The sequence below is a fragment of the Benincasa hispida genome, chromosome 9 (genome assembly GCF_009727055.1).
Source record: "Benincasa hispida cultivar B227 chromosome 9, ASM972705v1, whole genome shotgun sequence".
In the NCBI taxonomy this organism is placed as follows: Eukaryota; Viridiplantae; Streptophyta; class Magnoliopsida; order Cucurbitales; family Cucurbitaceae; genus Benincasa; species Benincasa hispida.
This window is the reverse complement of record NC_052357.1, coordinates 48400417-48472505: the sequence shown is the minus strand read 5'-3', so window position 1 is coordinate 48472505 and position 72089 is coordinate 48400417. Positions and strand designations below refer to the sequence as shown.

General features: G+C 31.8%; 3 protein-coding genes and 1 long non-coding RNA gene across 9 annotated transcripts; 2 read left to right on the top strand and 2 right to left on the bottom strand.

The window, feature by feature from the left end:
• The first annotated feature begins 43870 nt into the window (after positions 1-43870).
• On the top strand, positions 43871-55539 carry LOC120086847 (cellulose synthase-like protein E6). 3 transcript variants are annotated; one of them, XM_039043661.1, is made up of 9 exons: positions 44112-44249; positions 51387-51530; positions 51818-52133; positions 52257-52397; positions 52485-52616; positions 52925-53137; positions 53222-53452; positions 53551-53898; positions 54881-55539. In XM_039043661.1, the coding sequence occupies exons 3-9, from the start codon at positions 51918-51920 to the stop codon at positions 55433-55435; spliced, it is 1836 nt and encodes a 611-aa protein (XP_038899589.1). In that variant the 5' UTR covers positions 44112-44249; positions 51387-51530; positions 51818-51917; the 3' UTR covers positions 55436-55539. The 3 variants fall into 3 exon arrangements, with proteins under 3 accessions (XP_038899588.1, XP_038899589.1, XP_038899590.1); XM_039043662.1 differs by having other exon boundaries at positions 44124-44249; positions 51384-51530; XM_039043660.1 differs by lacking the exon at positions 51387-51530 and having other exon boundaries at positions 43871-44249.
• Positions 55540-59894: 4355 nt separating this feature from the next.
• On the bottom strand, positions 59895-60803 carry LOC120085732. 2 transcript variants are annotated; one of them, XR_005484023.1, is made up of 2 exons: positions 60315-60451; positions 59895-60196 (listed from the first exon to the last, which is right to left on the bottom strand). It is a non-coding gene; the product is annotated as an uncharacterized LOC120085732 (long non-coding RNA). The 2 variants fall into 2 exon arrangements; XR_005484024.1 differs by lacking the exon at positions 60315-60451 and adding an exon at positions 60672-60803 and having other exon boundaries at positions 59948-60196.
• LOC120085730 (cellulose synthase-like protein E1) lies at positions 60189-64075 on the top strand. 3 transcript variants are annotated; one of them, XM_039041896.1, is made up of 8 exons: positions 60189-60646; positions 61191-61500; positions 61687-61827; positions 62006-62137; positions 62364-62576; positions 62647-62871; positions 62954-63301; positions 63395-64075. In XM_039041896.1, exons 1-8 carry the CDS (start codon positions 60378-60380, stop codon positions 63950-63952), a joined length of 2196 nt encoding a protein of 731 aa, XP_038897824.1. In that variant the 5' UTR covers positions 60189-60377; the 3' UTR covers positions 63953-64075. The 3 variants fall into 3 exon arrangements, with proteins under 3 accessions (XP_038897824.1, XP_038897825.1, XP_038897826.1); XM_039041897.1 differs by lacking the exon at positions 60189-60646 and adding an exon at positions 60783-60935; XM_039041898.1 differs by lacking the exon at positions 60189-60646 and adding an exon at positions 60949-61098.
• Positions 64076-64236: 161 nt separating this feature from the next.
• Positions 64237-66448, bottom strand: LOC120085731 (protein NOI4). The gene is made up of 3 exons (XM_039041899.1): positions 66288-66448; positions 65556-65738; positions 64237-64596 (listed from the first exon to the last, which is right to left on the bottom strand). The coding sequence occupies exons 1-3, from the start codon at positions 66291-66293 to the stop codon at positions 64552-64554; spliced, it is 234 nt and encodes a 77-aa protein (XP_038897827.1). The 5' UTR covers positions 66294-66448; the 3' UTR covers positions 64237-64551.
• Positions 66449-72089: the final 5641 nt, after the last annotated feature.

Below are 72089 nucleotides of genomic sequence, written 5' to 3'. Positions count from 1 at the left end.
TTTACAAGAGAATTATCAATAGTTCAATAGCTTTCCTGGCATTATATGTGGCTAATATCCTATTTATTGGAAATGATGTAGGTTTAATTACGGATGTAAAGAAATGGTAAGCCGCCAAATTATAAATGAAAGATTTGGGTGAAATACAGTTTTTTTTTTGGGATCCAGATCATAAGGGATTGTAAGAACAAAATGCTAGCCTTGTCTCGGACATCGTATATTGACAAGATACTTGTCAGGTATTCGATGCACAATTCCAAGAGGGCTTTATTACCTTTCAGGTATGAAATTGTATTGTCTAAGGAGTAGTGTCCTATGAATCCCCAAGAGGTTGAGAAGATGAGACAAATTCTTTATGCATCAGTTGTAGGCAACCTTATATATGTCATTCTGTGTACAAGGCCTAACATTTACTATGTAGTAGGGATTGTCAGTAGATATCAGTCTAATCCAGGATATGATCATTGAACTGTAGTTAAGACCATCCTCAAGTATCTTAAAAGAGCGAGGGACTATATGCTTGTGTATAAGGCTAAGAATTTGATCCTTACATGATACACTGAATTTGATTTTTAGACTGATAGGGATTTTAGGAAATCCACATCAGGATGGGTGTTTACTCTTAGAAAAGGAGCTACAGTTTTGTAGAGTGTCAAGCAAGGTTATATTGCTGACTCCACCATGGAGGCTAAATATGTAGTTGTTTGTGAAGCTGCTAAAGAAGTCATTTGGCTTTGGAAGTTCTTAATGGATTTTGAAGTTGTTCCAAATATGACTTTGCCCAACATAATTTATTGTGATGATAGTGGTGCTATGGTAAACTCCAAAGAACCTCGAAACCATAAGCACGGAAGCATATCGAAAGGAAATATCATTTGATATGGAAGATTGTGCAATGAGAAGACGTGATTGTCATAAAGATAGCTTCGTTGCTGATCCATTTATAAAGGCTCTCACAGTTAAAATGCTTAAAGGTCATCTAAAGAGTCTAGGTCTACGAGATATGCACCACATTGTCTAGGGTAAGTGGAAGATATTACTAGGTACACTGTATGCCCAAGTTTATTGTATTAGTGTATAATACTATAGTGTAATTGTTATATTTACTATTTTTTACGCCCCACTAGCTTTCGGACAACTGGAAGATTGTTGGGAATTATACCCTAGATCTCGTAGTTTGTACTGTATAAACAAATTCATTTATTTAATAAAATAAGAAGTTATTTTATTTGACACTTAGACTTATGTAACTTAAACATGTGGTTGACATACAAGTGGATCATGTTTAAGTAATAACCTAAATGGTCTGTAATATATGGATAAGGTTGGGTGTCTTATCTTGGTGATACTGCATACACAACCCCACTTTGTAATTGTTACAAGAGTTGTAAAGTGTTACAAACGATTTGATCATAATCGATCATGTGGAGACATGTAAGTGGAGGTATCCTATACAAAGAGTTTGTATAAGACCAGATCGTGAAATGATTAGTCTCTCTTTATAACGTCATTAATTGAAGAGATTAATATTTCATAGGATGATTATAGATGACTTGACCTTAATCCTCAGTGGGATATGAACTCTTTCTCTAAGGGCAATCCTTTGATCTATATGAGTGAGAGGGACAAGATTTTTTACTCAATAAACCTACCATTTTGGAGATTTTTCAGAGTAGGGAGCTGGGAACATAGCTATGCAAGATGGAATTGCTTCTTTTAGGGTTGATTCCGAGTCTTAAACGTTGAGTCCTCACCCTCTCACTAGCCCGAGAGGGACTAGTTTGCAATTGTACTATAAACTATTTGTTCATTAGAGAGATCAGTAGTATTTAAGAAGTTAGATGTAACTACAAGAAAAATTGTAATTTGACAAGGCTGTAGTTATGAGCGATTCGTGAAGGGTCGACTTATTTTTTATTAGTTATATCTATGGATATAGAAATATATCTACAGTGCGAAGAGTGTAGCAATGTATCTTTAGTGAAGTGACCTGCAGTTAATAAGTGTTGATTAATTTAAACAAAGATTTTAATTAATTAAGCTTGTATCATTGGAGCTTCTAATCTGTAGGTCCATAATATCCCTTTGCTAGCTCACTAAAGGTAAAACAAGAATAAATTAATTTTGGATTAATTTGAATTGTTCAAATTAAATAAAAGAATTAATTGTATAAGATACAAAATAAAATTTAAAATTATACTTTACAGTAGGTAAGAGATAAATATTTGAATAAGATTTAAATATTAATTATATAAATAAGATTCATATTTAAACTATAGGTTATAATTAATATGAATGAGATTCATATTTAAACTATAGTTTATAGTTAATATGAATGAGATTCATATTTAAACTTTGTTGAAGGTATCAGCAAGCATTAAAAGCAACAAGGATCAATAAGCACTATAATTCATTAATTTTGGCAGTAACTAAAGCATGCTCAACTAACATAAGAGGGTTTGAAGTCATACCTTTGTAGAACTCTTAAAATCTTGATTCTCAGCTGCAAACTTCTCCAAATCTTGTTGTAGACTACCTCCAGATTTTCCCTACTATTCTCTTAGAGATTTAGATTGAGTTGCGGAGCACAAAATAAGCTTGAATGAAGAAAAATTGGAGAAGAGCTCACTGTTACCACCACTTCAAGAATAACTTCTTCAACACGATTTTTCCAGCAAAATCCTATATTTTGCATGTTTAAATTCCACTCCAATCTTCTCAATATATTGCAAACTATCATGCAAAAAAGATGAATGCATGAGATGCAGCTCATGTTTGGTGTTATTGAAGCCAAAAGAGGTGGGTTTAGTGTGAGCAACTGGAAGATGATAATGGAAAAAACCACTGTTCCATTTTTGTGTTTTTAAATCTTTTTCAATTTTTCAATTGATTGCAAAAAATCAATTTGTTTTCTAAAATTGAAAATATTATTAATTTTACAAAATTAATTTCATAAATTAATTTTTCTAATAAAATTAATAAATAATTATTTAAACAATTTAAATAATTCTAATTAATTTAGTATCAAATATTAAATTAATTTTACACAAATTCACCTTCATATATTTAAATCATATTTAAATATCAATTCTTCTATTCCATTTAATTCTCAAAATTAAACGTGTAATTATATCTCATATAATTACTAATTCCTTTAATTCTGATTTGAATGTTTCAAATTAATTTATCACACTATTCTAAAGCTAATCCATTACTAGCTAGTAGGGAGACCTCGTGGATCTACAGATCATGGGCTCCAACGATCCAGGATTAATTGGCTAAACACATTATACCAAATTAATCCCCATTCGTTAACAACGGGTCACTCCACTAAAGCCCATAGTTTCTCCCCTCACTGTAGATATATTATGTCCACATGATTTAACCATGATTAGTAAGTCGACCCTTCACAGGTTCTTCGTAGTAACGACTGGGTCAAATGTTTATTTTAACCCTGAGATTACGTCTTGTTCCTCAAGTACCTACTGATCCTCTAATGATCAACTGCTTTGTGATCCAGTCACTAAACCAAAACTCTCTCAGCCCAGTGAGAGGGTGGGCCCCTTGTTCAAAACATGGATTCAGTACTTGAGAGAACAACTTTTCTCCTATCCCTAAATCGGGTAGGCGTTAATTCCGTCTTGCACCCTATGTCCCAGCTATTTATTCAATCTTACCCCTGAAATGGGAGGCTTATTGAGCCAGTGTTGTTAAGCCAACCCTCACTTATGCAAATCTAAGGATAATCCCAAATAAACAGGAGTTCATAGTTAGCTCAGGATTAAGCTCGAGTTACCTAGATCGTCTAAGTGAAATAGTCAATGTTATCCAGTAAACAGCCTTATAAAGTAAGAGTGACTTATTTCTTGGTCCAATCTTATGCAAACTCATTGCATAGGACGCCTCCACTCCTCATGACATAACATGTACGAATTAGGATCACTTCGTTTGTAGCACTTTACAACTCTTTGTAACAACTACAGAGTAGGTCACATCCCATAGTATTACCAAAATAAGGCACCTAACCTTATTCATATACTATAGATCATTTTGACTATTAACTCGAACCTGATCCACTTTTATGTCTCCACATAAAGTTCAAGCACTCATGTAATAATCATGGGTATTAGTTTATTAGATTTAGACTTTTATATATACAATTTATAAAATCAATAATCAGTTTATTGACTATAGAAAATGTTTATCCTTTTACAAACTGTGAGTTTTAGAACATAAAACCCAACAAACTATAGGTTATAATTAATATGAATGAGATTTATATTAAAACTATGGGTTATGTGAGAGGATATATTATTTGAATATGTTTCAAATTAAATTAAATATATGATATATAATTTATCAATTAATTAATTTATTTAATTATATATTAAATTTTGATGTAATATATAAATTATTTAAATTTTAATAATAACTCCCATTAGGAGTTATTATTTTGAGTTTAAATAATTTATATTTATTCAAATTATATAAATTATTTAAATGGGAGGCACATTGAGTCGGCGCTGATGAGTCACTCTCACCCATGCAAATCTAAGGATAATCCCAAATAAACAGGAGTTCATAATTAGCTCAGAATTAAGGTCAAGTTACTTAGGTCATCGTATTTAAATAGTCAATCTTAAATAGTAAACGATGTCATAAAGTAAGAGTGACTTATTTTTTGGTTTGATCTTATACAAACTTTTTGCATAGGACGCTCCCACTCGCATGTCTCAACATGAATGATTCAGGATCATATCGTTTGTACTAAATACAAAGTGGACCGCATCCAATAGTATCTCTAGAATAAGGTACCCAACCTTATTTGTATACTATAGACCGTTTAGGCTATTTACTCGAATTTGATACACTTTTATTTCTCTATATAAAGTCCAAGTATTCATGTCATAGCCATGGATCTTAGTTTATTGGATTTAGGATTTCCTAAAATGAAATATGCAATTTATATATTCAATAAGTGTTTTATTGAATAAACCTCAGTAACAACTTTATAAGTAATAGAATATGTTTAACGTTCACAAACCACGAGTTTTATGACATAAAACCCAACACACACTTCCTTGATTTTTGTCCTATGAATAGTAAGGAAACCAAGTGGTGGTATCCTTTGTTGATGGCTTGTTTGTTCGTGAAAGGCATTTTCCAGTTCAAGGGAGATCTTACATTCGTGTTATTCCATTTCGAGAAGAGGAATTACGAGAAGAAAAGTCCTCAAGGGTTAGTTATTCTCATCCTTTTCTCCCTAAAAAAATGTTGTAATTTATAAATGTTTATCCTGTTCGTCTATAATTTCTCTATTTTTTCGAGTTTTTAGAATAGTGCATTCAGATGCTTCCGCTTGGAATTCCATTCCTTCACTCGAAACCTACAAAATAATTAAATAAACACATAATATACAGGAATAATCTCGAATTAAGCGGAGCAAGATAGCACATTTTTGGTACTACCAAACACCTCTAACTTAATTCCTGATCGTCCTCGAGCAAGGTAGAACAAAACGTACAGTTAAGCAAAAGATGTGCTCAACTAAATTGCATGGTTTGTTACTCAAGTTTCAACAATCTACTAAGATTTAACTTGTACTCAATAATGAAATCAGCTCATAATCAGTCAATGAAGTACAATTCAAAACTAATTCTAAACTTATTATTCATGCAATAGTGCGTTCAAAGCCCTTCTAATTAAGTCCTAACAACTCAGAATGGTTTTGAATAGCTCTCAATTTGTTTTCCTCTACATTGGCTCATGTACTAATTATCACGTGCTAAAAAAATAAAAGCAATAATATGTCAACTGAGGTGCCTAAAATTAAACACTGGGATCCTAAACTTGCATTTCTTTTATCTAAAGATATTAGCTTTCACACATCACTATAAGGAACTTACTCACTGTTTTCTCGGGAGTGTTCTAACCAATCACAACAAAGGTAGCTCTTATCATGCATGAACATTACAAGTTCATTTTTTTATTTTTATTTGCAGATTTTTTTAAGCACACATATAAATCATTTTTACTCCTCAATATTATATTACGACTTATCATGCAAGACACTCTCAAATCGTGGGGTCTTTCATAGTGACAACAAAAATATAAGCCAAGTAATACAATTCTACCTATGCAAGCCATAATATAGGCAGAAAAAGAATTTAAATGTGCATGAAAAATAAGAAATTTTTTTAAAAACAATCATGATTATTCATCCCAAACATCATCTTTTGCAAGAAAAATCACAAGGGAGTCTATCATAAACTAGCCGTCATAATGAACCATACAAAATATGAGCAAGCATACAATTAAACACACAAATAGCTCAAGCTCAGACGCACAAGGGCTCTAGCCAGAATGCAAACATCCCACCCCCAACTTGAAATCTAACATTGTCCTTAATGTGATAAAAAAAAAAAAAAAAAATATTGGAAAAATACAAAGGAAATAGGCAACTTCCTTGGAATTTTGGCGCAAAGGATGGCGGTGATATCTAGCTCATGAACACATACTCTATCTATCATAAGCATTCCAAATATTTTGGTTTGCCAATGTACTAGGAGTTGGAGGCATTCCCCCGTTAAAACAAACATAAAACCACCATTCGCTAGTATTGCATTTATGTTTGAATTTCATGTCGAATAATTATAACCGTTAAATTTATCGGAAGTGAGTAACTGTACAGAAGAGTTCAACTTGTTGATCTATAAACAAATTCTATTAGAAAATTGCTTTTAAACCCAATCAAATTACAAAAGTAATAGTGTACCCAAATTTCATTATTTATTTGCAACGATATTTTAAGAGTCAGAATAGATGCTACTAATGAGCATTCAAATACTCCTTCACTGAAGCAAGACATTCTTCACTAAATACTAATACCATAATAACTCTTTATTCCTATAGTGATTTAGTTACCGTTTTCGGTCAAGAACTTATCAACAATTGGTAACTCTTGTAAGTATAACCCTCCATTTTCAGACCTCAAAGGTCCGCCCCAACAATGCTACTGATTTGGAAAAGTTGGTAATCTACCAAAGAGACCCTATCCTTTTATGGAGTTTGAGTTGTTTTGAATCCCATGTTACAACCCTCGAAGGAGATAGTCGCTGAAAAGACGACTAGCTAATGCCGCTTAAAAATGACAGCAGGTGCAACATAGGAATCTCACCGTCCAACTGATGGGATACACTAGTATGTGACAGAAGCAAACAGAATTAATAAGTATTCTAATTACATTTAATTTGAGTTTCAAAGCATGCATTTTCAAAAAAATCACAAGTGGGTTTCATGTTACATACCTCTTAATGAATTCTTCAAATTCTAAGCTATTCTTCACTCCAATTCAACTCCAAATCAACCGTAAACTACCAAGAGATCTTCTCAACTATTCTCAGCCATGAATTTGCGTCGTGGAACTAAAATTTGAGTGAATTTGATGAGTGTTTTTGTGCTTTTTTGTGTGAGGAAGAAGATGAATAAAGCATAAACTTTTTTCAGCTAATTAACCTCGTTCTTCCTCAATTTCAAAGTGTTTTTATCACTTAGTAGCATGCAGACTCCTTCAATAATAGAATTAGCCAACAGCTACTTCAAATTGGAAGATGGATTTGTGTGAATGTGTATGATCCACACCTCATGCTTGAAGGTGAAAGTGGGAAAACCCCACTTTCATTTTCAAGCTTTCAAAAATCTAATTTCTTTTTATTTTCAATTAATTCTACAATTAATCAAAAATAGATTTAATTAATTCTCAATTAATCAAATCAAAAATTACAAAATTCAATTTCTTAATTGAATTTAAAATTGGAAATTAATTTGATGTTTAATTAATGAACTAATTTAATATCAAATAACAAATTAATCACACATTTAATTTTAAACATGAATCCTATTCATGTAATTAATATTTCAATCAATATTGAAATATTATAAACTCTCCAATTTTGTTTAATTTCAACAAATTGAGCACTAATTATATCAAATATAATTAAACAAACCCTAATTTAAATTTAAACTAATTCAAAACTCAAAACCCTAATTTCAATATGAACATTTTCAAATTGATACCATTCTAAATTTTCTCATTTTAATAATTTAAGGTGTTCATGTTTTACGAGCTAGTAGAGGGACCTTATGGACCTACAGATCATGAGCTCCAACGATTAACATTAATTCGCTAAAACTCTTTAGACCGAATTAATCAGTACTCGTTAACTAATGAGTCACACCACTATAGCTTGATAGTTGCATTCTCCTCACTGTAGATATATTTGTGTCCACATAATTTAACCATAGTCAGTAAATCAACCCTTCATAGGTTGTTCGTAATTCTGACTGGATCAATGTGTTGTTTTACCCTCGATATTATGCCTTGTTTCTTAAGTTCCAACTAATCATTTAATGAACAATTGGTTTATGATCCAATCACTAAACCGGATCCCTCTCGAGCCAGTGAAATGGTGGGGCCCCTTGTTCTAGACTTGGATTCAGTACTTAAGAAAACAACCCTTCTTCTATCCCTAAATCGGGTAAGCGTGAATTTCATCTTACACCCTATGTCCCCAACTATCTACCTAGTCTTACCCCTAAAATGGGACGCTTATTGAGTCGGCGTTGTTGAGCCAATTCTCACCTATGAAAATCTAAGGATAATCCCTAATAAACAGGAGTTCATAGTTAGTTTAGGATTAAGATCGAGTTACCTAGGTCATCTAAGAAAAATAGTTAGTCTTAAATAGTAAACAGCGTTAAAAGGTAAGAGTGACTTATTTCTTAGTCCGATCTTATGCAAACTCATTGCATAGGATAACCCCACTCCTCATGTCAATACATGAATGAATATGGATCACTTCGTTTGTAGTATCTTATGACAACTTGTAACAGCTACAGAGTAGGCCGCATCCAATAATGTTACCAAAATAAGGTACCCAACCTTAATCATGTACTATAGACCTTTTTGGCTATTTACTCGAACTTGATCCATCTTTATGTCTCTACATAAAGTTCAAGTATTCATACAATAGCCATGGATCTTAGTTTATTGGATTTGGACTCTATGAATGCAATTAATTGATTCAATATCTTTATTGAAGATGTGTTAAATACTATCTTTTATTGATAATAGAATATGTTTAACTTTTACAAACTACGAGTTATAGAACGTAAAACCCAACACCAACCTAATGAAGGAGATCGTAAAATGTATTGACACACTTTCTTCTCCCACTTACTATGAACGACTTCCCCTATTCACCTTACTATTAACCCATGTAAACACTTTTTGAATGGAGCAGTTGTAGTAAAAATGACACGAAGCCGAGCATGGATCTCACGGTGTAAACTCTTAAGGACGTGAGAGCTAAAAACAATATATCTTATATACTTATTAATCTCCCACTGAAGTGCTATTGGTTTTGGGTAAATCTTTACTTAGGTATATTCCAACTAATAAATACAGCCTAATTGCAACTCTATTAACTCTAACAAATTTACATACTCTTAATCACACATTAATGCCCATAAACAAATAACCGGTTACAACAATTATAACATAATTGAAGAGAAACCTAATGTCAAAACTGTAAAATATCTATATTAGCACCCATTGCATATACCTTATAAAAAACACCCACCAAGCTAAAATTAATGTAAATTGAGTACTTAAATCATGCTCTGATACCAATTGATGGTGTTGACAATCAACATGTGGAAACAATTAGGATCTTAAGCACTCTAACTATATCAATTTTAGCCAAAAAGCATAAATGGTCAGAAAAATACCAGAGAAATAGGGTTTCAATATATACTTTTGTAGAACTCCAATTTACTCCAATCTATAGCTCAATTCTCCTTTCCAATGGCTTGTAGACCACCACAAGATCTTTTCCACTATCTTCTAGCCTTAGATTGGATTATATGATCCAAAATAAGAGTGAATTTTTAAGAAAAACTTGGAGAGTTTTGAGTTTTGAATGAAGAACTTCTAAAGAGAACTATTTTTCTCTCAAGAATTTTTTTTCCTTTTTTTTTTTTGAATTGCATCCAAAAAACTTCTTAATTTTTTCTATTTTATCAATTAACAACTTGAAAACTTAATTACATGTAAAATTGACACCAAACTAAGATGTATCTAGTGGGAAAATAGGTGGAAGATGTGGGAATTTCCCACTAATTTGATTTTTTAAATTTAAAATGATTTTTTAAAAAAATCATTATTTAAAATTCTAAAAGCAATTTTTTAGATTTAAAATTCATAAATCCAATTTTGAATTTAATTAATTAAAATAATTTAATATCAAATATTAAATTATCATCAATTCCTAATATGAATCCTATTCATATATAAAATATTTAAATCATATTTAAATATTCTTAACTCTTCAATTTCGTTTAATTCGATAATTAAACATTTAATTATATCGTATGTAATTAATAATTCCCTTAAAATGAATTTGAATGTTTCAAATTTTTATTCTAAGTTTTAGTACGTTTATGAGCTTGTAGGGAGACCTAATAGACCTACAGATCATGAGCTTTAACGATCCGAGATTAATTGGCTAAACTCTTTTAATCGAATTAACCAACATTCGTTAACTACTGAGTCGCTCTACTAAAGTCCAATAGTTGTATTCTATTCACTGTATATACATTTTTGTCCACTTGATTTAACCATGATCAGTAAGTCGATCCTTCACAGATTGTTCATAATTACAGCTGGGTCAAAATCACTATTTTACCCCTATAATATTTCTTTCTTCTTAAGTCTCTACTGATCCACTAATAAACAATTGGTTTATGGTCCTACCAATAAACCGAGTCCCTCTCAGTCATAGAGAATGTGGGGCATCTTATTCAAGACTAGAAGTCAGTATTTAAGGGAACAACCTATCTACTAACCCTGAAATCAGGTAGGAGTGAATTCCATTTTGTAGAACTGTATCCCTAGCTTTCTACCTAGTCTTATCCCTAAAATGGGAGGCTTATTGAGCGACGATGTTGAGCCACTCTCACCCATGCAGATTAAAGGATAATCCCGAATAAACAGGAGTTCATAGTTAGCTCATAATTAAGATCGAGTTACCTTAAGTCATCAGATTGAAATAGTTAGTTTTAACAGTAACGACGTTATAAAAAAAAAAGTGACTATTTCGTGGTCTGGTCTTATGCAAGCATTTTTTGCATAGGATGCCCCCACTCGCATGTTTCTACAGGAATGATTTCGGGAGCACATCGTTTTTATCAAATATAAAGTGAGTCGTATCCATAGTGTCCCCAAGATAAGGTACCTAACCCTATCTTTATATTTATAGACTGTTTTGGCTATATACTCAAATCTGATCCTCTTTTATATCACCACATAAAATTCAAGTATTGATGTTATAGCCAAGGGTTTGTTAACAACCTTATTGAATAAACCTCAATAATATATGTATTTCAAAATAGAATAAGTTTAGCTTAATGATTATAAACTGCGAGTTTTAGGACATACAACCCAACATCGGTTTCTTCCTTGATATAACTATCACAAATTTTTGTTCCAACTCTTTTTCTTCCAATTTCTATTTTGAGTGAACAAATTCTATCATTATCTAATACTCTCATTGTCTATCAGTGATAGAAATTAACATTTAGTTTCTTCTTCTTCTTCTTCTTCTTCTTCTTCTTCTTCTTCTTCTTCTTCTTCTTCTTCTTCTTCTTCTTCTTCTTCTTCTTCTTCTTTTTTGTTTGTCATAATAAATTTCAAAAAATCTGAAAAATCTGCATAATCCAAATTCGTTCTTTTATGAAATAAAATCACTAAAAAAGAAGCAAATCAAAACAACTTGGCTATAAGAAATTATCAAAATCCCCTCTTCTCAATGGATTGTCGATCTCGTCAGTCGATAACCTTGTAGAAAAAGGGAAAAGAGAGATTGTGATCAGGAAAATTTTCTGAAAATATAAGAATAAAACATTTTAAGGGAAAAAGATATAGTTATAAGTATTTCCTTCCAAAATTAGAAACGAACATAGTTCTCACAATCAACCTATTGAAGTAGCGATTAGTATGAAGCTGAGTAATGTTTAATGTATGTTGGTTCGAGTGGTGGGTGAAAAAGAAGAAAAAGCAGTGGTTCTTTTTCCTTTTCTTATGTCCCTCCTCCAATAAAGCTAAAATAATATATAGATAGAAAGGGATGTTAGCATAATTACTTTAAATCTATATTGAATAGATTAACCCTAGGATCATTCATACCAAATCGTCAAGAATAGATTTCGATATTGATGATAGCTTCAAGATGATGATAGATTTAAGATGACTATTGTCTTCCTCAATCAAAACTTCGAATGTCTTTAGTAGGACCTCTCTCTAGATGGGATACAATGTAGTTCTTTTGTGACAATCTCAAAATACAAGAATGATTCTGTGGTATTTCAATTCCTAATACAAAAGAAGCATCACCAAGATCCTTTATTTCAAAATTCTTTTTGAGGAACCTCTTAGTGTCATGCAAATAAACCTACATCATTACTTATGAGTATGTCATTGATATATGACACCAGAAAGATAGATTTACTCCCATTGAATTTATGATATACAAAATCTTCCACTATAATCACCTCAAAACCAAAAGAGGTAATTACTTCATGGAATTTGTGATACTATTGACCAAAGGCTTATTTGAGACCATAGATGAATTTTTTCAATTTGCACACCATAGACTTTGAATTACCATACACAAAATTTTATGGTTGGACCATATAAATTGTCTCGTCAATGTTTACATTGAGAAACAAAATTTTTACATCAATACGATGTAGCTCTAAATCATAGTGAGCTACAAGTACCATGATTACCCTGAAAAGATAAAACTGGAGAGAAAGTCTCTTTGTAATCAGTGTCTTCCTTTAGAGTAGAACTTTTGCAACAAGACGAGCTATATATCCTTCCATTTTTCCTTGCAAATCCCTTTTGGTATTAAATATTCATTTATAACCTATGGGTTTTACTCCCGATGACAATTCGATAAATTTTCAAACATAATTGTCTTCCATGGATTTTATTCCTCTTCCATAGCATTTATCCACCTCTGAGAATTAGAACTTTGTAAAGCTTATTGGAAGTTGACTGGATTATCTTCCATCACGCCCATATCATCCTAATGTTCTTAAAGAAACACAATATAATCATAAAACTTGACATCCCGAGAGCACTTAGAATATCTAACAAAATAGCAACTAACAGTTCTTAAGTCCAATTTTCTTTCATTAGGCCTATAAGACCTAGCCTTAGCTGGACAACCTTAGATATGAAGATGCCTAATACTAGGTTTCTTTCCTGTTCACATCTCATAAGAGGTTTTAGATACCGCTTTACTAGGTACCCTATTGAAGATATATGTTGTAATCTTTAGTGCCTCACCCCAAAGATATTCTGGTAAAGAAGAATGACTAATCAAACTGCTTACCATCTTCTTAAGTGTTCTATTTTGCCTTTTCGCCACACCATTCATGCTGAGTTTCCTTGGCATAGTGTATTACGAGAAGATTCCACATTTCTCTAGGTATTTAGTAAAGGGCTTTGGATGTTGTTCACCTGATCCCTCATATCTACCATAGTATTCACCACCAAAATGAAACTTGACAACCTTAACTTTCTTTCCAAGTTGAAGTTCAACTTCAGCTTTGAAAGACTTGAAAACGTTCAAAGATTTAGACTTCTCATGAATTAAATATATGTACTCATATCTTGAATAGTCGTCCATGGACATAATAAAATATTGTTGTCCATTCCAAGAAGCAGTAGAAAATGGATCACAAATGTTTGTATGTATTGGTTCTAAGACATCTGAGCATCTGTTAGCACCCACTTTTCTTATGTTTGTCTGTTTTTCCTAGATACATTCTACATGAACTATAAAGTTACTTAAATCAAGAGAATCAAGAATGCCATCTGACATAAGTCCGTAAATTCTCTGTTTAGAGATGTGACCTAAATACTTGTGTCATAAAATAGCAAAATTCTCATTTAATTTATGCTTTGTACCACATGAATTAGATAATAGGATCTTATTAAACAAAGCAAAAGATTCAAGTATATATAGATTATCAATTAAAGTACCAGTACCAATAAGCTTGGAATTCTGAAAAGAGACTAACTTTATTATTTCCAAAAGAAAAAGAAAAACCAAATTTGTCCAAACTAGAAATAGAAACTAAATTTCGTCTAAATGACGGTACAACAAAAGTCTCATTCAAATCCAAATAGCAACCAGTTTTTTAAAGTAATATAAAATTCCCAATAGCTTCAATTGAAACTGCGTTGTCATCACCATATAGATGAATCTTTCAGCATCATTTGGCGGTCGGCTCCACAGGCAACCCTACATAGATATGCTGATATGAGTAGTAGCACAAGAATCTACCCATCAAGTATCTACATGAACAAAAGCTAAATTATTGGAACAAACTAAAGTAAGAACTTTACCTTTTTTTCACACGCCACTTGGCGTATTTGAGACAATTTTTCTTGAAGTGACCTTCCTTTTCGAAAGGAAAATAACAATGATTCTCAATAGCCTACTTCTTATTCTTATTTTGGTGAAAGGTCCTTTCTACGGCATCCGTAGATTTCCTTTTCTTCTTATCACGAGAGCCAATTTCCAAATAAGCACTTTTTGTCCTCTGTTTTAATCCTATCTTCTTCTTGCACACATTGTGAGATAAGCTCACTAATACTCCATTTATCCTTTTAAGTATTATATCTTATCTCAAATTTTGTGAATTGTGCAAGAAAAGAGACAAGTATTAAATGTACAAGTAAATTTTCATTTATCTCGATATCAAGTGCCTTTAATTTACGGCGAGATTAGACATTTCCATAATGTACTCCCTTATGTACTCATTGTCCTTATACCTCATAGAAGTTAAAGAAGTCAAAAGACTACTCGCTTCCCCTTTCTATTCGTAGCAAAATATTTCTTAATTTAAGCAAGGAACTTATTAACATTTCCATTTTTTGTTATAAACCCCGAAAAGACTCCAGAATGGAGTGTTTAATGTTCATCAGACACATGCGATTTGATTGTTCCCATTTCTCAATATTAGCCACAACTGTTCCTCAATAGAAGTAGGTTTATTGATCCTTAATGCAAGGTCAAGATCCATATACCCAAGAAGTGTCTCTAGGTTTTTGTTCCAAATTTTGAAGTTCGATCCATTCAACTTAGGGATTGAACTCATATTTCCAGATATTTGAGTAAGATCGATGATAACTTGTAGAAATACAAGTTATTTGTACTGCCTTATTTAGATATTGTGGCCAAAAGAGATTAAATATGTGCCAATTGTATGGAAATTAGCTTAGAAATAAAATAATTCTAAATTATCGCAATTACACCCACTAACATCGTTAAAATGAAAGAAAAGGAGATTTCTACTTTGTTTTGCAGGAAACCAAGTCACCGCTTGCGATCAAGGCACAAGAAGAACTGACCAACGCATCTCTGTCACATTGCACCCGTCAATCAACACTAAAAATACAATTAATACAATGACAGCGCAATGCGACCGTCGATCCAGAGCTGACTTTCAACCGCATGCGGTAATAAAAACAACACCGCATGCGAACACTCGATCAAAAGATGCAGTTGAGCAATGCAAAAGCGAAGGATTGTGACACGTGTACAACTAACGGTTGTGCAGATTCGACGATCTGATTGCATAACAGAAGGAATAATATCCTCCATCTTCGAAATTTCTATAACAACAAGTGAGGACACAAGGCTAGAGTCAAAGATCTTCACCTATAAATACCCCATAGAATTCACAGAAAAAGCTGACTCGATACGGGGCTAATTGCTGCTAGTATATTGAGAGAAAGGCTGAGCTGAGTGCTAAACTAAAGAAATCCGGGAAGAAGAAGAGGCAGGGCCGAGAGGTGAGTCTCAGTGTTCATTTGCCAGATCCCCGCCACGAAGCTCTTTTACTCAGATCCCTGCTACCGGTTGAGTAAGCCTGAGAGGGAAGCTCACCCATCCATCTAATCCATCCAATCATGCAAACAGATCTCCATCCAAATTGGTGCTGAGACGTTGGCGCTATTTGTATCTGATCTATCTCTTTTCATCATTGTAGTTCATCTTTTTTATCTCTGCATTCACACACCATGTATCAGACCCTAAATAGATATATTGAATGTCTTGATCACTGCCATCACCACTTCTCTAACTATTTCCGTTCCTCCATTTATCACTTTCTTCATGAAGTGTTCTTAATCCCCTGGTAGTTAATATGAATTAAACGAGTACTTAATCTTTGCTAAAGAGATAAATTGCGTTTAGCTAAGGCATGCTAGATGACATCTTCACCTGTGAGAGCAGAAGTGAAGATGTCATTCTGATCTATCGAGAGAAGATCAGAAGAATGCGTTAACTAGAGCGAGTAGTACTTCCAGATAAGGAAGCAACCTTGCATTCATTACATTCGTCTCTGTTTCACCACAGACATGTGGGAACGCGGTCAATCACTGAAAGGTGTACGCTAAGGGAAAAACGGAACCGTACTTATCACTTCAACACAATTAAGAACTTGTGATGGTTATATTAGTTATCTTTCTATTCTGTTTCAAACATAAGACTTGCCGCCGCATTACATGATCTTTGTAGAATCTTCACAGCCAGCCTTGACCTCAGTATCTTGTATCATGAAGCCTGTATCTTGTACCATTTTAGCTTAAGTTTACTGCACTCTATTTTATTATCGCATTTTTACTACTTTCCTTACTTTATTGCAATTTTTATATACTTGCACAAACTATACTTTTAAAGATTGAAAAACCTGGTCGCATGTATCATAAATATAACACAATAACCTCAAACATTCCCTGTGTTCGACCTCGGATCACACCGAGAAACTTGCGATGGAATTATACTTGGTTCCAACATAAAGAAACTTATGACAACGCATACCATACTACAAGAACATCTATTACTAACGCATATCTAGAAGTAGTATTGCATGAATTAAGTCAAGTCAAGTCATTATTGCATAACATTGGACTTGAACTGTACGTGCATGTCATCGCATAAATCGAGTGTTACAAGTTTGTGGCAACATGAGCTTGTAGCACATCATCTAAGCATCGCATACATTTTACGTTCATCATCAAGTCATAAGTTTATGGCGTCGTTGCTGGGGAACGGTTAACGGTTTATTGTTTGAGTGTGTTTGTGGTATTTTGCAGGACAGATCTCTTTGTACTTACTGTTCAACGCGGAGAGCAGTCTGACGGCTTATGAATGCGGGAGTGATCTGGTAATTCTAAGCGGACCCAGAGATCAAGTGTATTATTCGTGCAAGAGTTCATCAGGGCCAAATTAATTGGTGAAGAAGCNAATTCTAAGCGGACCCAGAGATCAAGTGTATTATTCGTGCAAGAGTTCATCAGGGCCAAATTAATTGGTGAAGAAGCATGATTGATGAAGATGTGGCACCTGCAGAAGACCAAAGGGAAAATTTGCCAGCGCAAGATCCAGTTTTTCTTGTTGTTGACCATAACATTCCCATGAGGGAATATGTGGCGCTGGATTTTTATACCTTCTCACCAGGAATTTCAAGACCCTTGGTTGAGGGTAATGTAAGCTTTGAGATAAAACCTATCATGCAGCATATGATTCAAAATGTGGGTCAATTTGGAGGATTACAAGGAGAAGACCCGCACGCTCATTTGACGAATTTTGTAGACATGTGCAGCGCATTCTCCATGCATGGTGTAACTCAAAAAGGGCTTAAATTATATCTGTTCCCATACACATTGCGGGATGAGGCAAAGAGGTGGACTCAAGCATTAGAGCCAGTCGAGATTAATGGTTGGGAGCAGTTGGTTGATAGGTTCATGAATAGATTCTTTCCTCCAGCAGTCAATGCAAGGAGACGAAGGGATGTTCTAAATTTTGAACAAAACGGGTATGAAACCTTGAGTACTGCCTGGGTGCAATTCCGACAGTTAATTAAAAGTTGTCTACATATTGGGATTCTCATAGTATTTTGATGGAAATATTTTACAATGGCTTAGACCAATCAACGCAAGCAGCTGTCGATGCCTCTGCAAAAGGAGGATTGATGAACAAGTCATATACGGAGGCAAAGAACATATTGGATCACATCTCGCGGCATTCTGATGAGTGGATTGATACTGGGCTCGAGGTAAGAGGTCTGGAGCAAGAAAGAATAGAAAGTGCCAATGTGTCAACCGATACAATGAGCGCACTGGTCGATCAGATGACCACAATGACCTTAATTCTCGAGACAATGACTAACCAACAGAGAACTCTCTCCCAGGAATCAGCACAAGTTAATGCGTTGACTCACGTGGCCCCAATAAGTTGCGTCCAATGCGAAGAAGGACATCCAGTAGAGTTCTGCCCATGGAATCAACAACCCGTGTATGTCGTCTACGATGAATCATTTGGCAACATCTATAACCCTGGTTGGTGGGATCACCCAACTATAGGTTGGGACGGGAATCACAATCAGAAGAGCTATAGTTTCTATCAGTATAGTTATCAAGGGGATCGAGGCAACCCTCCGGTCTTCATTAACCCAGACTGCAACCCATGTAATGCCCAAGGTATACCACCCTGCGACCAACCGTTCCTATATGATACCTCTTGCAACACCTCGTCTCTGGAGACATCGTTAAAACATTATATTGAAAAGAGTGAGGCAATGAGACAATCGCAAGCTGACACCTTAAAAGAATTAGAAGAGCAGATAGATCAGCTTACGAGGGAATTAAAGAAGAAAGCGCCTGGTATAAAGCATAGCAGTTCAAAAGCACAGGAGCCACGAGGGAAAGAAAAATGTCATGCAGTGACATTGAGAAGTGGCAAAACAACAGCTCCTATGTCATCAGTACTAGATGCAAGAACAACACTAGTTGATTTGACTGTTGATGATGACCAGTTAGTTAATATTGGAAAAAGTACTAGTTCAGAAGTAAGTTCATATGCAAAAGATGAAGCTCCTCAAGACATGAACGCTAAATCAACGCAACCTTCAGCTAATGAAGCACAGCAAGCACCGGACCTCAGCAAGCAGCCAAGTGAACAGGAAATACGGCGGGATCTTCCACCTTTCCCGTCCAGGCTGAAGAAGAAAGATGATAGCTACCAATTTCAGAGGTTTCTAGACGTTCTCCGGTAGCTACACATTAATATTCCCTTGATAGAAGCATTAGAGAAAATGCCAAGTTATGTGAAATTTCTCAAGGACATTCTTGCAATAAAAGAAAGATCGGGGAAAATGAAACGGTTGCGTTAACATATGAATGTAGTGCGCTGTTCCAAAACAATTTCCCCACTAAAATGAAGGATCCTGGGAGTTTTACATTACCTTGCACAATAGGAGGGAAGATGGTCGGAAATGCGCTATGCGATTTAGGGGCAAGCATAAATCTAATGCCCCTGTCAATTTTTAAGAAGCTGGACATCAGCAACGCAAGACCAACTACTATCACAATACAGTTGGCCGATAGATCGATAAAGCTTCCTGAGGGAAAGATAGAGGATGTTCTCATGCAAGTGGACAAGTTTATCTTCCCATCAGACTTTGTCATACTGGATTACGAAGCGGATAGAGAAATCCCTATCATTTTGGGTCGCCCATTTCTCATGACAGGGCGAGCACTGATCAATGTGCAAAAAAGAGAATTGACCATCAGGGTCGACGATCAGGAAGTAAAATTTAACGTACTCAATGCATTGAAGTACCCATGTGATGTGGAAAATTTCCAATACATTGAGAAACTATGGGAAGAACCTTGGCACGAATCCCTGAAGGAAAAGCTGGAGGAAGAGGATTTTGACATCGGCGCAATGTTGGAGGAAGACTGCGTCGCAATTTTTATCTGAACGCCGCAATAATATTCATATTGAATCAAATTTTGAATCGCTCAAGTTATCTGAACGAACATCACAACACATTAAGCCATCTTTGGACGATCCACTTGTGCTAGAGTTAAAGTCGTTGCCTGTGTACATTAAGTATGCTTACTTAGGAAGTAACGACACATTACCGGTTATCATTTTCGCATCGCTTAGTAAGGAAAAAGAGGATGCGCTCATATAGATCCTAAAGAGTAACGCAAAAGCATTAGGATGGACCTTGGCAGACATTCAAGGAATCAGCCCCTCATATTGTATGCACAAGATTCGTTTGGAGGAAGGAAAGACTGGATTAGTAGAAAGGCAACGTCGCTTGAACCCTGCCATGAGGGAGGTCGTGAAAAAGGAAATAGTAAAATGGTTGGATGCATGTGGAATCTACCCAATATCTGATAGTAGCTGGGTAAGCCCAATGCAGTGTGTTCCAAAGAAAGGAGGGATGACAGTCATCACTAATGATAATAATGAATTAATTCCCACGAGAACGACTATGGGGTGGAGAATTTGTATGGATTATCGCAAGCTGAATTTGGCCACCAAAAAGGACCATTTCCAACTCCCGTTCATTGATCAGATGTTAGACAAACTTGCAAGGAATGAATTCTTCTTTTTTCTTGACGGCTATTCAGGGTACAACCAGATAGCAATTGCGCCGGAGGACCAAGACAAGACAACCTTCACGTGCCCCTTTGGTATGTTTGCATTCCGACACATGCCATTTGGACTTTGCAATGCGCCAGGCACTTTTCAACGATGCATGATGGTAATATTCTCAAATTACTTGGAGGAGTCAATCGAGGTATTCATGGATGATTTCTCAGTTTTCGGCAATAAATACGACTCCTGTTTATCCAACCTTGAAAAGGTCTTGAAGAGATGTGTAGCAACAAATCTTGTTTTGAACTGGGAAAAATGTCACTTTTTGGTGGAAGAAGGAAGAATTCTGGGTCACAAAATCTCTAAGGCCGGTTTGGAAGTTGATCAGGCAAAGATTGACGCAATTTCTAAGTTTCCCCCACCAGTGAACGTAAAAACACTTAGGAGCTTTCTGGGACACGTTGGGTTTTATAGAAGATTTATTCACAACTTCTCCCAGATCGCAAGGCCCCTGAGGGCACTACTGGAAGCTGACCGAGAATAAAATTTTGATGACGCATGCACCAAAGCATTCAACACATTGAAAGATACGCTCATCTCCGCACTTATTTGATTGCACTAGATTGGACGCAACCATTTGCATTGATGTGCGATGCTAATGGATATGTTGTGGGTGCAGTTTTGAGTCAGTGCAAGGATAAGGTATTGCATCCTATTTATTATGCAAGCAAAACATTGAATGATGCACAGGAAAACTATACAACCACAAAGAAGGAAATGCTCGCAGTGCTATTTTCACTGGAGAAATTCCAACAATACTTAATCGAAACAAACGTTGTGTGTATACAGATCACTCTACGATCAAGTACTTGATGAAAAAGAAGGATGCAAAACCAAGGCTTATATGTGGGTGTTGCTACTGCAAGAGTTTGACCTAGAGATCAAAGACCGAAAGAGCACCGAGAACCAAGTCACGGATCATTTATCAAGATTGGAGAATTGCGAGGTTCAAGGGACAGGAAAAGATATCAAGGAAAGATTCCCTGACGAGCTGCTAATGGCAGTCAACGTTAATATTCCCTAGTATGTGGACATATTAAACTTCATCGTTTGCAGTCAAGTACCAGATGACTACAATTAACAGCAGAAGAAAAAGCTAAGGCATGATCATATATTACGTTGATGCGTTCCTGAGCATGAAGTCAAGCACATTTTAGAGCTTTGTCATGAGTCTTCATATGGAGGACATTTTAGGGGACAGCGGACTGCAGCAAAGGTCCTACAATGTGGCTACTTCTAGCCAACATTGTTTAAGGATGCTCATGCCATGTTGAACAATGCGACAGATGTCAGAGAACGGGGAATATGTCAAAAAGAAATGAAATGCCACTGACATCAATCTTAGAAGTGGAATTATTTGATGTTTGGGGAATTGACTTCAAGGGCCCATTTCCACCATCCGAAGGTCTCTACTATATTCTGGTCGCGGTTGACTATGTATCAAAATGGGTTGAGGCCATCGCATGTGCCAAGAATGATGCGGCCACAGTAGCGAAGTTTTTGAAGAAGAACATTTTTGCTCCGTATGGGACGCCACGAGCCTTAATCAGCGATGAGGGCTCTCACTTTATCAACCGCATAATTGGCAACCTGTTGACTAAATTCAACGTCAGCCATCGAGTTGTGACTGCATATCACCCACAGACTAGGCGGAAATTTCTAACAGAGAGATCAAAACGATCTTGGAGAAGGTAGTCAGTACTTCCAGGAAGGATTGGTCACCCAAGCTTGATGAAGCATTGTGGGCATACAGGACTGCGTATAAAACACCAACTGGCATGTCCCTGTACGCCCTGGTCTTTGGAAAAGCTTGCCATCTGCCGCTCGAGTTGGAACATAAGGCAATGTGGGCATGTAAAAAGCTGAAGTTTGATTTAGCAAGAACGGGGAAAGTTCAGAAGCTACAATTGAATCAGCTGGTCAAATGGCGACAAGACGCCTACGAAAATACCAAGATCTATAAGGAGAAAACCAAGAAATGGCATGACGACCGCATAAACAACCGAACTTTCACCGAAGGTCAACAGGTATTATTATTTAACGCTTGTTTGCTGTTGTTCCCAGGAAAGTTGAAGTCAAGCTGGTCTGAGCCATTCCGAATCAAGACAATCTTTCCTCACGGCGCAATAGAACTAACAACTTTAGATGGGAACAGCGCGTTTAAGGTCAATGGTCAGCGGATTAAGCCTTACTATGGAGGCAACTTCGAACGACGCATGGACACCATTGACTTGGGCAAGTAGGATTAAACCGCTTGCGAGGGAAGTGATTGTGGTAATTCTAAAACATCTGACAATCAGCATCCCTATCTATGTTTACATGCTTTCTCTCCAGTTTTCTTTTATCGCCTTCTAAATGCCTCTATTTACTACTTATTAGAATTAGTTTTTAATGCTTTCTGCGTTTCCTTTCAATATACTTTCGTATGTATTTCTATTCCTTAGATTTAGTAGCACCGTTCGTGAATTTTTGTGAATGACTAGATGAAGCATTAAACACCGTAAAGTCCTTTTTGACTTGCGTTTTAGATGAATTGAAAAGAACAATAAATACTGATATAAAATGCTATGATGAGTACATTGTGAGTTAACAAGAGACACTTCGCGTCCATTACACTCAAATACATTGCGTTGATGGGTGTGTTGTGCGCGTATGTGTCCTTTGCCCATCCTTAGCTAAATGCACTATGTTGAGGTATCCTCCAGAAATGTGTTAGTTAAGGGGTGTGTTGCGGGGGTGCATGCGTTGTTTCCCGTCCTATTAGGAGCGCGGTGCCACTTTTTAGCGTGCACCCATTTGAATCAAATTTATTCGTTTACTAGTTAATCAAATTCTTTGATTCTTGTACAGGCACACAATTTTGTATTGCATTAATTTGTAATTAGTTGTATATTTTGTTAATATTCAATACAATGAGTACATATTCACTCCCCTTTTTGCCTGTGCCTTTCTCCTTATCATCCTTTGTCAATATTTGCAATGTTCTGAATCTTTTACTTTTGTGTTCTTCATTGCGTTGCTATAATGTAATATATGTTTATACTTAGAAACATTTCCCATACTTTGTAAATTCTAACTAACACTCAGTTAATTCTTAGTTTAACAGTACTTTACCTTTTATCTTTCAAAGTTCTTCTCAAACCTTCTTTTTGAAAATTTTCTTCTAAGTGTTTGTCTAGTCTATCCAAACAACGCAATGAGGACCTTGTTCATCTTTAAATTTGGGGGTAGGGAAGGTCTGAGCAGATGAAATCAAGAATATGCAGTATTTAAGAAAATGCGTTCATTTTCTGTCAAATATATATATATATATATATATATAGTATATATATATATGCAAGAGACAACTCCTCTGAATATCATGAGTTAAAGTTGAGATTGGCACACAACCGTAGTTGGATGTTGGCATGACAACCGTGGGGGCAGGCCAAAACAAAGAGTGTAACCATGACCAGCTGTCTCTAGTAAATGACGCAAAAGCTTTGACCACTGTATACAGATATATCAAGTGTTTTGACAAGAAGAGATAAACATTCTATTTTGAAAAAACTAGAAAAGTATCTTTGAGCAAAGTTTTGTTATATAGAAGAATAAAGTAGGGCTTATTAAGAATTAGCAAGGATAGGAAGAAATTACGATGTTAAGTAATGTGCCTAAGAGTAACATTCGGAGCAACCAATTGACGCAGAAATATAGGATAGGAATTGAGCTTCATTGCCTTAGTAGAAGATATGCTTGAGGACAAGTATATATCTAAATTTGGGGGTGTGATAACTTGTAGAAATACAAGTTATTTGTACTATCTTATCTAGATATTGCGGTCAAAAGAGATTAAATATGCGCTAATTGTATGGAAATTAGCTTAGTAATACAATAATTATGAATTATCACAATTACACCAACTAACATCGTTAAGATGGAAGAAAAGGAGATTTCTACTATGTTTTGCGGGAAACCAAGTCACCACTTGCGATCAAGGCCCAAGAAGAACTGACTAACGCATCTCTGTCACATTGCACCGGTCAATCAAGACGATTAACGCAATGACGGCGCAATGCAACAATCGATCCAACTAAGCAGCTATGCGGTAATAAAAATAACACTGCATGCGAACACTCGATCAAAAGATGCAGCTAAGCAATGCAAAAGCGAAGGATTGTGACACGTGTACAACTAACGGTTGTGCAGATTCAACAGTCTAATTGCATAATAGAAGGAATAATATCCCTCCATCTTTGGAATTTTCATAACAACAAGTGGGGACCACAAGGCCAGAGTCAAAGATCTTCACCTATAAATACCCCATAGAATTCACAGAAAAAGGTGACTCGATACGGGGCTAATTGCTGCTAGTATATTGAGAGAAAGTCTGAGCTGAGTGCTAAACTAAAGAAATCCGGGAAGAAGAAGAGGCAAGGACGAGAGGTGAGTCTCAGTGTTCATCTGCTAGATCCCCGCTGCGAAGCTCTTTTACTCAGATCCCTATTACCAATTGAGTAAGCCTAAGAAGGAAGCTCATCCATCCGTCCAATCCATCCAATCCGGCAAGCAAATCTCCATCCAAATCGGTGTCGAGACATTGGTGCTATTTGTATCTAATCTATCTCTTTTCATCATTAGTTCATCTTTTTTATCTCTACATTCACACACCATGTATCAGACGCTAAATAGATATATTGAATGTCTTGATCGCTTTCATCATCACTTCTCTATCTATTTCCGTTCCTCCGTTTATCACTTTCTTCATGAAGTGTTCTTAATCCCCCGGTAGTTAATATGAATTAAACGAGTACTTAATCTGTGCTAAAGAGATAAATTGCATTTAGCTAAGGCATGCTAGACGACATCTTCACCTGTGAGAGCAGAAGTGAAGATGTCATTCTGATCTATCGAGAGAAGGTCAGAAGAATGCGTTAACTAGAGCGAGTAGTACTTCCAGACAAGGAAGCAACTTTGCGTTCATTACATTCGCCTCTATTTCACCACAGACATGTGGGAACGCGGCCAATCACTGAAAGGTGTACGCTAAGGGAAAAACGGAACTGTACTTATCACTTCAACGCAATTAAGAACTTGCGATGGTTATATTAGTTATCTTTCTGTTCTGTTTCATACATAAGACTTGCCGCCGCATTACATGATCTTTGTAGAATCTTCACAACCAGCCTTGACCTCAGTATCTTGTATCATGAAGCCTGTATCTTGTACCATTTTAGCTTAGGTTTACTGCACTCTATTTTATTATCGCATTTTTTTACTGCTTTCCTTACTTTATCGCAATTTTTATATACTTGCACAACTATACTTTTAAAGATTGAAAAACCTGGTCGCATGTATAATAAACATAATGCAATAACCTCAAACATTCCCTGTGTTCGACCTCGAAACACACCGAGAAACTTGCGATGGAATTATACTTGGTTCCAACGTAAGGAAACTTGTGACAAGCATAGCATACTACAAAAACATCTATTACTAACGCATATCTAGAAGTAGTATTGCATGAATTAAGTCAAGTCAAGCCATTATTGCATAACATTGGACTTGAACTGTGCGTGTATGTCATCGCATAAATCCAGCGTTACAAGTTTGTGGCAACATGAGCTTATAGCACATCATCTAAGCATCGCATACATTTTGCGTTCATCAAGTCACAACCGACTAAAACAAGGAACAGACAATTAAAGCATATACTCATAATTAAATTATGACAAAATAATTTCACATATATAGTCGGTCCCTTTTACAAGATACCTAGCACAATATTAATGTCTAGTCTTTGGGCACTCCACTATGTTGTTGCTAGCAAATAACACTATTTTTGTTTTGGATCTTTCATTTTGGACCCATTTTTTCTGACAACAACTATAAATGGTACTCTCAATGTAGTAATCAAATTATTGATAATAAACTCTATCGAAAAATTGTCTTTCTATGAACCGACTATTTTTCACATGAGTAATCCTTATAATTATCACATACCCATTACCACATGCATACCTACAATTTGGTCAAATAAATATCTTCCTTTGGGTCGATAATCATCTGCATACAACAAATCTTATATTTTAGAATTAAACTAATTTAAATAACGGAGGCTACTTTGGTAACATATAATTTTGACGAGTTCAATCTAAAATAGAAGACACGATAATATAATAATATCATTATACAAAAAATAATTGAAGAAGAACACCAAATAGTCTTTACCAAAATTCACCCAGTAATTACATATATAGAATACAATTAATGCAACATAACATGTGAATATCACCAAAAATTATAAATCAAATTTAAATTTGAATTTGAATTTACTGAATTCGTCGATTATACCCCTATAACCCTAATTAGGACTCCAAAAAGGCCCAATTTTAGACCAACTTCCGCAACAATTACACCTACAGAAGGTGAATTCAGTTCTAGGGGAATCCATGACAACAATGGCAGGCAATTAGTCAGAAGCTTTTAATGACGCACAAAATATGACGACAGTAGCGCCCTATACAAAAACCTCTTGGGTTTGCACTCCAAATTCCATCTTTTACCTTTGTTCTAAGACTTTTTCACATAAAAAATTATCACAAATAACAAGGACTTACAAGACTCGAATTATAAACAATTTGTCCAAAATAACGGACCCGAACAATGATCAAATCAACATTAAACTGTAAGTCTATGATGCCAAAAAAAAAAAACACAAAAACATTTACTATGCAACCCCCAAACCTTTTTTTTTTTTTACCAAAAACTAAATAAAAAAGCAATGATAAACAATTTTTTTAAAAAATATATGACAATCTAAAATGAAATACATGTCCTGATACCACTTGTTAGCATAATTATTTTAAATCTATATCGAATAGATTAATCTTTAGATCTTTCATGTCAAATTGCCAAGAATAAATAGAATTCCATTGAGATTGATGATAGCTTTGACAAAATTCAAGAGAGACAGAATGCATATTGTTTTGGTATATTTGGGATCATAGCCCTAGGATTTCTTTATATACTAGTTTAATTAGAGTTTTCATTAAACCCTAATTAACTAAGAATGGACTTTTACATATTAAGTCCATACTCAATTAGAAATTTAAGGCTTTAATTAAATAGATCACATAATAGAGCCCAAACTAATAAAATAACCCAATGTAATAAAATATTAATTCATATATATTGTTCATATTTTATTATACGTATTATTATTTAAAATACGTCTAACAAGGGAAGGATACAAAGGGCGGTTTCAAAGTTTAAAAAAAATCAGAACATGTTTGCCCATTTTGAAAAATATTCCTGATGTTTGTTATTTTTAAAATATTTTGAGTGAATTTGCCATTTAAGACCATTCTCTTAATATTTTTTTCATATAAAGGTATACAATGTGTATATGTTTTTAAAACTTATAATGAAAATGCTTATAACTAAGAAAATGGATTTAAAAATTTCAACAATAACTAACAATATGGACTAAATTTATAATGTATTGAACGTATAAGAACTAAAATTAGACATTTGAAAGTACATATATCAAACAAACTCTAATATTAAGAGACCAAAATAGTATTTTAACTTAAAATATATTAAGCCAAAATCTAATAGTATTATATTATCAATATCTCAATCATATATTTGCATAATTCTTTTTATTTTAGTATAACAACTACGGAGATGAGGGATCAAACTTTCAATCTCTAAAGAAGAAGTTCATGTCAATTATTGTTGATAGCTCACTTTTGGTACATTATTCTCTTTAATATTTAGGTTCATTATTTTTCTAGACTAGTTACGTAGAATGCAACTTCACCGATCAATGTGTATTATATAAAGATAAAATTTTAGGAATTAGTCATCTCTTTGGCTCATTAAATAGAGTTTTCTCTCTATCAAGAATACCAAATCAAGTTCTTAAGTCAAAACGAGCATGACTAAATTGTCATTCAAGTATATGGGTAACTACGAGGTCCGTGGTTTAAATCCCCTCACCTCAGTTATTGTATTAAAAAAATTGAATTCTTAAAGAAATCATCCAAAAAAGGGAGAGACACACAATTCGTTACGAGATCAATATCATGGATCTCTAACTTATGTTATAGTAAAAATAACCTAATCTGAAGATGTTTGCTTTTGTGGAATTATACAATGTTAGAATTTTAATATAACCATGGGTAAAACAACCAATTCCATTACTTTTTTAATTCACCTATTCTTCTTCATAAATAAATTATATATAATAAATTTAATTAGAAAATTTGAAAGATTCAAGTTTCCAATTTAATTGAAGTTATTAATGCTTTAATTGGATGTGCATATACTTGTTGAAGGGTCAAATCCAATCAAACTTGCTTTTGGCTGCTTGAGAATTTGGCTTTATCACACTCGATAGCGGAGAACTTTATGATCACTATTGGGTATAGCAGGTTCAAGTCCTGCTATACCCAAACTTACCTTACACGAGACTCTTTTTAAAGGATGCGTAGTAGCGTCTACCTCGGACTATCGACATCATACGCTCTACTGAAATAGATTTCGCGGAAAACCAGCCGGGTTCCATCTAAATCAACCAAATCAATGTTTCCTGGGACTTTGTGGAGCAAGTTCAACCATTGATCAAGAATTTCGATTTTTGACATTAAATTATGCATATATCCGGGACCTACGCTTTGTTATTGTGATTTGTATTATTTACTTCTCCTATACCTGGCTGCTTCTCGCTCACCAAAGCTACGGATCGGTCGGATTAACCCCGAAAAAAGTGATCCAAAAATGGATTTGACCTAAAGTTTCAGGGTATGTCCGACCAAAGATTTTACCCACCCAATAGTGAAATCCTGCAAATAAAGCAAAAACAGCTCTCATAGAAAGTGCGCGCTACGGCTTACGCAGTTGATCGGATCAGATAGCCGGCTCAAATTCCGATCAACAAATCCAGTCAAATTAATTCAGTAGCAATTGACTTGTATTCTTTTTTTTTTTTTTTTTTTTATGTGGAAGATTTGAAGTACAATCTCCGACTTTATTGAGCTAAAAATTAATATTTTCTATGAAAGTTAAAGTTATTTTAAAAAAAAAATGTATATTATTACTATATATTGGTACATTTTTGTTATTTTATTATTCACAGATTATATAGTTTTTCATGCACCTTACACGTGAACTTATATTATATTTAAAAGAGGTTGTATATTTGATATCGGAATAGGAAAGAATTCCTTTTCCTTCCTCTCCATTATCGTGATATGGTATCAGAGCAATAATCCACCCTTCCAATTTTTCATTCCCTCCCTTTTCTTGGATTTTTATATTCCTTCATTTTATAAATAAAGATAAAATTGTTATTTTCTTAGAAATACATACCAAAAATTAAAATTTTATAAGTACATCCATCAAAGTAGACAAATTTGTATATAAAATTTTTTTGCTAAATTCTAAAAAAATACCCTTAAACTTTATAATTTTGTGTCAAAAATATTCCTGTATATTCAGCAATTTCAAATATCCTTAAATTTTTTTAAAAAAATAAAAATATCATATTGTTAGTTGAATGAAAACCGTTAAAGTTTTGTTTCAAAAGTACCAGATTTTTAAAAATTTCAAAAATATACCCCAACTTTAAAAAAGTTAAAAAAAATAAATTCATCGTTATCATATGACAAAACCTTTAATATCTCATTGCAAAAATAATTTTAAAATTAAAAAAAAAAATCTAAAATAATCTCACCGTTATAGTGATCAATTTGTTTGAAGGTTTTTAAGTTAAAAAATAACCATTTTTAAAACAAACTATATAGATATCCTCATTTCTTTTTCATATAGATACACTCATGTTTCTCAATTTTTCAATTCTTAGCTTACATCAATTTTCTTAGCGGTGAAATAAAAACCAGAATTTTAAATTAAAGTATAAAATCTCACACATTTTCAAAATCAAAATCTCCACTTAAAACATACCAAAATGATAAATAGTAAGATAAAGAAATGTATTTGGTTATCAACACATACTTAACTACTAACATAATTTTGTTAAAACATTTAAATCCTTAAAATTTCGTAGTGTTTCCTTTAATTTTGTTTTTCTTATTATAGTCTGTGTACGTTAATTGAAGTGTACAGTTGTAATTATTTATTTTAGATAAACAAATGTCAAATAATTAATATAAAAGGGAGTAAAAGAGTATTGAAGAATGGTGGGGAGAAAAGAATGGAAAATAAAAAAGTAAGATGGTATTAATCGTTTTTGTTCATGTAACACTAAAGGTATATATTTATTAACTTTCTTTGAAGTCTTAGAGTATTTTTAAAATTTTTGAAAATTCGAAATATTTTCTATATAAAATATAATAGTATTTTTGAACTCATATTAGAAATTTAAAGATATGAAATTTTTGAAAGTTCAGGTAATGGTAAACTAAAAAAAGGGAGAAATAAATAAAGAAAAAGTGGAGAACAGACAAGAAAAATATTTTAAAAAAATTACCAAAAAATTGGGAAGAAAACATGAAGAAGATGAGGGGAAAGAGGAAAAAGAGAGAGAGAAAGAGAGAAGGGAGAGAAGAGAGAAGAAATAAATAATGATGATTATTTGGAGTTGGGAAAATATGTGAGAATAAAATTTATTATTATTTCACAAATACCAAAATAGTTTTTGAGAAAATCACTAATTTTGGGCATTAAATATGATATAATCACACATCACTCCTTTTCCCACTACCATATGCAAGTTATTTTAAAATATGTTAAATCCTGGAAGAGGTACACAATATTATAGGACTAAATTATGGATAAGGTACATAATTTTAGTCCACATGAAATACCATTTGTCACGGTCATATTTGTTCGGGACATGTTGTCCATAGTTACATATCTGCCTCTACCTTTTTTACTATGTTTTCATCCTATGTATTTCTTTTTGGTAGGTAGTTTACTTTTTATGTACTTTTCTTAGTGTGTGTGACCGCTTGCCCATTTCCATATAGAAAGATATACTTTTGTTCAGAATGTACTATATGGGGTATGACTAGATGTCTACAGGGCGGGGCGGGCCGTATTTAATTTTCTTTAACATTTTTTTAATTTCAATTAAATATATATTTTTTTTACAATTCTTTAAATATTTTCAAGGAAATTTTCATTTAAATGAAATATTATCAATTTTACTAATTAAAATAATAATACACATGCAATTTAAAAATATAATTAAAATGCTAAATTCTCATAATTTATAAAAATTAAAATTCAACAATTAGATGATCCTATTTTAAATATTACAACATCTAAAGAAGTAAAGTAATAAAAATCTTGAACTTACATAATTAAAATATCCATAATTATCTTAGTAAAATCTACAATATTAAAATATATATATATATATATATTAGATTTGGATTGGCTAGCTTGTTTTAGGGCGAGAAGCACAATCGCCTCGAGACCCTTATAAAGGTGCGATTGTGACACCATGCATGCAACTCTTGTCAGGATCACGTCAGGTCGGCTACCACCTAATGTTGGTACTCGATTTAGCCCTCTAAAATTGTGTATCCTATCTACGATCCGATCATATTTTTGTTAATAATTTCCACTTTAATTCTGTTTCTGGAATTTATTTTTTAAACTACATTGTTTTTTTAATAGAAAATTGTCATTATCCTAATTTTGTCACTTAAAAAAAGAAAAAGTAACATACGGTTGAAATTAACCAATGATTACATGATGACAAATACATATATAGAGTAGGAATTTATCCGAATCGTGAAAGTCTCAATTTAATCAACGTGTCTAAATATTGTTCTTTTAGATTTAATTTAGACAAAGCATCCCAATCTCTACTACGTTTGATAATAGGTTTATTTTCTGTTTTGAAATTTGCACCGGTTGTTTTCCATAATTTCATAACATGATTTTCACCGTTCTTAAAATACTTAAATTATTAATCAAGTTATTAAAACAAGAACCAATTTTTTAAAACTATTTTTTTAAGATTTCGTTTGGTAATAATTTTGTTTTTAGTTTTTTATTTTTAAAAATTAACCCTACTTTTTCCTCCTCATTTCTTGAGATTTGAATCTTTTCTAAGTACATTGGTTGAATTTTTAGACAAAATTTAAAAGCTATTTTTTTTTTAGTTCTCAAATTTTTGTTTGGTTTTTTAAATCATTGGTAAAAAGTAGATAATAAAGAAAAAAAAATTAGAGATAGAAATAGTGTCTATAAACTTAATTTTCAAAAATAAAAAATAAAAATCAAATGATTAGCGAACATGATAAGTTTTAAAATTTTAATTTGGTTTTGAAAACATTGGGAAAAAGTGAAAAAACAAAATTTATAAGTAGAATTGTAGAATTAGGTGTTTAAATCGTGTACCGGGTACATGATTACACCTAAATTGTGTACCGGATACACGATAAGGCCTAAATCGTATATCGGGTACAAGAGTACCTGACCACCTGGCATGCCCAGTTTATCGTGGCAGTCATGTAGGTTTGACTGAGGGAATCGTGTACCGGGTACACGATTTCCACGCCTTAAAACCTCCGCCCGAACCTTTCTTCTTCCTCNGTTTGACTGAGGGAATCGTGTACCGGGTACACGATTTCCACGCCTTAAAACCTCCGCCCGAACCTTTCTTCTTCCTCACCGAAACGGCTATTCTTCTTCCTCACTTCCAGTTATAATCGTTTTCCCTCACCGAGACCATCTATTCCTCCCTTCTACTTATCAAAATCTCGTTGATTTTCTTCACCGAGGCCTCTATTTCACCAAAATCTTCCAAATTTTCAATTTTGCTCGACTTTCAGTCCTCTATTTGATCCTCACCGAATCCTCCATTGTAGCGGTCGTGTTGCTCGATTTTCCTACATTTTTTGCTGCCAAATTTTGCTTGGTATATTTCTTTTATGTATGTATAGTTTACGTATAGTGTATTATATAGTTTATGTATAGTTTATGTTGTATAGTTTTGTGTATGATTTAGTTTATATATAGCTTGTGTGTGATTTAGTTTATATATAGTTTGTGTATGATTTAGTTTATGTATAGTTTATGTATGATCTAGTTTATGTATTATTTAGTTTATGTATAGTTTATGTATGTTTTTGGGCTGATCTTACATTTTTTTTATTTGTTTGGATTGATTTAAACTTAGAAATCTTATATGTATAGCTTATGTATGATTTAGTGTATGTATGATTGATTTAAACTTAGAAAACTTAGAAAAGTTAGAAATTAGAGTTTGTTGGGTTGACAGGGTAGCCACCCACATATTACGTGCTTACCACTTGTTTTATTTATTATTATTAATATTTTAGTTATTTTCAAAATAGGATTTTTTTTTCTTGTTTTACGGAACTCATTTCATATGATGGTTAAAATAATCAAGAAAGTTCTTATAAGTACAACACAGAGAAATGGAAACTTTTTGATATATCGGCCGGTATCCCTATCAATAATTATCTAGGAGAAATTAACATATTTTTTGTCAACTATAACAGTTGAAAAAAACATAATAAATATGTTGATGCGTCCTGAAGATTTAGTAATTCTTGAACCTGAAAATGATTTAGTAATGAACCTAGTATTTATGATGAATTTATTTAATAAACTTATTTTATGTAATTGTATTTTCTTATGTACTTTTTATGTATCTTTTATGTTATCGATTCTATTATGTAATACAATTTGAACTTTTTAGGTAATGAAGCCGGGTCCTTCTAATCCTGTACAATTGTACCAACAAAAAAACGCATCGTTCACAGACAGTATGGGATAGTTCTTCCACTATAGTGTTGAGTTGTCGGAGGAGGGAGTCGACTACACAACATACTATCCCATTTGATCACTACATTATTCCATATGTTCAGGAGGCGGGTTTTCTTGGGGTTGCATGGATTGGTTTCATCCAACTTGATTGGTACCTGATTACTGCTTTAGTTGAGCACTGGAGACTGAGACCCACACATTTCGCATGCCTATGGGGAATGCACTATTACACTGTAGGATGTTGCCGTACAATTTGGGTTAAGAGTGGACGGGCAACCACTGACAAACACACTACAATATGACTGGAAGAACGTTTTTTAGGCGGGTTTTCTTGGGGTTGCACAGATTCGTTTCATCCAGCTTGATTGGCACCTGATTACTGCTCTAGTTAAGCACTGGAGACTGAGACCCACACATTTCACATGCCTGTGGGGAATGCACTATTACGCTGTAAGATGTTGCCATACAATTTGGGTTAAGAGTGGATGGGCAACCACTGACAAGCTCACTACAGTATGACTGGAAGAACGTTTTTTAAGAGCTCTTAGGCGTTCTACCAGAGGATCTGAAGGGATCAAGATTGAGTATCCCTTGGTTGGCATCCCAGTTTCCCGAATTACCTCCCGATGCTGACGATCAGCGTACGTAGGTACGCACGAGCATACATCCTGCAGCTTATTGGAGAATTTTTATTTGCCGACAAGTCAAATACTCTGGTGCATCTCCATGTCTCCTCCCATTCATTCTTCTATTTCGAGCATGCCTGGTACCGTACTTCGTGGGGATGTGTGCATGTCTTGCATGGTGTTCAGAGAACTTTGTCGGGCTTTTCCAAATGCACAAGCGTTGGAATCGGGGCCCACTGATACTATTACAATTATGGGCTTTATAATCGATTTCCAATTGTATGCACCATAAGTCCAACTACAGGCCCAGATTCATCGTCCACATTTAGTGTCAGGTATTATTTGTTTTTATATATTTATTTCGTTACCATTTTATGTAAGAATATAAATTAATTGTATTTTTTATAATTTTAGATGGAGTCGGTGTATTAGCTGCCTCTGAATAGTCCAGGAAATATATTGCTCGTGTACAGAAATATTCCAACATTGCTGACGCTCAATCAGGTAGTAAATATTAATATAAATGAATATTTAAAAAATTTATATGTTATACTTTTTTTTTTTTTTTTTTTTTTGGTCAGGTCCCATTTGGACCACCCATAAGCTCGCCACAGATTTGTGTCATTTTTAACCTGATTTATTGTTCGTGATGGGTGAAGAACAATCCTGGTTGACTGGTTAGCCCTCCTTAATATGCTTCCATATAAGTAAGAGTGGCAATCCATCCAGAATCGTTGTTGAGACAGTTTCGGTATGCGACATAACGATACCTTCATTGTTCTATACACTCCCAGATACTAGCACCAGATTCGATTTAAAGAGGTAGGCAACGACCAAGACCTGACATCGGAATCCATGCGGAGTAATTTATCCTACTGGCATGGACGACGTGTCGTGGTGCACAAGGAGAATTAACAGATGGGCAGCTGTATAGACGACTACTTTCCCTTGGTAACAATTCGTCACAAGCGCGTTTATCTCACCAGCGGTGCTTCTATTAATTGCATGTAAGATATTTAAACAGGACACTTTTCATATATAATAATAAATATTGTTTAATATTTTTTTATTCTATAGAATAATTTTATCGGCGATGTTCAACAATATTCAGTGCAGAACAACCTACCAGAATTGGGTTTAATGTGTCAGCAAACATTGATCAACGTAGAAAGTATTATTCAACAAACAAGACGACTCAATGTTGCTGACACCGATCGAAGACGTATTCGTCGTAGACGACAGCGACAATGGGGTGAATCTAATTTAGAGGAACACGAAGACAACCCCCATGAGGAGTAAGGGCCGAGGGGGTCGTTTTTAAATCTCACATTGTATCATTTTCAAATTGGAAATATCAAAAGAACTAATTGTAAATATTCTTTAATATCATGATTTTTTTTTTTAAATATGAGTGCAAGATGTTTTCATTGTAGATTAAATATATAATTAAGTTTAATAATGAAAGAACTAAGTTTAATAATTAAGTTTAACAATTAAAAAAAATTATAAGCAATAATGAAGGAATTAAGTTAAGTTTAACAATTAACTTTAAAAAAAAATTATAAGCGAATCGTGTACCGGGTACATGAGTTCACTGACCGGTCAACCAGTCAGTTGACCACGACCATTGTACTAGATTAAATGGTACTCATGTACCCGGTACACGAGTATGTCACATGAAAATCGTGTACCAAGTACACGATTCAACTACCCTAAATCTGTCAATACTTTCCCAAAACACCTATTTTTTAAAATATTTTCCCCAACCTTATTTTTATCATTATTTATTAAAATAACATTATTTTTAAAAAAAATCCAATTTTCACTTATGGTGTGTTTGGAATATGTTTTTAAATGTTTAATTTTATATTAAAAAAATCATTTTGGAACAAATTTGAGTGGCAACTATCCAAAATAACTTTTGAAATAAATTTAAAATGTATTTTAAACACTTTTTTTTAATCAAAAGTGTTTAAATAAAAATGATTTTTTTGAAAAATATTTTTTTCTAGAAAATCCAAACAGACCCTTAATTTAGAGAAATTGGTTAATTTAGATGTATTGATTGCATCAATTTATAACCGGGCAAGTTAAATGAGTGCTTTAGTACTTGTTTCTATTATTATTATAGAAAATATTTAAATTTGTCATTCGCTTTAAAAATAATTTTGAACTTTTGAAATTTCATTAATACTCTTGAACTTAAAAAAATATATTAAAAAATTAAAAAATACCCATACTATAATTTTTGTTGATAACTATTAAATTTTTTCTTTAAAATATTCTCGAAGTTTCAAAGTTGTTCTCAAACTTTTTTTAAAAAGAAAATAAAAACTAAAGAAAAAATCGTTTTTTATTACAAAATTACCTCTAAACTTTTAAAAGTTTGCATTGATATTCTTAATCGTTGAAAATAAAAGTTGAAAAAAGCTCTCACAATTAATACAGATAAGAAAATGGTTTATCTAGATTTTAGTTCACCTCTATATTCTATTTACTCTCTCTCTTGTATTTTAATCTATTGTCTACTAATCCTTCTCTATTTTCACTCTCTTCATCAATATTATCTTAGTTGTAGGCATGAAGACTTAGTTGATCATTTTTGCCGTTCAAATTAGTTTATTACTATGATTAATTAAGAAGGTTATCCATTTCTTTTGAAGGTCCTTTTTTAGTTTTGCAACTCATTGTGTTGCTCGGCTTTTTAAGTGAAAGATTTTGATTCTAAAATTTTTTGAGATTGTTGGAGATTTTATTATTTAACTTAAAGTTTTTTATTTTATCTTGTTTGGTTACCAAGAAAATGTTTGGTTACCAAGAAAATTGAGGTAAGAATTGGACAAATGTTAGCAAAAATAAGAATATCAAATTGGTTCTTTCCTCACTCAATATAACTTCAAAGAAATTAATGACATCCTTCAATCTAAAAAAAGGTCAAGAGCATCAGTGCAACAATTGAAATTTAGTCGTTGTACTCTTAAAATGTGACTATTTTGAAAGTCACTTTTTTAAAGTACAACAATGAAAAATGAATCAAAACTGAATGTATATAAGGAAGAGAATGAAAAATTTGAAAGTATAGGAAATTAAAATAAACCAATTAAAAATATAGAGATAAAAATGAATATTTTGAAAGTCAACAAAAATAGGGGTGTAGAGTGGTTATTCGAAGTCCATTTTCCTACCAAACTGCCACCAATCCGACTATGATTGGTTTAGTAAATATTTAAACTGAACCCGACCGTCAAGGAGTGCAAACTGTTCCTCGTTTGGTCGTTCAGTTTTGGTCGATTTAATTCTTAAAAAAAAAAGTATCGTTTTGGATTTTTTCCAACCCAATGCCAACCGAGTCTCTCCTCTTCTTTCATCGATCGGTTAGGATTCGGTTGGTTTTGGTAGACCGACTCTACTTTTCAGTCCATCATGTTTACCTCTACATAAAATATGAGAATATAAATTTATATATATATATATATATAGTAATACTACTTTTAAACATAATTTAATATTGGTAATAAAGGATAAATTAAATTATTATTAATTATTAACATTTTCACATCGAGATTTGAAAGTTGGGTTGGAATTTGGGAATGGAAACCCCAAAATCCTGAAATGAAATAAAACGAAATCAAATAAAATTCCTTCCACATACAACGAAATCAAACAAAATTCAAAACCCATAAACGAATTTATTCATTCTGAGAGAGGGTGAAAGAAGAAAGCAAAAAAAGATAAGAAACGGGCATGGAGAAACGACGTCGTATTCATTGTCCCAAGACCAGCGAAGGCCGATACGGAGGAGCTTACAGAGCTTTAGCGGCGACGGTCATGGCTGCAATTTCTCTGATTTGAGCTTACAGAGTCGTCGTGATGCCGGCCGCCGGCGAACGTGGGCGGTGGGCTTGGATCGGAATGTTGATATTTGAGATTCTGTTTGGTCCGTATTGGATTCTCACTCAATCTGTTCGTTGGACTAAATTTAAAATGTATCAAAAAGCATAAAATCTAATCATTTTGAGATGATAAACTAAGTTTAGTTAAACGATAATTGACATTTTTTTTTTAAAATACGTGTTATATTTTAATTTAAATTTCAAATTATCTTTAATTTGGATATTTAGATTATTATTTCTTTTAGTATAACAACTATAGAGATGAGATCAAATCTTCAACCTCTTTAAAAAAAATGTCATGTCAATTACCGTTGAGCAAAACTTACTTTTGTTACAATATTCTCTTTAATATTTAGGTTCATTATTTTACTGGACTAATTAAGTAAAATGTAATTTCACCGATTGAACACTATCATGTAATGTAAATTATAAAAAGATAAAACTTTAGGGATTGATAATCTCTTTGGCTCATTAACTAGATTTTTCTCTCTATCAAAAATACCGAATCAAGTTCTTAAAGAAAGCACCCATAAAAGAAAAAAAAACCAAAAGAGACACAATTCGTTACAAGATCTATGCATAGATCAATGTATGAGTATGCTACTCTAACTCATATTATTATAAAAATAATACAATTTAAAGATCTTTGCTTTTATTGAATTATACAATGTTAAAATTGTATTATATAATCATATAAGTTAAACTTATCATTATTTAATTTTAATTTATAAAGTACTAAGTCGAGTATAACTCAATTAACATACAAATGTACTAGAAATCATGAAGTTTATAACTCGAGCCCCACCTCAAGTACACTAAAAAAAATGTAATGTATAAAGTTCAAACGTAGTTATTATTAATTCCATAGGGTAGAGTAAACATTCAACCTCTTCCATTACTTTTTTAATTCACCTATTGAGTTTAAATAAGAAAAATGAAAGAATCAAAGTTCCAATTTAATTGGAGTTATTAATATTCTTAATTGGATGTGCATATATTTATTGAAGGATTAAAAGCGAGCTTTAATTAATTTAAGGTAATTGATTTGCATTCTTTTTCTTGACGTTTGAAGATTTTGATTCACAATTTCTGTAATTCTTGTACTAAAAATTAAAGTCAGTTAAAAAAGTTTATATATTTTATAATTTTAATATTAAAAATATTAAAATTTTATAAATATAGATGAAAATGATTATTTTTTAAAAAGTATGTCGTCAAAATTAAAATTTTAAAAATATAATGACGAAAATAGCCTATTGGTATATAAACTTTTTATGTTTGCAATTATTTAAGTGGCATGTTACGTCATGATATAGAGTAGGGATTTATCTAAATAGTGAAAGTCTCCTTCTATGCGGTTGCTTTGGTTAAACGTGTGGATCCCAATTTATGCTGTCAAATTACAACAATACCCCTTAAAGGTTGAAATGCAATGAAGACAAATGTAATCTTCCTATTCTTTTGAAAGTTAACGATTGTATCCTTCGTCTTTCATAAATGTTTCAAAACCGCTATTAGAGTAAAAAAATTGTTAGAACGTCAAATGAAAAGTCGACGAGTCTCAATATTACCGTTCTTTTAGATTTAATCTAGGTTAAACATCTCAATCACTATCATGTTTGATAACATTTTTGTTTTCTATTTTGAAATTTATGCATGTTGTTTTCTATAATTTCCTACTATAATTTTCACGTTTCTTGAAAAAGCACTTGAATTATTAACCAAATTCTAAAAACAAAAATAAGTTTTTGAAAACTATTTTTCTTTTTTAGTTTTTAAGTTTTAACTTGGTTTTTTAAAACATTTGTAGAAAATGAACAACAAAACAAATAATTTATAAGTAGAATTGTAGTAGTAGTATTTATAATCTTAGTTTTCAAAAGTAAAAAGGAAAATCAAATGATCATCAAACAAAACCTAATAATTTTATAAGATTTGTTTGGGCAAATTCCTAAACTATTTTCTAACTTAGTTTAGAGAAATTAGTTAATTTAAATGAATTGATTGCACCGATTCATAATAGGGCGAGTTAATTCCATTGAATGATGTTGAATGAGAAATTTCGACTAATCATAAGTTGCCACATCATCACAATGAAAGTTCAAACTCATTGTGAAAATTATAAATTGGATCAGACAAAATAATTAAAATCGGTTGGGTCGAAAATTCAACACAATTCAAGCTCACTGTGATCTGGCCAAAGAAGAGCAACTGGGCCTAAGTCCACGTAAGGTCTATGGAAACTCTATAAATAGAAATTTTACCCATTCATTTTGGAAGGTTGAAAGAACCGAAGGCCAAAATTCTCTGAATATTTGAAGTTTTAAAGATTGAAGCTGTTTGAAGATCTGAAGAATATAACTCTTCCCCAACTTTAAAGATCTTAAGTATTTAACTTCTCTCAAGCTTTGAAGATTGAAACTCAAAAGCTCTCAAATTATAAAGACCGAAGCTCTCAAGCTCTCCAGCTTAAGGATTAGAAGATTGAAGCTCCAAATATTGATCCAAAACAATCAATAAGCCAGAAACCAAAAAAGTCAATAAACAAAGTCATAGGCCGATTCAAACTAATAAAAAAAGATCAACAACTCCAAAGGTCGATCATTGAGAAGATCATCAAGCCCAAAGACCAATCAACCAATAAAATACACAAACTTAAGAATTAAAGTTTATTTTTCAAGAGAAAGCATCCAAAGATTAAATATTAGAGATTATACTCACTATATTAAAACTAATACAAATACAAGATTCAAATTTAACGAATTAATTTTTTTCAAAAATCCTTCGAACAATTGCTTTAGTAATTGTTGTTGTTATTATTATTATTTTGTTAAATAATTAAAAATACCTTCAAATTTTGTACTTTGCTTTTAAAATAATTTCAAACTTTCAAAAGTTTCATTAGTACTCTTTAACTAAAAAAAAAAAACTAAAAAATCGTAATTTTTAATGATAACTATTAGATTTGTTTATTTTTCAAAATATTCTTAAAACTTTCAAAATTTGTCCTCATACTTCTTGTTAAAAAAACAAAAAAAAAAAAAAAAAAACTCTTACCGTTCTGTTCTATATAAATGAAGATCATTAACACCTTTTAAAAGTTGACATTAATATTCTTAAATCGTTGAAAATAAAAATCGAAAAGAACACTTACCATTAGTACATAGAAGAAAAATGATTATCGACGTTTCATTTCACCTCTATCTTCCACTTACTCTCTCTCCTTTATTTTGATCTATGGTCAAATCCTTCTCTATTTTCATTATCATCATCAATACTGTCTTATTTGTAGGGTTATTGAAAGACCATTTTTTTTTCCTTTTTATCATTTTTACAGTTCAAATTAATTTATTGTTATGATTAGCTAAGAAAGTTGTGCATGATCGAATAAAATAGTTTTTTTAAAGGTCCTTTTTTAAATTTTGATTTCGAAGCTTTCTGAGATTGTGAGGGATTTTACAATTTAATTTAAAGTTTTAGATCTTGTTTGGTTGCTAAGAAAATTGAGAAATGGTAGCAAAAATGAGAGTATCAATTTGGTTCTTTTTCCGCTCAATATAACTTCAAAAGAAATTGGTAACCTCCTTTATTTTTTTAAAATGATTAAAAGTATTAATGCAATTATTGAAATTTAGTCTCTTTACATTTTTATTTTTTTACTCACTCTTTAGTTTCATATTTATTTCAATTAAGGGGCGAAAATAGTCACTTTTTAAAATTACAAGAACCAAAATTAATCAATATGAAAAGTATAAAGATAAAAAGGAATATTTTGAAAGTCGACAAAAAGTATAAGAATCAAAATAATATTTTAACTAAATTTCTAGTAATACTACTTTTATTCATAATTTAACATGTTAATGAATGACACTATCGCAATAAACGAAAGATAGTTTGGAAAGTGGGACCTATTTTTTTCAATGTTTGTTAGGAGTGCAACAAAAAATCGAAAAATAGAAAAACTAAACCAATCCAAACCGATCCAATGGTTTGGTTCGATTTTTTAGTATAAAGTTGGACATCTTGATTTGTATTTGGACAAAACCAAAAGGTATTGCTTCCGATCAACTTTTTATTAGAAAAACCAATCAAAACCAAATAGATTTAATGGTATATATATACCCTTAAAAATAAATAATATTTTATTATTTTAATTATTATGATGTATGTATATTTGTTGTTTAGGGGAAAAAAAATCCAATTATTATGGAGCTTGTATGTTTTTTTATTTAGAAAAGTGCCAAAAAAATGTCAACTTTCAATTTATGAAAAAAGGACCCAATTTTAATTTTAAATTAGCAAAAAGGACCCATTCAAAATAAAGTGGTAATAAAAACAAAAATTGAAAGAAAAAAGGAAAATGTAAAAAATTGAGAACCAAACCAATAATGAACCAATCCAAATAAAATCAATCCAATAGTTTTGTTTTTTATTGGACATTAATTTGGATCTTTTCTTCGTAAAATCGATTGGTTTAGGTTGGTTCTTGGTTGACCTCAAAATTGACAAAATCGAACGGACTATCACCTATAATGTTTGTTATTGCTTACTGTCGTTTTGCATACGTATTGACAGGTGAGTCCAATGACGAGTGTGAAGTGATCACTTGAATTGCGTTAAGTCGTATCGTTACCGTTATGGTTATGATTATCATTATTGTTACTGTTTCAGAAAAAAAAAAAAAAAAAAAAAACTATGAATTTTATCATATTTATTGTTATCGTTACCGTAATTACTACGATAATAAATTTTACAAAATTTATCATTTTAAATAAATATGATAAAAAACGATATAATTATATTTATTATTGAGACCTAATATGATTGATGTATTAATGAAATTTGATTACGCCAATTTTCATTATAAATAGATAAAAGTGTCCTGAATTATTATTAATTATTAGAAATGGTCGACATTTCATATGGAGATTTGAAAGTAGGGTAGGGAATGGGAATGGAAACGACAAAATCTAGAAAAGATAACGTCGTTTCACTTCCACTAAGTTCCTTTCACATAAAAACAAATCAAATAAAACTCAAAAACCCATGAAACTCATTTATTCATTCTAAGAGATAGAGAGAGAAAGAAGAAAGCAAAAAGAGATGAGAAACGAGCATGGAGAAACGACGTCGTATTCCTTGTTCGAGATCAGAGAAGGCCGATACAAAGGAGCCCACAGAGCTTTTGCGGCGACGGTCATGGCTGCAATTTCTCTGATTTGGGCTTACAGAGCCGCCGTGATGCCGGCCGCCGGCGAACCTGCACGGTGGGCTTGGATCGGGATGTTTATATCTGAGATTCTGTTTGGTCTGTATTGGATTCTCACTCAATCTGTTCGTTGGCGTATCACTTACAACTTTCCTTTCAAACATCAACTCTCTCTAAGGTACTCCTCTTCCCTCCACTCTTTTGTTAGAAAATTATTGGACGAGACCATCCCAAATATACCTAATAATTTTGTACGATTAGATGTAAGAGAGAAACTGCAAAAACTATACTGCATATTTTTTAATATTTTTTATTTCTAAACTTTTGTAAAAGTAACAATTTAGTCTCTCAACTATAGTTTATAACTATTTTATAATATAAATTTTGTAATTTGTGAAAATATTAAGTCTCTAATTAATTTATTATTTATTTATGAATGGGATCTCATTAAACTATAACATTAGTTTTTACAATAGAGACTAAATCGTTATAAATTTAAAAGTATAAGGATTAGATTATTATATGGTAAAGTCTATGGACTAAATTAGGAAAATTAAAAGAATATTATCCTTTTATAAACTATTTAAGAAAATATTGTTGTTTTCAAACTATTTGTAAAAATATTGTTGTTTTTTTTAAAATAAGTCGAGGGTTGAAAATTCGACTTAGATGGGTAGAATTTTGAACCCTCAACCTTCTCCTTTCCTTTTACATCGACTTTGAACTATCGACCTTGCCCTAACATTATTATTGAGTCTGTTTAATTATTATTCCGGAGACCTTCCTCATAATTATTTGATGTGGAGAGAACGAAAGACCTTCCTCATTCCGGAGACTTTCCTCATTCTCGAGACCTTCTTCGTAACACTCATAATTATTTGATGTGTTAAAAATAATCTTGTATTGGGAGAGAACAAAAGAGGGAAGAGTAAGAGAGAGAGAGACTATGAGAGAGAGCGAGATTTGAGAGAGCAAGATTTTGAACGAGAGCTAGATTTTGAGAGAAAGCGGGAGTTTGAGAGAGCGAGAGTTTGAGAGAGCGAGATTTTGAGAGCGAGAGCGAGATATCCGTACAAATTTCCTTTTTTTTCTTTTTTTTTTAATTATTACACATTCCTTCCTTCCTTTTTTTTTTTAATTTTCCATTTTATAAAAATAATTTCTAAAAATATTTTATTATTATTTATAATTTTTTTTAAAAAAAGAAAAAAATCCATCAAAATCCTGGTACCAATATACAAAAGGAATCCAAGATCATTATTGTAAAATCTTTTAAACTATTGACCTCACTACTACTGTGATTAAATTTTCTGTTCTTTATATCAATAATACAGTCTTATTTATAGACTTGCATGTGAAGGTTTTAAGTGTTTATTTGATTTATTATGTCCCCAAATTATTATCTAAAATATGTAAATTTGAATATTGAAGTTTTTTTTACCTAACTTTTTAGATTTAAACTATCTAATGTTATTATTTATGTTAGTGATATTTAAAAGCTTCTCTATCAAAATAATTACTATTCCATAATATATAAAAATAATAAATTAAAAAATAATATCTCATAAAAATAAAATAAAATGTAAATTAATATATCTCAATTTATATAAAAATAATTACAAAAATCAATGTGTCCCACCAAGACGGACGTCGTCGATTTCGAGCTGGTTGTCGTCGAACTTGAGGTTGCTCGGTTCTTCTTAATGTTGCTCTAGTACCCTGCAGGCGCTTCATAATATAAAATATTCATTATGCTCTTCACGACCCCGACCATGTCCATGCACGTATGAAAATGAATGACCAACCTCTGAGTCATAATGTCCTAAACCAAATGCTGGTTCAATCATCATCGGACTAACATAATCAGTTTGACTCCTGCTCTGCATCATAGGGGGCAACTCTTCCCATTATGTGCAACCTCATCAAATTATCCTCTTCCAACAGGTCCTTTTACGTCTAGGAGCTGGTGGAGAAAATAGATATATCGTACATATAATGAATTTCCTCCATATAGATTTGGTTGTCACATATATATAGTAAGAACTTGGTTCAGATCATTCACACCTCACGGAGTCTACGGTTGTTTCGATCTCTATGAATTATAAAAACAATTAGACAAATATTTAAAAATAAATTTAAATTAAAAATAATTAGATAAATTCATTTACCAGATGACCCACAGCTACTCCGGACGAATGACGTAGCGCCTTGTGATGTTTTATATACCAATGAATATATTCTGGAGTGACATCTGTGTCAAACTATTCAAGAGAAACACCCACTGCAATAAACCTTGCATGATAGTGTCATTGCACTACCATGTGCAACTTTTTTCGGACCATCTTCCAGTCCTTAGATCAATATCATGTAGTACGGGTTCAGTAATTACAAGGCGATGAGACATTCTGTTAAAAACCGAATTGTCTCATCACCCTTTGTCAGGAAGAATGCCACTCACATGTGAAAACATATGAGAGGACTCATCGTCTGCCATATGTTTTGAACCATTCGTACAAAAATTAGGCAAAGTATGCATAATAATTTTGTACGGCTCCCCAAATAACCTAAAACACAAAATATTATATTAGAGAATATTAAAGACAAATACAATAAAAATGTGTATAAATAATCAATTAGGTTTTAGTGTAATGTACCTGGTTGGTTGAAGCAGATCAAACATGTATCTATACTAGCTGACTATATGTGTGGCTGTCCTAGTCACACAAAATTTTGTCTCTCCACCTAAATTTTTAAATTGATAATTTAGAATTTAAATTAACTAGATCAGTGATATAAAAATTAATTGAATTAAAAACAACATACCGAGAATCGTAGTTCTCTGTTCAACTAAACTGAGCGTCATAACATGTTGTAGCTGTGGAGCCATTGTTGGAAATCGGCTCCCACCATAGTTGCAAAAGTAGAGAGACACCAGCTATTTCTCGAACCTTCAGCTTGTTGCTTTGCATAGTTTGTTATACAACCATGCCAAGTATGCTCCACCCCACGAATACCGCCCCACATCATGGAGGCTAGCTAATAGTGGCAAGAACATCAAGTGAACAAAATGACTTGATTTATCTGAAAATAGACTTCCACCCATCATTTGTAGTATATATGGCTCGCGCATATCTTATAACTGTTTTCCTCATCTGCATCATCTGTGAGCTCACACAAAATTGTGTTCCTAACCATATAAACTTAACCTCGTCCTTTAATCTTTTCGGCAGGTAGGGTCGCACGAGGTACAGTTGACAAACTTCTAACCAGTCATCGTACATCACTCCGGTGGCCGGCTCACCGTCAACAGGTAAACCCCAACAATACTTCTATGTCTTGTAGAGTGATAGTGCACTCTCCAATAGACATATGGAATGTATGTTCGGGCTCCATCTCTCGACCAAGGCTATGATTCAGATGTCAGTCCAACTGAATAAATCATAATCTGGCAACCCCATAGAATCTAGATGTGCATAGTAGTGAAGTATTCGAGGGTGGAGCAGGATAGTGCGCTGGAGAACTGCCTCTCGACGCCTGCAAGATATTTCTCTAGTAGTACGATCTCGCCATACAACAGATGATCGATGAATGGACCTGGTCGTACAAAACATCAGGATCAACAGGTCCTGGTTTAAAAGCATGATCTGAAAAAAAAATAAATTATTTTTCAATTAAAAAAATATTTGTTTTCTCAATTAGAAAACAATGTAATGTACAAGTTAATTAAAAGAATAATGTCAAGTTAATTGGAAGAAGTTAATTAAAAGATAATGTACAACTTTATAATAAAAAAAATTGAATATATAATAAATTTATTTAACTTTCCATAGAAATATATATATATATATATATATTAATAATATATATATACACATGACAATGAGAAAAAAAGCTAGTAATCATTAATGAAAAAAAACAACAATAACAGAATTTTTGGGAATTGGTAAGAGAAGAGCGAGAATTGTAAAGAGAGAGCGAGATTGCGACGAGATTGTAAGAGAGAACGAGATTGGAGTGAGCGAGATGTTAGAGAGAGTGAGATTGTGAGAGAGAGTGAGATTGAGAGCGAGATTGTAGGAGAGAGCGAGATTGTGGGAGAGAGCGAGATTGTGAAAGAGAGTGAGATTGTAGGAGAGAGCGAGACGCATACATTCCATAGACGGAATGGCATCTGAAACCAATCTGAAAAAACTTACTTCAGAAAAAAAAAAAAAATATTGGTCCAATCACATTCTCCCGCAACCCCGTCAAAATCCCCCGCGTCCTATTACACGGACAACATATTCCCCTGACTATCATACGGCCGGACTCGCGAGGCGCGGCTGGATCAGCCCGATTATTTAAATTTTTGAAATAAATGTCCAAGAATTGTCAGCTAGAAGGCGGGGAAGAGTTCGGATCAGATGAATTGGTGTATAGTGCTCGCCGCGAATATCGTCGTGTCCGCGAGTTGTTTGTACACCGGTAAGCATTGCCTATCACAAGTCTGGCCCACTGATATCTCAGTGCCCAATATGTTCGCTTGACTCTCGGAATGAGAGTCATTACGGTGAACGCATGATGCACCAAACTCCCCTGTCAGGTAAATTAGTGCCACGGTTAGTCACAGCATATTGCAAGGGAAGATTGTGTTGGGGCAAGACATGCACGTTCAGGCCGTTGGCAGCCCTTACTCTACAAGAAAAATGTAAACGCGAGGTGCCGAAAAGCAATAAAAACGAATACTCGTCGCTTCTGACTCGCTATCTCTTACATATCTGCTTCACACTTATCAATTATCTTTTTCCTTGTCGAGGGTTGATAGGTTTTCGACTTAATCTTGTATTGTCGAAACTTCAACCCTCGACAACCTTAATTTACGTATTGTTTCCAAGTTTTTTCTTTGTTTGTCGAGTTCTCAACGTTCGACCTCTACATTAGTCGAATTCTCAAACCTCGACTTCTAGCTCGAACTCCCAAAACAAAAATATTTCTCTAATAAGTTTCAAAACAACAATATTTCTCTAATAAGTTTTGAAAACAATAATATTAATATTAAAGGTCCGACTAAATTGTTACATAATTGAAAGTAAACCAAAGTTTAGGGACTAAATTATTACTTTTATGAAAATTTAGGAACTAAAATTGATTTTAAATCAATAATATTTCTTATTCTTGAATTTGGTTTATACATCAATAGTAATTTGAAAAGTGGGTCCTACTCGTAATTGGTATTCAGCTACATTTTGTATCATTAATTTATTTATTCTTTTGTGAAAATGAGTATAACTAAACTAACTTAAAGTATATACACTTGACTAAAAAGTTTGACATTCAAATCTTTATTTTATTTTGTACTTAAAAAAAAAAACATAATTTGAAGGTGAGAGCAAATTATGTTTATAATATAAACTCTCTCTCTCTATTTCCGTATAATAAAATCTCTTTCATATCTTCTATTTATGTACATTAAAAATAAAGCCAACAAGAGCGTAGCTCAACTAACTTAATGTTCATATTATCAACTTTGTGGTTTGAGGTTCGATTATCTCACCCTGCACTTTAATTACAATACCTATTAAAAAAAATAATAAATAAAGACAATAGTAAAGTTTCATTTCAATGATATTTTTTTCTTTTTTGGTAAAGTAATTAACTTTTTTGTCCTTTTGTTTATGAAGGTTTATATATATATATATAATAAATTAATAAAAATATATATCTTAATCAACTAGTTCAAATTTATAATAAAAACAAATGCGCATTTGTTTTATAAATGATAATGAAACAACAAAAAAGAAAAATATTGTATATGGAAAGAAAATGATTTTGAGGCGGGGGATTAAACTACAAATACATGTCAAACTTGTTATGATTTTTCCCGAGGTGGGTGAAAATGTAAATACACGAAATTTGAATTTATAATTTGCTTTTGGAATAATTATAAGTATGCAAGGAATCGAAAATTCTAGGTTGAGACAACGGTAAGTCTCACACGATCTTTTTCGAACAAAATATGAAGAAGAGTATACTTTTTTTAAAAAAAAATAAATAATGGAGTATGTAAACTAATATATATTATAAAGTTATAAAGTTTTAATTTATACAATTATTTGTTCAAAATTTAAATTGATACCATGAAAAAACAATAATTTAAATTGGTATTCTACCTTAAATCTAATACTGTCTGGAAAATGAATTATGAATTTATGAGGGGAGGAAACTTTCACTTCATTTTTTGGATTAATGTATTGTATTTTCTTCAAATCAGATAAATATTAATTTTTTGGGAAAGAAAATTAAAAAGATAGTATGGAGAAGGATGTTTCTATTATTCCTTTAATTTTTCTAAATTGTATTGGTCCTATCTCATCTTTATAAAAACATTTTTTTAATGATATAACAATTGTTTTAGTGGATATAATAATTAAATTTAAAATGTTAATTTTTGTTTATTAACTTCTTTAGCTTTGAAATTGAATAAGGGTGTGTTTGTGTTAATTTTTCGAGTGTTTAATTTTGAAAATAAATCATTTTAAAAAAAAAATTGAAGTGTTTGACAACTATTTAAAATAGCTTTTGAAATAATATATTTTAAATAATTTTTATTGAAAGAGTTTGAATAAGAATAATTTTTTTTTTAAAAAAAATATTTTTCTCTAGTCAATTCAAATAAACCTAAATTTTGTTAGAAGTCATGGATGATAATATAGATAAATTGTAGTTTCTTTTAATAACTTTTATTCAATTAAAAAAAATGTGTTGTTATCAATGTTTATTTTTCAAAAAGAAAAAGAAGAAGTTTAAAAGAGAAAAGAAAAGGTATTTACGTTTTTCAATCTAAAAAATAGTCTTTATTTATTTTTAACAATTATTTTCCTTATTTTTTCACCTTTCATCTTTTTATAATAAAGGAAATGAATTGTACTTAAAAACTATTCCTTCTATTTTGTATTTCTTTTATTAAAAACAATTAAAAATACTTTTGGTAATTCACTTTTGTTTCACAGATTAGATATATTTAAAGAATAATATGTTTAATTAAAGTATGACCTATGTCTAATGTAATATGAACTTAATAGGTAGAAGCCCATTCTTAGTTAATTAAGATTTAATGGGTTCCAATATATAAAACAAAAAACAATAAGCACTCAATATTTCTTGAATCACATCATCTATCATCATCTTGAAGCTAGTATGTTATTATTCATGACAATTTGACATGAATGATCCTAAGGTTTATCTATTCAATATAGATTTAAAATATTTATATTATCATCACATACCTTAAATTTTAAAATTATTATTTTTTAATACAAGTTAGCCTTTTTAGCAGGGATGAACTAACAGGTCAATTTTGGGCTGAAGCCACTATCTCAGTTTTCATTGGTTAGAGAAATCGTTAAATGTAGAGTGGCTGAATTTGTTGATCAACCGACCTCAAGCACGGTCGATCGACTTGACCAAAACGGATAGATAGGTAGAATTCCAACAAATTGAGGGAAAAAGAAGAGAGAAAGAAGAAAAGTATGGTATTTTTGGTTGGCTGTTGTTATATTAAAGATTGGAAAAAGAAAAAACAATGGAGAAGAAAGATTACATTTTTCAGCAAATAACATTTCATGAGACTAGAAAAGAAACTTGAATGCAGCATGATAAAATTGTAACGATACTAAGAATATTTGCACAAATCGAAAAAAGATGTATGCTTGCTTAGGCTCCTCATTTCCATAGTGAATATGGCTCACTTTGGCCCTCAAACTGCAGGTACAACGACGACCAATTACCAAATGTCGACGTATTCGTTTGCACAGCCGACCCCATTATCGAACCGCCGCTCTTGGTCATCAACACCGTCTTGTCCGCCATGGCCTACGATTACCCAACTGAGAAATTGGCCATTTATCTCTCCGATGATGCCGGCTCCGACTTCACATTCTACGCTCTCATCGAAGCTTCAAATTTCGCCAAGCATTGGTTGCCCTTCTGTACAAAGTTCATGGTCGAGCCTAGGTCTCCCGAGGCCTACTTTTCTCTCCATTCTGCCCTGCATCATCGCTCTCAAGAGTGGACCCACATGAAGGTATGCAACCTGTTTCGTTCAATTTTCAGTATTGGGTGTAATTTTGTTGGATGGATTTTGTTTTTTTGACTTATATTGAATCAATTGTAGTGTTTAAGTTGAAACTTTTAATGGGTTGCACAGAAACTGTTTGATGAAATGAAGGAGAGAGTTAGCTCGGTGGTTGAGATGGGGAAGGTTCCTAAGGAGATACGGGATCAATATAAAGGTTTCTCTGAGTGGGATAATGGTTTAACAAAGCAAAATCATCAGTCCATTGTGAAGGTGAACTTGCTTCATTTGGCTCAACACATATACGGCATTGCAAATTTTGTTTTACTCATTTTTATTGTTATGTTTCCATCTTGGCAGATAATAATTGATGGAAAGAATCATGATGATGTGGATATTGATGGATGTGTACTACCAAAATTGGTGTACATGGCACGTGAAAAGAGACCCCAGCATCCCCACCATTTTAAAGCTGGAGCTATGAATGCACTGGTAAGTTCTGCAACATGTTGAATTATCATTCATTTTGGTCCTTTAGTATGTGCTTGGTCCTACAGTTTCTCTACTTTTCCTGGATCTGAACAAATAGAAAGGGACCATGAGCTGATATTCAAAGAAAATGTACAATGTAAAAAGACTATTAGTATTTGATAATGAAAATGACAGGAGGACTAATATATATGGAGCTAATAAAAAAGAAATCAAACACAAATTATTTGACTAAAATGATGGCCTAAACTTTATGCATTTCCATGTCTTATTTTTAAGGAAACAATTAAATTCATACCAATATGTTGCAGATAAGAGTATCCTCAGAGATAAGCAATGCTCCCTTCATCCTCAACTTAGACTGTGATATGTACTCAAATAATCCAGACACAATGAAGGAGTGTCTATGTTTTTTCCTGGATGGGAAAAGTAGCCATGACATTGCATTTGTGCAATTCCCACAATACTTCAATAATATTACAAAAAATATGATATATGGCATTCCGGATCAAGTTATTAATGAGGTTAGAATTTGAAAGATATGTCGTTATTCTAAGAAAGACAGTAATGAACAAGTTGATAAAATAACATATATGATGTTGTTGCAGATTGAACTAGCTGGCATGGGTGGCTATGTCGCTGCCTTGTATTGTGGCACTGGATGTTTCCATCGCAGAGAAGCTCTTAATGGGAAGAAATACGTCGAAGATCTTAATGGATCAGTACATTTGGACGTGCAAACAAAGAAGAAAGTTTCAAAGCCTGTTAATGAATTGGAAGAAGCATGTAAGCTTCTCGTTGACTGCAAGTTTGAAAATGGTTCTCAATGGGGAAAGGAGGTCTTTCTCTTTCTCTCTTTCTTTCATATGGGGTACGTATACACTACAGATGGGATTAATATATGTCTCTCTAAAATGAGATTGTTAATGAATTGCAGATGGGATTAATATATGGATGTGCAGTCGAAGATATCATTACTGGGTTAGCAATACAGTGCAGAGGTTGGAGATCAGTTTACTATAATCCAAAGAAAAAAGCTTTCTTGGGTGTTGCTCCGTTTAGCTTGGGTGCAGCTCTGGTTCAATATAAGAGGTGGTCTGAAGGCATGTTTCAAGTTTTTTTGTCCAAGTATTGCCCCTTCATATATGGACATGGGAAGATCAAATTTGGAGCTCAAATGGGATATTGTGTATATCTTTTATGGGCTCCACTTTCGATACCAATGCTGTATTATGCCACCATTCCTGCACTCTGTCTGCTTCAAGGCATTCCGTTATTCCCAAAGGTATTTTCTTTCCCATCGTCTTATCTCCTTTTCATTGGTTGCCCTTATTCCCAGAGGTATTGCCTTATTATTTCACTTAGTAACTAATAGCTTAAGTTATAAATTTAGTACATAAATTTTGTTGATTGTGAACTTAATAATATTTGAGAAAATATCAATTCATACAAGGTTTAATCAATTTAAACCCTAAACTGATAATTGTATCAATTTAAATCTTTAACTTCTGTAAGTGTATTAATTTACACCTTTCATTACATTTTATTTGGATAAGCATCACGTGAGACTTATACTTTTATCAATTAGATCTCTAAACTTTCACAAGTGAATCAACTTAGGCTCTCAATTAAAATTTCCTTTGAAAATGTCTAATATGTTTAAGAATTGAATACATAGACAATTTTCAATGTAATCTTAATGAAGGATCTAAATTGATTCACTTATAACAATTTAGGAATTTTAGTGAAATAATTATATGTTTCGGACGATATTTTTCAAACTAGGTTTGAAGGAGGGTGTATAATTGATACACTTACAAAAGTTTAAAGTTTAAATTGATACAGCCTCAAAATTTAGGGGTGTAAATTGAAAGTTTTCCAAAATATTTTTTATATTATCCCCATTTTTGACATCGTTAATTAAATAATGATGTGACATGCTGACAAATGTTTGCTGATTTGACACAACTAGGTTAAATAATACATGGCAAAAGAAATAGACAACATGGTTAAATTTAGTGTTTGAACTTTTACGGTTGTAAACTTAAAATGTTATTGATAGCATCCAGGATTTCGAATTTTAATTCTCTATGTAGTCGCCATTGTTTATATCGTTAACCAAGCAATAATGTGGCATGCAAACAAACATTAGCTGATTTGACACACTATGTCAAATACATGACAAAAAGAAATGGAGGAACAGTGTTCATTTATTTACCCTGGAAACTTCAATTGTAAAATGATAGTTTGGATTCTTTTAAATATAGGTTACAAGCGTATGGGCCATACCTTTTGCATATGTCTTCGTAACAAAGAATTGTTGGAGCATAATTGAGGCCATAAGTTGTGGCTATACACTCAAAGCTTGGTGGAACTTACAAAGAATGTTACTTTTCAGAAGGACCACTGCATTCTTCTTTAGCTTCATTGACACAGTCATCAAGCAACTTGGGTTTTCTCAAACTAAATTTGCTGTGACTGCTAAAGTTGCAGCTGAGGATGAGTCGAAGCGATACGAACAAGAGATCATTGAGTTTGGAAGCTCAGATATTATGTGTACTATGATAGCAACACTTGCAATACTAAACCTTTTTGGTTTATTGCTGGGAATTAAGAATGTTGCTGCCTGGAATTTGGAGCTTGTTTCCAAAGGTTTGAACAAATTCATTCTACAAACTGTTGTTTGTGGGCTAATTGTTTTGATAAACTTGCCCACATATGAAGCCCTCTTCATTCGCAGGGACAAGGGGCGTTTGCCATTCTCTGCTTTGTTCAAGTCGGTTACTTTGGCTTTATTGGCTTGTGTAATATATATAATATAGCCCACATGAGCGTAGTTCAATTGACATAGTGCTTGTACTATCGACTTCGAACTCTAAGGTTCGATTCTCCCACCTCACACTTATATTATAATACCGTTGCAAAANATTGACATAGTGCTTGTACTATCGACTTCGAACTCTAAGGTTCGATTCTCCCACCTCACACTTATATTATAATACCGTTGCAAAAAAAAAAAAAAAAAAAAAAAGGTCTTATACCATTTGACTCTTTGTAGCAAGTTCATAATACTTTTTATAACCTCTTGTTTGCAAGTATATATTTTAGGTTAGTTGAACTATGCTCTTATTGGACACAATGCTTTATTGTTGTGTATACATTTTGAATTTTTGTACGTTTGATGTGATTTAGTTCGATGAGTATGTAATTTTATCCCTAATATTTGGGTTAGTTTCTCAACTTTTTCCTTGCTCTTTTGAGTTTGGAAAGTTTTGAATTTATTATTTTGTAACTTTTAAATATAGGATAGAGACAATAATGATATTTTACTAATGCGAAAACTAACTGAAAATTGAGGTTAAACGGTAGGTACTAACAACAATGTTATATGCTAAACCGAGCATAACTTAATTGGCATGCGAGTTTAAATTATGTGATCAATGGTTCGAATCTTCCTATCTCAAATGTACTAAAAAAACAGCAAAAATGTTATATGATTATTTTTAACTTTTATGGTTTGTGCTTGGTTTTAGTTCAATCCCGTAATTTAACAAGTTTTAGTATAATTTATTAAGCATGATAAAAAGTTAGAAAAATTGCACAAATCACATTTGAACTTTATAATTTTTTATATTTACACTCTTTAACTCTTAATTTGATCAATCACTTGCTAAATTCTGTGATTTGTTATAATTGCATCCTTACACTTATAATTCGATCAATTGGCCACTAGTTTTTTAATTGTTGCAATAACCCTTATAGTTTGTCAAAATTGTACATGTACCCTTGTTCTTGCTCTATTTTTTTTTTTTTTTAATTGAAGTAACATTTGATAAAATTTTAGAAAATGAAAAAGGAATTGAAATATAATGTAAAAATGAATTTGGAAATATTTTATTAAATAATAATTAACACAAAAATTATAAATTAAGATTAAAAATTTTCCATTATCCTTGTTCATAAATATATGGGCAAATATCAATTACCCTTTAAACACTGAACTTCTATAGGTGTATCAATTTAAACATTGCATTTTGTTTTATTTGGATACACTTTTGAAAGTTTAAAGTTTAAATTCTTATGAAAATTCATGGTTTAAATTGATATATTTATGAAAGTTTGGTGTTTAAATTGATACAATTATCAGTTTGAGATTTAAATTGATATAACTCTTAAAATTCATGGTCTAAATCGATACAATCTCAAAGTTAGGATTTAAATTGATACAATTATTAATTCACGGTTTAAATTGATATAATCCCCAAAGTTTTGGAGTATAAATTGATATTTTCTCTAAATATATATATTTTTTCTTTTTATTGAAATGACATTCGATGAAACCTAAAGTTGAAAAAGAAATATGACAAAATAAATTGAACTAGAGTGCAAAAGTAAAATTGGTTTTTCAATTAAATAATAATTAAACAACATCTAGAATTAAAGACAAAATTGAAGTCATTATTGAGGAGCATTTGAAATAATAGATTAAAAAATGTTTGAGTCTCAATCTTTAAATATTATTTCAAAGATAAAAAATGTATTATAACCTAAAATTTTCAGGACCACAAAGTTCAAATTAAGATTGAAATCAAACTCTAGGGATTGTAAGAATAATTTAATATTAAAAAAACATAACCAAATCAACAATGATAAAAAAAACTCAAAAAAAAAAAAAAAAAAGCATATGTTCTATGAATCTATTATGATTTGAAACACAATTTCATAAGCTCAAGGAACATGTTCACATCATTGCATCACATCCCATGTCACAAGTTTGACTAATTATCATGTTGGCATATGTGACCTTTCTTAGATAAATATTGGCCAACAATCTTTTATCTTTATAATGATTTTATAACAATTTTGTATTTTGCTATAGTGTACTGTTTTTAACTTTATTTCCTACTTTTTTTTTTAAAATAGTTTTTCTTTAAAAAACTTTTACCCAATTTCAAAGGAATAATTAAAGTACAAATTCTATTTTTTGTCCTCAAATTTAGACTGGTTTACATTTGATAGAGAATCTAAATAATGTTTTATATTTCTAAATTCATTGAATTTAATAAATATATATTGATAAATAATCTAGATCCTATTTTTGAAAGTTTATTATTAGACTATGTGATCAAAACAATGCAAATTCTCGAAAACAATATTTTTATGTTCTTAGTGAATCTAAATTTTTATTTTAAATTTTAAGATAGAGAATTATGTTAAATATAGATAAAAAAAAAACTATTAAGAATATAATATTTCATGTTATAAACTCTATTTATTTTTTTAAAAAAATGAAAACATGTATTACGTAATGTATTATAATTATATAATATTATGAAATAATAATTTACTAAAAAATAACATAACACATGTTTATAAATTAATTAATAATAGTTTATATTCCTACCACTATTTATAAATATAGTATCAAATGTATCATTTAGATTAAAATATAATATTTAAATATTCTATTAAACATGTATCTAAAACATGAACTACATCCTTATTTTTATTCAATCTCTAATTTTCAAACTTTTGTTTTCACATTTCATTTTTTTCATTAAAAAATTTTCAAAAAACTTGACATAAAAAGTGAAAATGTTTAAAATCAACTTTCCTTTAGTTTTGAATTTGGTTCAAAATTTGGCCATCTTTTCAGATCTTTTCAGAAAGTAGATTTAATTTCATGACAAAGGAATCGTTAGGAGACTTGTTTTTCTATTTTTAATAGGAAACCAAAACTAAAAATGGTAATTAAAAGGCCCCCTAAATCTTTCCTTTTATTAAATCTTTACTCTTTATCTTTGGAAAAAAAAATGTTGGATATTCAATTTTTACCAAATTAACTTTTAATTACGTGCTTATTTTTATTTGGAAAACAAGAAAAAAGTGGTCACAAAATATTCTTTTATTATCTGAATACTCATTTTTTTTTCTTTTTTATCTACAAGAATTTCTAACTTTGAAGTTAATAATAGTGAACTATGCTCATTTTAACTATCTTACAATTTTGTTACTTCTTCTTAATCATTAAACATCACAAAATCATAAAATCCTATTGTTATATCCATATCATAACAATTAATCATGTATAAATTATATATCATTCAATAATAAAACTGATCATGTCATTGTTTTTGTAATATCTTACTTGGATCTTTGATATCAACACCAAATTTCACAAATGATATACAATATCTATTCACATTAAGTGATATACAATATATTTACATTGTCATCTTTAAATCATGTACTATAATTATGTACACATATTATTCACTATTAATAAGATACTATTGGAATACTATTTGTCAAAAGTAGTGTAGTCCAATTGTGTCTACAATTATGAGGTCTTTGTTTTGAATCTCCCACCTTTTATTGTACTAAAAAAATGTAAAATACTATTTTGACCATAATAAATCACTAGGTTTTTTCTAGTTAAAAATATCATTTTGATCTATGTACTTTGAAGTTTGTTCAATTTTAATATCAGTACTTTCAAAGATCGAATTTTAGTTTTTATACCTCCAATAAATCTTAAATGTAGCTCTTAATACTAGTTTATTGTTGTTGATTTTTTTTTTAAGAAACACTTTTTATTATCTATTAACATTTTTCGCATATTCATATATTATATTTTTGGGTAATTGTTCGAAATGACAAAACTGCTAGAAATATTTTCAAATATAACAAAATGTCACTGTGTTTAGACAGTGATAGACACTAATGAACATTTATCAGTGTTAGTGATAGACACTGATGATATATACTGATAGATGTCTATCAATATCTACCACTGATAAATAGTGATATTTTGTTATATTTGTAAATAAGTTGGATCATTTTCCTATATTTGAAGACAACCCTCTATTTTTTTCCATAAAAAAAATGTTATTATTATTAAACCAATTTCGATAAAAATTAATTTTGATTGACTAAATTTAAGATTTATTGAAAGTACACTTACTAAAATTGAATATTTGAAAGTATGAGAATTAAAATTAAACAAACTCCATAATGCAGAAACCAAAATTATATTGAGAAAAACTTAGGTGGTATTTGCATCTCAGACAGTTGTCTAATAAAAAATTGTCATGTGACAAATATTTTTTCTTTGCATAAAAGAAAGGATAACATGAGATTAAGCATAGCTTTATTTCTAAATGATATTTTAACATTTTTTCTATTCGAGAGGGAGGACAGATTACCAAAGAAACATGTTAAAAGGAAAAGAAAGCAAATCAACCTAAGCATAGGGCAAATAAAACAACTTTTTAATCAACATAGGACAAATAAAAGCAATTGTTTAAGAAGAAAAAAGGATAATCAACAAGAAATTGTACAAAGAAGACCCATATTTCATCTTCTTATCAAAAGATTCAAAACAATTGACAGAGCCACCAAACCCAATCTCTCTTTCCCATTTCTTGTTTGTATCACAGATAACCCTTGAATTTGCTCCTGCTGCTAACTGCTCTGCCCCCCCACCACTCATCTCTTCATTTCCATAGATTTTGCTTCTTTTTGCTGCAACCCTTTGGACCCCACCCATCAATCAATCCACCCAATTCTCATTCCTTCATAATCTACATTAAAAAATAAATAATTAAAAAAGGTGAAACCAAACTCTCATCCAAACTCATTGCAACTATATATATATAGATATATATATATATAGATATATATATAGATAGATAGATATACAAAGGTGTATATTCATTGGTGGAAGAAGCCATTCTTGTGGTTAGAGAGAAAGAAAGGAGAGAGATGGGGAGTGAAGGGTATTTGCCATTGTTTGAGACCAAAGAAGCAAAGGGGAGAGCTTTTTATAGGGTATTTACAGCCTCTATTTTTGTGGGGATTTGTTTGATTTGGTGTTATAGAGTGAAATTTGTACCAGAAGATGAAGGAGGAAGATGGGTTTGGCTTGGTTTGTTTGCTGCTGAAGTATGGTTTGGATTTTATTGGGTTGTCACTCAAGCTCCTCGCTGGAATCCAATTCATAGGCGTACCTTTAAACACAACCTCTCTAAAAGGTTTCTCTCTATTTCTGTCTCTTACCTTTTTTATTGATGTTTTTAATGGGACAGTGTCTGTCTTACAGTTTGTCTCACTTTGTTTCAGTCATGTTTGAATTGGAATATTGTTGTGGAACCAGCTCGCTCTCTCTCTCTCTCTCTCTCTCTCTCTTTCTCAGTTTCTCTAACTTGATGTTTCAAATGGGATATTGTTGTGAAAGAGGCTTCTTTTTCTCTCTCTCCCTTAGTTTCTCTTAGTTTTTGTGATATTTGAAGTGGGTTTAATATCTCTCTGTCTCTTTCAAAGGTTGTTTCTCTTATTTTCTACAATGTTTGAAACTGGATAACGTTGTGGAACAATCTCTCTCTTTCTTCTCTTAGTTCCTCTTTACTGGTTTTCTTTGATGTTTGGAAATGGGATATTGTTGTGGAATAGGCTCTCTCTCTCTCTCTTTTTAATTTCTCACTTGGTAGATATGATTTTTGAAGTGGAAAATTGTTGTCTTAGTTTCTCTAAGTTGGTTTGTGTGAAGTTTGAAATGGGGCATTTGTTGATGAACAGGCATGAGGGAGAGTTGCCTGGAGTGGACATATTTGTATGTACAGCAGACCCTGAGATGGAGCCACCAGCTATGGTCATCAGTACTGTATTATCAGTCATGGCATACGACTACCCGCCCCAGAAGCTTAGCGTGTACCTCTCCGATGACGCAGGTTCCGAGCTCACCTACTATGCTCTCCTGGAGGCCTCCCAATTTGCAAAGCACTGGATACCATTTTGCAAGAAGTTCAACATCCAACCAAGGTCACCTGCAGCTTACTTTGCCTCACAGTCTTCTGAACATCAAGACAAAGAATTTGTATTTATTCAGGTTGTTAATGATCTAACTTTATATTTTACCTATGATCAGATAAGAGTAGATTTCTAACAAGGAAAAGCAAGCCTCGTTGTTTTTTTTAATTAAAAACTCTAACGATCAGTCACAAAATGCAATGTAAGAAAAGATTTCATATGGTATTAATAGTTGCCTTTACTTGGATGGTTTCTTCATTTGCAGAAACTATACAAGAACATGGAGAGTAGAATCAATACTGCAGTCAAACTAGGCCGGATTCCTGAAGAAACACGGTCAAATAGTGAAGGATTTTCACAGTGGGAATCCTATATATCTCGTCGAGATCACGATACGCTCCTTCAGGTAATTTCTATCACTCTCCCTTCATAAAAACGTCAAAACAAATTAGAATATGTATGTTAAATAATGTTGTTCAATAATGCACACATCTTCCTCACTCTCTATTTACACTCTTTACAATGTTACTTTGTCAAACATGAGTATTTCTAATATTTGATTCTCTCTATTCCCAACATCACAGATAGTAATAGATGGGAGAGATCCAAAAGCCACAGATGTTGAAGGATCTGTGTTACCAACTTTGGTGTATTTGGCTCGTGAGAAGAGACCTCAATATTTCCATAACTTCAAAGCTGGAGCCATGAATGCCTTGGTAATTATCTACTTGAATGTGTTCAGATATAAAGATAGACACCAATCTGCGTGCCTTCACGCAAGCCGAAGTTTATCAAGAATACAAAAAATAGCACCTGATATCAAGTTGATGCACTAACACACTGTTTCCACAATTAGATGTCATTCCATCTACATGGATGCTAACGAACCTTGCAACATTTCATGTAAGTACCTAATCTGGTTGTGGTTGTTTCCATTTTCAGCTTAGGGTCTCATCACAGATAAGCAATGGGCAGATCATACTTAATGTAGACTGTGATATGTATTCGAACAACTCTGATGCCATAAGAGATGCACTTTGCTTCTTAATGGATGAAGAGAAGGGCCATGAGATTGCATATGTTCAGTTTCCACAAAAGTTTGACAACGTAACAAAGAATGAGATCTATGCAAGTAGTTTACGAATCATTAGTGAGGTAAGTCGATAGAGAAAGTACCAGAAAATTCATAAAATTTATACATAATTTATATGGTTTTTCCGTGAAGGTGGAATTCCCTGGTTTGGATGGTTTTGGTGGCCCTCTATATGTCGGAACAGGCTGCTTTCACAGAAGAGACGTTCTCTGTGGTAAAAAGTACAACAAAGGATACAGAAATGATTGGAACAGTAAAAACTACAGAAATTCAGAAGACAATGTAAATGAACTAGAAGAAAAATCAAAGCACTTGGCAAGCTGTTCTTATGAAGAGAACACTCAATGGGGAAAAGAGGTCAGTCTTTTTGCTCATCTTTGTGTCTCCCTCTATTCCTCTTTCACATTTCTGGGCCTAATTATCAACTTTTAAATTGCAGATGGGTTTGAGATATGGATGTCCTGTAGAAGATGTTATAACTGGGTTGTCAATACAAAGCCAGGGATGGAAATCGGTTTATTGCAACCCAGAGAGAGAGGCCTTCCTAGGTGTTGCACCAACCACATTAATTCAGATGCTAGTTCAACACAAGCGATGGTCTGAAGGTGACCTCCAAATTCTTCTTTCTAGGTACAGTCCCGTGCGATGTGCTCGTGGAAAGATCAACCTAGGCCTACGAATGGGATATTGCAACTATTGTCTCTGGGCTGTTAATTCCCTGGCAACATTATATTACTCCATCATTCCCTCACTTTATCTCCTCAGAAGTGTTCCCTTGTTTCCACAGGTACACAACTTTCTTACCTCTTTTTTTACACTTCATATCCATGGAAACTGTCAACTGACCTACCGCTGAACGTCGATTACTTTGTGTACTCAGGGTTCAAGCCCATGGTTGATACCCTTCACATATGTGATATTTGCCAAGTATGCTGCTAGTTTAGTGGAGTTTTTGTTGGCTGGAGGAACAATACTGGGTTGGTGGAATGAGCAGAGGATTTGGCTATATAAGAGAACAAGTTCCTATTTCTTTGCTTTTGTAGATACTGTCTTGAAGACGCTTGGATTATCTGATTCATCATTTGTAATCACAGCTAAAGCGACTGATCAAGAAGTCTCCCAAAGATATGAAAAGGAGATGATGGAATTTGGAACTTCCTCTCCATTGTTTACCATAATAGCAACAATTTCTTTGGTTAATTTGCTTTGCTTTCTTGGGATGGTGAAGAAAGCAGTAAAGAGTGGCAATGGTTTGGTAATGGCCTTTCAAACAATGGCTTTGCAAGTTCTTCTTTGTGGAATTTTGGTTCTGATCAATTGGCCTTTGTACCAAGGACTTTTTTTTAGAACAGACAAGGGCAAGATGCCAATCTCCCTAACAATTAAATCCTTTATATTGGCTCTAACCACTTGTATTTCCTTTTCATTTCTACTTTAACTTGATCTTTTCCTTTCTTAAAATTATAGATTTTGAAGATTTGGTATCTATAGTTACATATTGTTCATCTTTTCATTTCTTGGATCAATAAAAGCTTGCAAATTTTGGTTGGAATACAATAAATACATTTACTTTTCTCATGTGTCTCTAAGTTTATGTGTAATGGGCGAACTAAGCCAGACATGAAATGCGTTTCTTTGTGGGTCTTGTAGGTTCAATCTTCCTTCTCATATAAATATTTGTGTTATGGGAAAGGTTATGTTGAAAGAAAAGCAAAAGTTGTATTACATTAATTATACCAGCCACAATTATACATGATGTCCAGTGCAAAGCTTTACAGCTCACACCAAAGGCAAAGACAGAATAGCAACTTTATCCCCTAATAAAAAACCACCATATCAATAATATAAATACAATACATGTTTGTCTTCTTTACTTTCTTCCTCCACAACAACAACACTCAGATTTACATGAAATTGCATAAAATTTAGCAGGACCATCAAGGCTGCATGAAAAGTTCATTGTATTTGAGAAGCCACAGCAAACACAATTACAGGATAATATGAAGTTTTTCAACCGAGGCTTCTAAACGAACCTTCTCAAGATTCAGCAGGGGGACTTTGGATACAGCAAAGCCATTTCTTCTGATAATCATCCACATGGAAGAGAAAAAGCAAAAGAAAACTTGTAAATATAATATGTATGGTAAAACTGCAGATTATTGATTTTCTATAATGACAACCAAAAAAGAGTAGATGCAGCACAACGATCAAATCATTTCATTGAAAGACCTACGTTTATGCAAGAACCAGCCCTCTCAAAGATGAATGAAACTAGGAAATTCATGTTTCATGAACATAAAGTTTCCTAACAAGGCATATATAATCAAAGAGATTTTGATTTTATTACATTAAATGCTGTGGTATCATCTCTCCTTAAAACTAAATTCTAGGTACTTTACCAAACATGTTTTGGTTGCAAATCAGGATACTTTCCAAGATAATATTGAACAATGCTCAACGCAGATACAAATAAATAAATACACACTCAGACCATCAGAAGCAACAGACCAAACAATTGTCCAGAGAAGCAAAATAAGCATTCTTTAAAACAGATAAGGGCAAGATGCTAACAGCCTGACTATTAAATCCTTTATATTGGCCCTAGCCACATGTAAATTCCCTTGTTACCGTGATATTTCCTCCTTTCTTAAAATTATAAAATTTGAAGGTTTGGTTTCTATAGTTATATGTTATTTCTCTTTTCATCTCTTGGATATCCTTTTTTGGATTAAAAAAGGTTTCATTGATTAATGAAAAAGAGGAAATCCCAGAAGCCAATAGGCAATTACAAGAAGCATTTCAAATTGGAGACTAAATAAGACAAGCTAAAATTATTAAAAGGTTACTTATCCTTGCACCAATAAAATTCATTTCTTGGATCTCTAAAAGTTTGCAACTATTGGTTGGAATACAACAAATATATTTTCCAGAGGTGTAAAAGAAGTATTCTTTAGATGGTAACCACTTTATTATCAACAGAGATGCAAGCTACAACAACCATCCAACACCCAAATAGAAAAAGGATTATGAATGTATCTTACAGGGGGTGCCTTGGCAGGATCTGCTGCAGGCCTGCCATGTGCATCAACTTTTCCAGGTGAATCAGGTTTGCCGCCTGTTTTCTTCTCATCTCTAGCTTTGTTAAAAATCACGGTGAAACCCTCAGCTGATGTCGGATCATTAACATCCCACTCACCAAATTTAGGCAATGGCCGACCTTTGTCCTATAAAAAAAGAGAACAAGAAGATGTACCCTCTGTGAATCTGATGCCTTACCCAACCAATGGGATTATGAATCTAATAACCATCATTTATTACCATACAACATTGTTTTATAGCAACAGAATATGTAAACACCTTCAAATCCGATATTAGTCAATCAATCAAACAAAACAAAAAAAAACCAATTAAGAAGTTAATCCAAATATGTCCCATATTGAATGCAGCAGACGGATTTATTGATTCAGAAACGACTTCCAAGCTCCAACAACTAATTAAATCTCGCAGAAAATCCAGATTTCTGCTCCTCCACTATAACAAGCTACAGAATCTATCAATCAATTTCAATCTCAGGAAGAAGAATAAAAAAATCAAAGTGGGAACACAATAGAAGCGCAGAATTTGAACAATCTTAAGCGAAATCAAAGTGGGGAATAGAATCAGGAAAAGGGAAATTCAGCAGGAAGTAATAATCAAAACCGATCGAGCAACACATCAAAGAAAGAAATCAAAGACGAAAAACAAAATTGTAATGAAATCAAGAGAAGGCATACCGTCATGAATTCTAGAGAGAGAACGTTTGGGAGGAAAAAGAAATGGAATTTCAAATCAACGAAAGGAGTGAAAATAAGAATGGCAGATTGAAAGAAAGAGAGAGAGACGACTTTAGTAAATTGGGCTAAAAGTGGGCTTATTGGATACGGAAATCTTTCTAAGAAATTTTATAACGAAGTATATATATATAATATATATATATATACACACATTTTATTTCTCTCTTTGAAGAAAATAACAAATTAGTACATAGTCCAAAGAAAAATGATCAGAAATAACTCTTCAATATTTCACCTTTTCTTACACAGGTTTTTAAATTCGTTGAAATAGTTTTATCTGTCCTTCTCCATCGAGATATATCTGAATAAAAAAAAAAAAACATTTTCGTTAATTTTTTAAAATATTATGCAATCTTTCTGAATTTTATATCAACTCTTATCAAATTTTCTACAGTAATTTTTTTTTTTCAAATTTTATATCAAATATCATATAATCTTGATTTAAGGTATGTTGGGTAACAATTCAGATTTTATGTTTCACAACAAATATGCTTTTGATAAGTATTCTAGTGCATATTCTAAAAATAACATTTTATGTTTTTAATTTATCCCGATTTTGAATTCGAAATTTTAAAATATAAAATTATATTAGAAAATTTTTAAAAATATAAAAAATATAGTATCTCAGTTATAAATCAATTGTTTTTTTGTTAAATTATATGATATTATAGAATAATAATTAAATAAATTCATATATCAATTAGTAATAACTTAACTAATATTTAATGAGTACACTATATTTACTTTTATGGTTTATAAATATATTTTCAAACATATTTTGAAAATTTGTTTTTACTGGAATTTAATTTTTGAATTTGTTATCAAACACATATACGAAACATGACCTTTTGAAAATTTGTTTTCAAAATCCACGCTAATTATCATTGAGTTAAGCTTACTTTAACAATCAAAATTATATTGAAATTGCATTTAAATATGTAAAATTAAATATAAAATTAATCTTGAGTGATTAAAGGTGCGTTTCAAAATGATTTAAAACATGACAAAAATGACTTTAACAATTTCAACAATACTCTCAAACGTGTACTACATCGTTATGACCTAAAGTTTAAGAATTAAATTGTTTGGTGTGATTGATGTGCATAAAAGTTTAGGGACCAAAAGTTATGCAAAATAAAAAGTATTAATTTAGATGTTAAATATATTGGTTCATTTTGTACTAAAAACCGCTAAGGATATTTAACTTTATTTATAGACTTTTAATTTGACTATTGGTTTTGGAAATTTTTCATAGATAGAAAAAATGTCAAATTATTTATATAAATAGCAAAAAAAAATATTGATAGACACTGATAAACTTCTATCAGCGTCTATCGCATAGTATCAATGATAGATTTCTATAATATCAGTCTCTATCAAAGAAGAATAAATTTTGCTATTTTGTGTAAATAGTTTTCTTTATTTCTCTATTTTCAAAAATCTCTCATTAATATTTTAATTTAAGTCGAATTGTTTATTATATAATTATATATATATATATATTTAAATTAAAGGTTCAAATTTTCATACTTTCACTACAGGAACTATACACTAGAGAATTTAAAAAAGGTAGACCATGAATATTTAAAATTGAGTAGAATTAATGAAATATAAAACATAAAAAGTATTGGAAATTAATAATATAGTTAGCCTTTAAATTTGATTAGACAATAAGATATAAAACCTCAAAAAATCTGAAATTAATTGGAGATTGAAACATAAAATATATTGAAAATTAATAAATAAAATAATAGGATAATGAAACAAGAAAGATGGAGGAAAAAAGATTGATGTATACTATTAATGTCTAGTTACTAGAAGTTAAAAAAAAGGCTTCATGATATTTTAGTCCATTTAAGAGATGTCAACATTGGTTGTCAATTCCTTTGAAATCAAAATTTTCCAAAATATGTAAATCAGAATCTTGACTTTATAATAAAGTTTAATTAATGTATGTATGGGAATCCATCTTCTAATTAATTAATAAACCTAATAAAAAAAATTAATAAATCAAATATTTTCTTACCAAAAAAAAAAAATAATAAAAAAATTGAAGAATAGAATTTGGATGGGCTTGCTTTGGTTGTTTTGAAACCAACCAATGAGATTTATGATAATGACATTTGAATGCTCTTAGGCATTTGTCTTTATTCTTTTAACAACTTTGCAAACTTAATCATAGATTAAGCTTTTAAAATACACATAAATTTGTTGATTAGTTTAGTAGTCTTTTCAAAAATGCTTTATGATTTTAAATTTTTAAAACTTTAATTTAGGGGAAGAATCTTTTTTTTTTTTTGGATAAATATAAATATGTTTTTGCTAAAACCACCTTGTATTAGATCCTATTATACTTTCAAACTTTCAACGGTATAAATTGAGCCCTTAAATTTATATAAGTGTTAGATTTAGATCTTCAAACTTATGTAAAGGTAGAATTTAAAATAGTTGTATAAGTTTAAGGATTCATTTTTTTTTTTTCTATTTGAAGGTCCAATTTTAATATTTAGGTAAGTTTGAGAACTCAATTTGTACATTTAAAAATTGAAGGTGTAATTGTAATTGCCACCATGATTTAAGAGTGTTTTTTACAATTTGCCCTATATATTTGTGAAATAAGGATAAATTATTTTGTGTTTATAAGTATTAATTTGATTTTATACTTGTAGCTTTAGACCGCGTTAACTATCCTACAATTCTAGCAAGTGTAGTCCAATTCATAGAAATTGAGTCACTTTATTACTTTTATGACTAGTTACTCTATTCTGTAAACGTTAATCATTGGTGAGGTTCACGTTTTAACATTACTCTCATTCCTCCAATTTGATTGCTCCCTACCTAAGATGTCAATATGATTACCATGGATGAACTACATAGGACCCATCTGGATTTTCACAAACTTTTTCCCTACCTTCCCTCAGTTTGTACACCTCGATTTGAGCAAAAAAAAAAAAAAACATTACTCTTTCCCCTGAAGACCAAAAAAACCTAGAAATATCAATCTTCATATGCATTTTTCTCTCCATCCTAGCACTTTTCCTGAATCCCTCATTTTTTTCTCTACAATTTTTGCTTTTGCTCATGCTTTCTTTCTCTCACTCTCGCTCTCTACTCTCACTCTCTCTCTCCAACCCTTATTATGTGGCCAAAACCAGATATGTTTGGTCATTTTCATTCTATTTTAAGATTGCAGAGTGAAATTATTGTTATTCTTTAGGCTTCCAAACTTGAGTTCAAGTTCTAGATATGTGATCTCATCGATAAAATCTTGTTCTCACTCAGGTTTACTTTCGCTCTCACTCAAACTCTTTTTGTGGAAATAAGACACGCTAGGCATTTCTGTTTATGATTTAATATTGCAAATCGAGATTATTGTTATTTTTTTTAAAATCAGAAAGAATATATAATTCATGTATAATTAAAGATTAATATATATAATCATTTAAAAAAATATCTATAAAAAAATATTCTATCAATTGAAAAAAGATTATTTTGAAAAAATAATTCTATAACCAAATTAAAATGCTAGATTAAACAACATTTAAAATACTTACTATTTCTCTTTTTAAATCCTTAATTTGGGTATTAAAATTTTAAAATGGTGAGGGTATTATGATATTAAAACAACACTTTTCTATTAACAATTACCCATGTAGCTAAATATAATTAAAAATTCTTCATTACATTTGAACCCATTATTTCTACACGTTCATAAACATAACTAAAAGTAATAATTTATTATTACATTTCAATTACTTTACAATGCGATCCAATTACAATTGCATTCAAATCTCAAGCGGGATAGTAAATGAGGTCTTAGTTCATTTAATCTTACACGTTTAAGTTTTGTTCATTTTGATCACATACTTTGCTCAATTTGATCCTTGTACTTTTAAAAAGTGACTATTTTAGTCATTTTATTATCATTTTTATTTCATTTAAGATATCAAAATATCACATTTTTTTAAAAAAATGAAATGACTAGAATGAATTAAAATCGAAAGTATAAGAACTAAAATGAACATTATAAAAGTACAAAAATTAAATTGAACCAAAGTTAAAAGTATAAAAACCAAAATGAACATTTTAAATATAGATGGACCAATTTTTTTTTTTTTTAAATATTCTTTTCTATTCTTTTTTTTTTNNNNTTTTTTTTTTTTTTTTTTTTTTTTTTTTTTTTTTTCTTTTGTGGAGTAATGCTAAGAATTCTTATTTACAAATTTAGAATCACACAATTAAAATAGGGATACAAATATAAATGAAAACTTTTCTTTAAAAAGAAAAAACAAATAAAAAATAGCACAAATAAAATATCTGAGACCAAGTCAAATATTTCAACTTAACCATCTCAATTCAATTATTATCAGTGTGAATTACATTTGTTTGTCCATATTTTTGTCCATTTTTCTGGTAACTATAAAGTTCTTAAAAAAGTTTACAATATCTGATTCCAACTTGTTTTCATTTAATTTTAAAATATTCATATATTTGACTTCCACATTTAATAAAACTTAAAATTATTAAAATTTCCAAAAAATAAATATAATCTATACGTTTTCATTTATAAATTTTAAAAATATGTCATATTGTTTGTTTTTTTGAATTACAATTATAAATTTTATTTAATCAAAATTCGATAAAAAGTTGAAAGACTAAATCGTTACGAATCAAGAGTTCACGACTAAAGTGTTATTTATATATATAAAAAAAAATTAGAGATTAAAAGTGATTTTTTTTTTTAAAAAAAAAAACTTTGAACTAACGATAAACACTAATTATAATGAGCCCAAACTATATAAGCGAAATAGTAATTTAACAAAAAATAATAAATTAATTACATCAATAAAATTTTGGTTGGTTTTGATTAGAGTGTGTTAGATTACTTTTTGGGGAAAAAAAGGTTTTTAAAATAAAACTATTTTTTCTAGGGAAATTGGAGCATGTGGCCAAATTAAAATCCGAATTTTGAAAAAAAGACAGTTTTTATTTATTTTATTTTATTTTTTTAAACATATAAACCCATGTGAGATGCACATGAAAAATAATTACTGCATTTTATATTTTTGTACCTGCTATTATATATTCACACCTATATGCGAATGATGTTAGGTCACGTTTACCAATCCATAATAAAAATTGGTGCAATCGTAATAGAATTCATTTGATAAATCAATTGTAATGGGTCAGACTCACAAATGTAATTTGGATTGATTTTGATCACATTTACTTAGAATTATGAATTTTGTCAAATTTTCTGTTATCGTTACTTACCTTTACCTCTAAGGATCAAATAGTAACGGTAACCGTTACATTAAAGACATTAAGATTCATAAACTTTCCTTTGGAATAGTAACAACAATAGTAACCTTAACGATACGATGTAATTTTCAGATGCAATTAGATTGAGCATCATCCGCTCGTCAACTAGTTTGTTTTTTTTTAATTACAAATTTTGGAAGTGGGCTCCAGATGTTAGTATGGATGCAGAACACAAGTAAACAACGTCAAAGGTAATCAAATGGAACCCACTTTTCATATTACTTTTAATTATTACGTTACTTACCTCTAGAGTAAACGTGGCCTTAATTGGTAAATATCATTAAATCCTTCAAATTCAAATCTCATAGTCATCCCTTGTCTTCATTCTCTCACTTTTTCACAATGAAATCCAAAATATATGAGTTTTTTTTCCCTTTTTAATTAACATGATTTTTCTACACTTTATTTTGATTTTTTTTA

Coding starts and splice junctions, on each gene's coding strand:
- LOC120085731 (XM_039041899.1), bottom strand. Junction 64,597..65,555: donor ATCCTGCCAAGGCACCCCCT/GTAAGATACATT, acceptor GATGATTATCAG/AAGAAATGGCTTTGCTGTAT.
- LOC120086847 (XM_039043660.1), top strand. CDS start 43,966: ATGAGAAACGAGCATGGAGAAACGACGTCGTATTCCTTGTTCGAGATC. Junction 44,250..51,817: donor AAACATCAACTCTCTCTAAG/GTACTCCTCTTC, acceptor CTCAAACTGCAG/GTACAACGACGACCAATTAC. Junction 53,899..54,880: donor GCATTCCGTTATTCCCAAAG/GTATTTTCTTTC, acceptor TTTTAAATATAG/GTTACAAGCGTATGGGCCAT.
- LOC120085730 (XM_039041896.1), top strand. CDS start 60,378: ATGGGGAGTGAAGGGTATTTGCCATTGTTTGAGACCAAAGAAGCAAAG. Junction 61,828..62,005: donor ATCACGATACGCTCCTTCAG/GTAATTTCTATC, acceptor CCAACATCACAG/ATAGTAATAGATGGGAGAGA. Junction 62,138..62,363: donor CTGGAGCCATGAATGCCTTG/GTAATTATCTAC, acceptor TTCCATTTTCAG/CTTAGGGTCTCATCACAGAT.